The 72,089-nt window shown below is 41.5% G+C and overlaps 1 protein-coding gene across 1 annotated transcript; it reads left to right on the top strand.

Annotated features, from left to right (window-relative positions):
• Window positions 1-12,642: 12,642 nt before the first annotated feature.
• Window positions 12,643-36,813, top strand: LOC134286100 (uncharacterized). The gene is made up of 3 exons (XM_062847669.1): window positions 12,643-19,194; window positions 36,453-36,738; window positions 36,803-36,813. The coding sequence occupies exons 1-3, from the start codon at window positions 12,643-12,645 to the stop codon at window positions 36,811-36,813; spliced, it is 6,849 nt and encodes a 2,282-aa protein (XP_062703653.1).
• The last annotated feature ends 35,276 nt before the right edge of the window (window positions 36,814-72,089 follow it).

Genomic DNA, 72,089 nt, shown 5'->3' on the forward strand with positions numbered 1-72,089 from the left:
CTTCACATACCTTGACAACATTGTCATCGTTACAGAGCCGTTCGAGGACCACGCCAGATTATTACGGAAGAATGTTCGACGTCTTCCGGAAACCAATCGCTTAAAAAACCTAGAAAAATCGAAATTCGGCGTTAATAAGTTGTCATTCTTAGGATACCTAATTTCCACCAATGGCCTTTGTCCCAACCACTTCGTTATCGAAGGTCCTTGGGTGGAACGAGGCTGTGGAAGAGGCCTACGAGGCAATTAAAATAAAAAAAAAATATTATTATTATTACACCGTCTTCAGCCAGAGGCCGCACAGACTGGACATTACTAGCATTAGACAACGGACAACACATATAACACACGCAGCGGGAATCGAGCCCACACTCCAAGGCTAACGAGACACCTAAACGACTGACGCCGCTAACCGCTCGGCTACGAAGCCCACGGAAAAAATGTTTTCCGTACATATACTGGCTCCACCAGATTGCAATCTGGAAATTACAGTTCTAGCGGATGCTAGTGACGTGGCTTGTGACAAGTACCTAAGCTAGAACTTCACTGTTGTCGATCGAGGCTTTTCAGAAGTATATAGAAGGGACCCACATAATAATGCAAAGTGGAAGACGGCCTCTCGATGCAGTAGATGGTGCCTGGAATTGCAACATCTCAACATGACAATTATGCACCGAGAGAGGATGGAGGACACGGCGCTAGACGCACTTTCACGAAACGTTAAGGTATTCTCCCAAATTTATTCGCAAGATGCTGCCTCTCAGTCTTCGAAACCAGATGACTCTATAAAAGCTGATCTGGCCACGAATACCCCTAAGATATTGTCATATTGGAGAAGCCCACGGAGTATGTGGCCCAAGGTGTTAGCGTATAAGCAGTAAGTGGATGTGGGGAGTGCGGTACTCTGCGGGGGAATGGAGATGACAGCCGGCCAGTTTGTGTATGCTGCAGAACGCTACAGAAGCGTAACTGCGCCGCATCGGCTACAACCAATGAAAGTATATTACAGGTGAGGAAGAAGAAGAGATGGCTGTGTATTAGTAAGCAAAGAAAAATGTAAACACAAATAGTGACGTCACTATTTGACACGCGTTCTTATGGGAGCTCGCTTTGCTTGTAGTGGTGACATGTTTTGCACCAGACACGGATCTCACGCACACGAAGTATCTTCTTCCCCACCTTTAATAGACTCTCATTGGGCTACAACATTCTCAACATGGATAACTAAGGGGCTGTCCATAAACCACGTGGTCATTTTTTTGGGATTTTTCAAACCCACCCCCCCCCCCCCACTCCCGTGGTCATTAGTCCATACAATAATTTTTATTTGTCCATACAAAATGGTCATTGGCCGAACCCCCCCAATGACCACGTGGTTTATGGACAGCCCCCAATGTTGACATATTCCCATGGCACTCATAAAATGAGTAATAGGTATTTCCCCAGGTTTAAAGTTTGCTCGTGTCCCGCATTTTTGTGAATTTCTTAACCAAAAGAGATTGCTATGCCGAAAATATTGCAAAATATTTACTTAAGTGGGTGTACGAGCTAATTTGCTATCTGTGTATGGCGGATTTTAAGAAAAAATTCCACTCTGCGGTAGCCGCCGAGTTCTACCGCAGCTGTCAAAGTCCTACCGCAGCCATGAAAATCATCATTAAAACATAAGGCCAAATCAAAGTATGCTTGCAAGGTGAATTGAACTGAAACCAACATCAAACATTGATCATCGACGTCGTATCCAAGGCATCGCTAGGGTAGATTGTTGATACCTCAGTGAAAATCAGTAGTCTGACAGCTGCGGTAGCTTTTGGATGTACAGTAGACGTTCGATAACTGCAACATGTTTACGTTTCACTTACCGAATGAAATTCGATAACTGCAACAACTGACAGGCGTCAAGAACTGTCAGTTGCTGCAGAATGCAACCAATGTGCATACGAAAAACATCGCATTGCAACAAAAGTGCATGCGAAAAACATCGCATCGCTGTTGACATTTCCTTTTGACGGATAGCGGTGCGATAACTGCAAATTTGTTGCACTTAGCGGACTTGCACTTAAAAAGCATTGCAGTTAAAGCGTTTGCACCGAGCGAACGTCTACTGTACCGTAAAAAGGAAAATTTTCTCTTAATAATCAATAAATAGGAAACACTCTATGAGTGTCATGGAGTTTGTCCGATTTTAGTGCTGAGAAAGTTAAGCGTGAATGGTTTCTGTGGGGTTGCTATGTTGTTATGGCTGAAAGTTTTTGTTATGTCGAATTCGTTTTTGATTCAGTTCCAACCTGGGTTGGAACTGGATGAGATCACAGTTTCAACCCCAACCCGACTTCGGTTTCGCTTGTACTAAAGTTTGTTTGAGTTTGTTTGTTTACACATTTTCCGCCAATCCAGTTCCAACCCAGGTTCAAAAACGAATTCGACATTAGTCATCTCACTAGTGAAAAAAAAATTAAACACAAACTTGCCAGCTGTCGTTAGGTTTTCCAATATGGTGCAATCTGACATATTGGATTACCTTCCTTTTACTCACTTTAATGTGGACTTTCAATTACGCGAGAGAAAACTTCATGAAATCTTCTTCACGCCGGGTTCAGTCCGTTTCGAGTGAAAGGAAATTCCCGCACCCCACAAAAGAGCGAATATTATCACATTGAACCATTGATGGGTCTACACATCCCAAGAAGCACACATAGTTACAAAACTGTGAGGGCAGCGTATGTAAGGGTTGCACAGAAGTCACTGTGACTTACTGCGCAACCCTTACATACGCTGCCGTCACTGTTTTGTAACCATGTGTGTTACATGGGATTCGGGTGTCGATAAAATCTTGTCACGTATACGACAACCAATGTTCGCACATACCGCAGTTCGAATATTTTATTTTTTATCTGTATTAACGAGATTTTTAGCCCTAGGCATTTTGTGAGTTTGCCGGGAGTGGGATTCGATCCCAGGTACTCGGCATAATAGTCAAGTGTTCTAACCATCACACCAGGTCCGCTCCCAGGGCGAATATAGATTCGGATCACTACCTAGTCGCGGTATGCATGCGCTCAAGACAGTTATTACCACGCGTCGAAGACGAACGCCGCGACTCAACATCGAGCAGCTGCGTTACGTAGAAGTGGTTCAAGACTACGCGCAGCAGTTAGCAGTGGCCCTACCAACGGAAGAGCAGCTTGGCGCAGCTACACTTGCAGATGGCTGGAATGACATCCAATCCGCCATAGGTAGTACCTCGACTGTAGCACTAGGCTTCACGACTCCGAATCGGAAAAACGACTGGTACGACGGCAAATATGAACAGTTGAAAAACGAGAAGAATGCAGCATGGGCGAGATTGTTGCAACACCGTACGATGGCGAATGAACCCCTTGCGCAGAGGCTTTGTGCCACAAGCCGACATGTGCCGAGACAACCACGGGAATCTTCTCATGAGCGAGCGTGAGGTGTTCGAGAGATGGCGACAGCTCTATGATGAGCACCTCAATGGCGTGCCTCTGGAGCCGACCTACTGATACCTGACCCCAATGGCGTGGTAACATATCTAGGAGTACGTGTGCAGCTTCCCCATCCATCCGGCCCGTAACCTCTGCAAGAGTTCGTGGTTCAATATCAGGCTAGATTCATGGGTGAACGCGCTACAACGGATCAGATGTTCGCCATCTGCCAGATGTTGCAGAAATGCCACGAATACAACGTGCCCACACATCACTTGTTCATAGATTTCAAATCGGCGTACGATACAATCGATCGAGAACAGCTATGGCAGATTATGCACGAATACGGATTCCTGGAAAGACTGATACTATTGATCAAGGCGATGATGGGTCGACACCCTCGAGTCCCTTCGAATCTCGCAGAGGGTTACGGCAAGGTGATGCTCTTTCGTGCTTGCTGTTCAACATTGCTTTAGAGGGTGTAATAAGGAGAGCGAAGATAAACACGAGTGGAACGATTTTCACGAAGTCCGTTCAACTGCTTGGTTTCGCTAATGATATTGATGTACCGTCAAACGGGGTTACTTGCAACAGCGGTGTAACTTGCAACACGATGGTATACACTAAATGTGAAGTATTTTCTAGTAATAATGAAAACTAGTATGCCCTTTTATTTCGGTTATAGAGATTATGTATACCAAGGATCGATTTAGTGGAAAAAATAGTTTTGTTTCTTTGTTTATTGTTTAGCTACACAGTTAAAACGGTTTGCTCATTTTATGCCATAAAAACAAGTATGAAAATCGTGTTTCACCTCACCCCTATGGTAAGTGCGATAAGTCTGATGACCTTGGTTGCAGTTAGGGTAACTAATAGTAAGCTTAGCTAAACGATAAAAGTTTAATAAACTTATCGACTAAGTAATGTAAAAAATCATTATTATATTCGTCATCCACTATGGGGTAACTTGCAACAGTTAAATATGACAAAATCTTCTATTATTTATCTTCATTTCACGATATTTTTGACAGAAATAACCGAAACGGATCATTTCTTGATTACGTAACGAGTTCATTTTCAAATGACAACTCATTTTTAACATTTTTTTGAACGTGATTTTTAAACATTGTTAGGAAATACCATATTATGGAGTTTTATTAATGTTACATCTTGTTAAAAGTTTAATTTAATTTATGGGCGCTTCAAAACAATCACAAACATCAATTCTGAACCTAGATGGACTAAATTATTTCAGCTGAGCATCAAATTACCGATTTCGATATTTACAAAGTTAAATAGATGTGTTTCAATCTAGGTTATTTTAGCTGAAATTGTCAAACACCACTTCAAACTGAAAACTACTTAAAGATGACTCACTCTACCTTTTCAAGAAATGACAATTATCATTGCTGACATTTTGTTACGAGTACTATGTCACGAAATCCATATATATTTTATATTTGAGGGACGTGAGACCTGTTGTTAAACGATATACTCTCACTTGCAATAACTATCAACCATGATCAACCATGAAAAAATATATGTCAATTGGTTAGTGTACATCTTAACAATGCATTTTTCATGCATTTCATCAAAAATTTACAATACGACTAAGCACTAGAATGTTCGTGCTGTTTAATGATAGCTAACTTAACTTCATGTCCTGTGTTGCAAGTTACCCCACAGATGGGGAAACTTGCAACAAGCATGTATTTCGCACCTCCTGATTAGGTGACAATATATTTTGATAAATCAATTGCTGCATAGTATTCTGCTCTGGGTAATTAGCGTACACGATGCTTTACAGGATGGTTCAAATGTTTAGATTTTCAAAGATATTGCTTCAAAGTCGAAAAGTGTTGCAAGTTACCCCATTTGACGGTAGCTCGCAAATTTGATGGCGTGATGGCGGAAACGTACATCCGACTAAAGAATGAAGCCAGGCGAATCGGATTAGTCATTAATGTGTCGAAGACAAAGTTTATGATGGCAAAGGGCTCCAGGGAGGAATTACCGCGTCCGCCACCCCAAATTTCTATCGACGGTGAAAAAATCTAGGCTGTTGAAGAATGCGTGTATTTGGGCTCACTGGTGATCGCCGACAACGACACCAGCAGAGACTTATTGTGGCAGTAAATCGAGCTTACTTTGGACTCCACGGAACTCTACGATTGAACAAAGTTCACTGTCACACGAAGTTAACTATTTAAAAAACGTTGATTAGATCGTTAGTCCTCCATGGACACAAAACGTGGACTCTATGTGCAATGTATCAGACGGCAGGTGTTGCGTATCATCTACGGTGGAGTGCAGATGGAATACAGGACTTGGAGAACGCGAATGAACGACGAACTGCATCAGCTGCTGAGAGAACCAATCACCGTCCACACCACGAAAATCGGGATACTACTGTGAACAGATCACGTCATCAGGATATCGGGTATGGACCGAGTAGAATGGAGACGTCTCCTACGTACACCAGAAGACACTCAGGTGTCAGTCTGACCGGTAAGGTAAGTAAGTAATTGTGCAACTGTCGTTGGTTCGAGTCAATCACGGAGTAGCAACAGCCTTGGTGAGCAGAGGCTCAAGATGCATCTTCTCAGTCTAGCTAATTTAACATGATTTCTATATCTACACGGAAAAAAAATCCGCTGCTTGGAACTTGCTAAATGAGTCATGATTTCGCGTAAAATGTGTGTTTTCATGTTATAAATATACACCACAAAAAAAGGTCATAATTTCATGACTCATGTTGCCGTAACGTCACCTTGGCGTTACGTTTTTAATATTTATTGACAAAAAATTGTAAGTTAAGTCATGATATCATGCCCATGAATACCAGAACTATTAACTAGATTCAAAAAACCAGAAGCGGTATTCATAGAACTAGTAGTTGTCATTTATGGTTCCAGTTTTATTAGCGAAATTTGGTAAGTCGGTTCATATTATCATGAAGTACGTACTCAAACTATGAACTAAATTTATGAAAGCTTGAGCATTACTCATGGTGCAAGTATTTGTCATTTATGGTACTGGATCGATTTGCGAAAAATGGTAGTACTGGTCATGTTATCATAAAGCATGTTCTAAATTTATTACCTAATGTTATAAAAACATAAGCAGTATGCATGATTCTAGTATTTGTAATTTATACTATCGGATTAATTGGTGCAAAGTGGCATTTAAGGTCATGTTATCGTGAAGCACGCACTCTGAAATCATGAACAAGGTTCCTGAATATTGAAGTAATTTTTATGATTCTGGTATTTGTCAATATTTATTCATCATTGTGCCTTCAACCTACTCAATAGTCCGCAGTAAATCGCGGGTGCTTTTGGGTAGATCTACCGCTGGGATTTTGAACAGATGAGCCTGCAAGAACATCCAGGGTGACTTGCAGTCTGGTGCATACTGGAGATTCAAAACATGTATCACTTGCATGCAAATGCAAATGGCATGGAGGATGTGGTCTGCCTTGTACTCCGCTCCCCCGAAAATAACGAGCACCACTCCTTCTACCCGCAATGCCCCAACCGAAACAATTTGCGGCTGCAAATTAAGGTTCTCGAATTTATCCTTAAGGAAATCCAAGCGCATGCTGATTTTATGTTCCATGTCGCCCGCCGTCTGCATAGAAAAGAAAAGATTTCTATTTTAAAAAAAATATATAATAAAATAAAGCAAGGCTTAATTGTATAAATTGTTAGTAGTAATAAAATCATTACGTGAGCTTGATTGTTCTGCTGCTGATGAAGCTGGCCGGAGTTTTGTGCCGGAATATAGAGTTTTTTCACTTTCAACTTCTGAAATGTAGTTCAATAATTATATAGTTTACTACTATTTAAGTAAGAACAATTCACTACACTTTTTCGAAAACCAAAAAAGAATCTCACCGGAAAACACTGCCGCTCACAAAAGGCGCCTTGACAGAAGTGACAAAAATGGCGTAGGTGATTCTGCGCGAGGGTTTGCGTAACGCTTACAGTGCCCAAATTCGTTTGTTGTGATTCATGATTTTATGACTCTGTGTTATGTTTATACGACTCAGCGTCTGGTTGAGATGACTCAGCGTCATAGTTTTATGACTCAGAGCCATGCTACCATGACTATGCTTTATGGTATTCAATTTATGAAAACGAGCTTAATTTTTTCATAACGCTTTTGACGGCCATGGCTTTTGTTGATGGAATCAGTTATTATTATTCATGATAATCGTTGTTAACGTCACGATATCATGACTTGTAGTTACAATATCATGAAGTGACAAGTTTTATGATTTCATAACATTATAGTCATGGATCCGGCAACGATTTTTTTCCCGTGTAGCGAATTTAACAGGAAAGCAACAAGTAATCACCATATTGACTGCCTTATGACATGCATGCGTACCAATTCCAGCAGTCCATTGCTCCAAATTAGCGTTTTGCAATGTTCAATAAAAGATTTCCAGTAAGTGGCATTTCTTCCGCCCATTCTCCACCATGTGACGGAAAAAGGCTTCTGGTGCTAAACTAAATTATGCAATTCAAAATTAATTTTCGCTCCTAACGACGATAGTCCGGTACCACTCAGAAAACCAGGAACAACCAACCTTCCACAACCAACAGACCGCCGTGGAAACTGATGTTCTCCTTTTTATTTCAGTATAATTGAATCAATGTAGCAGAAAAATGGCACTTAAACTAAAGTGATGTGGTGCTGCTACCACCGCCCGATCCTAGGTTGAATTGAATAGAACCTTCCTGTCCCCACTTCTTCAAACTCAGACACATATGCGGCACTCGGCACTGCTACCTACTACTGTGTGTGTGGCTCCATTGTAAGTGAAAGCGTAATTTTCTATTTTCTGCATAATAATGCAGTTAGTTCTACGAATAAATGACTGACTATGTGTGGCAAACGGACGAATGCGAACATATGGAACAGCATTCACAGCATCCAACCGAACGACCAACCAACCAACCAACGGCATCAGCTGGCACCCGATTTTGGTTCCACACATTGGTCGTTCTTTCCACTACTAGGCACACGCTATTTCCCGGCAGCACCAGCAGCATCCTAGTTAGAAGGATGACGATGGCGACCAACACGCAGAGTCCATAAAGGCCAGTGATGATTTTGTTCTGTTGAATGCACACATCATACTACGGCGGAACGAACCGACTGCAGTAGTCTGGAAAATGGGAAAAGAATGCTACCTACTACGGCCCGATGGACACACACACGATGGGGACCAGGGATCAAGTTGGAAAGAAAGCATTGGCACTGGAAAAATACATACGGTGCTCTTATGGTGATTTCTTCAAAAGTTTTTACAGACAATACTCGGAAAATTCTTTGAAGACTTCCCCCAGGAAAGTCCTCCAAGAACTTTTATATTGAGAATTTTTCCATGAATATCTTCACGAATTTCTCTAAGATTTTTTCAAGAAGTTTTAAGAGTTTCTTTTATCGAGAGTTGTTCTAGCTGAAGCTCCTGTTATTTATATCTAAGAATCCCTTACAAAACATATCCAGCAAATCTTTCAAGAATTCCTCCAGGACAATTTTTGGAGGAATTCGTGGAGAATTTCTGGAGCAATTCGTGAAGAATTTCTGGAGGAAATCATGAAGAATTTCTGAAGGATTTCGTGAAGAATTCCTGGAAAAAATCGTAGAAAAATCCTGGTAGAGTTCTAGAGGAATTCCTAGAGGAATTCGTGAAGCCCTAATAAATCTCTTTTAATTCTTCCCGAAAGTCTCCATGAATTCTTCTAGTTATCCTCTACGAATCCTTCTCCTGGGAATCTGCATAAATTTTTCTATAAATTTCCAGGAGTTTAACACCAATTCATCCAGGAACTCTTTACGAATTGCTCCAGGAATTCTCCACGAATTCCTCCAGGAATTCTCCACGAATTCCTCCAGGAATTCTCCACGAATTCCTCCAGGAATTCTCCACGAATTCCTCCAGGAATTCTCCACGAATTCCTCCAGGAATTCTCCACGAATTCCTCCAGGAATTCTCCACGAATTCCTCCAGGAATTCTCCACGAATTCCTCCAGGAATTCTCCACGAATTCCTCCAGGAATTCTCCACGAATTCCTCCAGGAATTCTCCACGAATTCCTCCAGGAATTCTCCACGAATTCCTCCAGGAATTCTCCACGAATTCCTCCAGGAATTCTCCACGAATTCCTCCAGGAATTCTCCACGAATTCCTCCAGGAATTCTCCACCAATTCCTCCAGGAATTCTCCACCAATTCCTCCAGGAATTCTCCACCAATTCCTCCAGGAATTCTCCACCAATTCCTCCAGGAATTCTCCACCAATTCCTCCAGGAATTCTCCACCAATTCCTCCAGGAATTCTCCACGAATTCCTCCAGGAATTCTCCACGAATTCCTCCAGGAATTCTCCACGAATTCCACCAGGAATTCTCCACGAATTCCTCCAGGAATTCTCCACGAATTCCTCCAGGAATTCTCCACGAATTCCTCCAGGAATTCTCCACGAATTCCTCCAAGAATTCTCCACGAATTCCTTCAGGAATTCTCCACGAATTCCTTCAGGAATTCTTTACGAATTCCTCCAGGAATTCTCCACGAATTCTTCCAGGAATTCTCCACGAATTCCTCCAGGAATTCTCCACGAATTCCTCCAGGAATTCTCCACGAATTCCTCCAGGAATTCTCCACGAATTCCTCCAGGAATTCTCCACGAATTCCTCCAGGAATTCTCCACGAATTCCTCCAGGAATTCTCCACGAATTCTTCCAGGAATTCTCCACGAATTCCTCCAGGAATTCTCCACGAATTCCTCCAGGAATTCTCCACGAATTCCTCCAGGAATTCTCCACGAATTCCTCCAGGAATTCTCCACGAATTCCTCCAGGAATTCTCCACGAATTCCTCCAGGAATTCTCCACGAATTCCTCCAGGAATTCTCCACCAATTCCTCCAGGAATCCTCCACGAATTCCTCCAGGAATTCTCCACCAATTCCTCCAGGAATTCTCCACGAATTCCTCCAGGAATTCTCCACGAATTCCTCCAGGAATTCTCCACGAATTCCTCCAGGAATTCTCCACGAATTCCTCCAGGAATTCTCCACGAATTCCTCCAGGAATTCTCCACGAATTCCTCCAGGAATTCTCCACGAATTCCTCCAGGAATTCTCCACCAATTCCTCCAGGAATTCTCCACGAATTCCTCCAGGAATTCTCCACGAATTCCTCCAGGAATTCTCCACGAATTCCTCCAGGAATTCTCCACGAATTCCTCCAGGAATTCTCCACGAATTCCTCCAGGAATTCTCCACGAATTCCTCCAGGAATTCTCCACGAATTCCTCCAGGAATTCTCCACGAATTCCTCCAGGAATTCTCCACGAATTCCTCCAGGAATTCTCCACGAATTCCTCCAGGAATTCTCCATGAATTCCTCCAGGAATTCTCCACGAATTCCTCCAGGAATTCTCCACGAATTCCTCCAGGAATTCTCCACGAATTCCTCCAGGAATTCTCCACGAATTCCTCCAGGAATTCTCCACGAATTCCTCCAGGAATTCTCCACGAATTCCTCCAGGAATTCTCCACGAATTCCTCCAGGAATTCTCCACGAATTCCTCCAGGAATTCTCCACGAATTCCTCCAGGAATTCTCCACGAATTCCTCCAGGAATTCTCCACGAATTCCTCCAGGAATTCTCCACGAATTCCTCCAGGAATTCTCCACGAATTCCTCCAGGAATTCTCCACGAATTCCTCCAGGAATTCTCCACGAATTCCTCCAGGAATTCTCCACGAATTCCTCCAGGAATTCTCCACGAATTCCTCCAGGAATTCTCCACGAATTCCTCCAGGAATTCTCCACGAATTCCTCCAGGAATTCTCCACGAATTCCTCCAGGAATTCTCCACGAATTCCTCCAGGAATTCTCCACGAATTCCTCCAGGAATTCTCCACGAATTTCTCCAGGAATTCTCCACGAATTCCTCCAGGAATTCCTCCAGGAAGTTCATAGAAAATTTAAGGAAGAATTCACGCCGAATTCCAGGAGGAGATACCCTGAAGGAATTTGTAAAGGAAAACTAAAAGAACTCGTGGAGGCTTTCCGGAAGAATTAAAAGAGAATTCCTGGAGGCGAAAACGTGGATAATTTCTGGTGGAATACTTAGAAAATCCGCATAAGAATACGTGCAGAATTCTTGGAAAATAACGTGGAAAAATCGTGGAGGAATTCGCAGAAAATTTCTGAGGGTATTCGGTGGCAATCCATGGAGGAATTTGTGGAAAACTCTATGACTTTATTGTTGAGAATTTAAAGTTTGTTTATATTTATGAACCCTTCCATTTTTTTAATTGATGCAGACAATTCAAATTGATTTTCTCCAAGAACTTTTTTGGAGCTGCAGGAAGTGTAGCAGGAGGCGTTACACCCGTTGGAGTCGCTGCGAAAAAGCTCAATAGGGATGTTACAGAACTGACAGATGTCCCGTCAACTAATAGCTGTGCTAGTGTAGGTAGCGAATATATGAAATGTCATGACGAAAATTAATATCGAAAAAAGTGGAATGTGGTCCGTGCAGTTAGGCATGAATATGAAATTTGATCGTAATATTGGTATAGTTTGGAATTCAATCAAATAATGTCCGTAGAATGAGTTGCCACAAGCATACGATTGAATTAGTGCGTAATTATACAAAAACCATTGAAATTCCTATAAATTAGTTTGCTATATAGTTTTTGATACACTTTTAGGTTAGTTTCTTGCTCTAATAATCACTACTATCGCGGGATCAAACATATTTCTCTAAAATATTTCCATCAATACACTACCGTGAGTAAAACCTTTGTGAAATAATAGCTTATATTTATGACTAAGACACAAACTATGTTTAAACTAGGTATACAGACGAAAAAACACTCTACACGACGGCTACCAGAACATACAGGACGAAAAGCGTATACTAGAGTCACAGAGTTGTAAGTTGTTATTGAATATGTGTGGAAGATTTGCAATTATGGGTAAATTTATCTTTTAGCTTTAAAGCTGTTTCCTCAACGATGAAATACATGAGAATTGCTACAAGAACTGTGTCTTACGTTTCTGTGTTCTGTGCCGTGCCAACACTTTAAAGAACTCTACTCGTTGGAGTTGTGTTGCTCTGTACAGAGAGATCGTTTCATAGAGGTCACATAGAGGACGAATCGATGATGCCCACCACTACGCGAGCTGCCGCGAAGGCCACTGCTGGGGGATCCCAGGACATTTGCGAGAGATGCAAAACTCCTCATCACGTAGCAGAAATGGTAGCCTGTGACCAATGTCGACGTTGGTACCATCGTGCGTGTGCGGAGGTGGCGGAGAGCTTCAACGGTAAGTGGACATGCAAGGATTGTACTTCCATAGTGACCATCAGTGGAGCCTCGATTTCGGGAAGAACCAGTAGCACATCTCGGTCAACAAGGGTTCAGCTACAACTCATGCGACTGGAGGAGGAGAAAAGGGCCCAGGAGAAGCTGATCCAAGAACAGCAGGAGCAGGATCGTATCCTGCAGGAGAAGGCTCGGGCCGCGAAAGCTGCATTAGACAAAAGGTATCTCGATGAGAAGTATGCCCTGCTTCTAGCTGATGCCGAAGATGACGATGCTGGAAGCCACAGGAGTCGTCGAAGCCGTTCGAGTAGGAACAGTCAGGTGAGAGAGTGGGTCCAAGGACTGGATGAAGCTGCCGGAGGTAATCCAGTTCCACAACACGTAGAAGACATCTTCCCGCCGTTTACGATTGGCAGTGAGGTCAACGTACCCGTCGGTGGAATGCTCGCAAAATATACAGGAGCAGTTCGCAAACTTACACCAAATCCATCGGTAGTTGGGACAAGCGGGGGAAATCAGCAGCACTCGTCCAGACCTGCAAGCGACTGGCTTGCCGACAACGTTGGTACTGAGGGCATGAGTACCACAGCCGGTATGAAGAACCCGATTACAGCGTCCACTCCTATTCGAATGGAGTGTGTAGGTAGGCAACCGACGGCACGAAGCATGGTACAAACGCAATCATCGTTGTATGTGCAGCCAGTGGTAACACAACCAGTGTATACACAATCGGTGTTTGCCCAACCAATGCAACCTCCACCCATTCGGCCGAAGCTCGTCCCACGACCACCATTACCAACGTTCTTGTTCCAAGAACCGATTTCAAGGCCATCAGCTGATAACGTACGTTCGTCGCTCCCGCCGATAAGTGAGTCACCGCTGCTACAGTCTAGGGTCGGACAATGTACACAGTTGCCTTCATCGAACTCTGTCCCACAACAGCTACATGCTTCTCGAACTTTGGTACCGCCACCGTCACAGCCTTCGCAGGTAGTGCAGTCGTCGATTGATGCTTCCATCCAGTTAGCAGAGCAGATATCGAGCATGCAACTACCACCAACGACACGGGCGTCGTTCTCTCAGCTGTCGTCTCGGCAGCCACACACACTTGCGTCGGCGATGTGTGATGAGCTAGTGGAACAATCGCAGCCCCCATCTGTGTTACGAGAATCAATTTCGTACACCCCGCAACCACAGTATCCATCCGCTCCGGAGAGATTGGCATCACAATCACCGGAGCATCAGACGTCGTCGCCAGTACCGCTACAACAACAGAGCGAGCCATACGCTGCACAGCTGCGGCAGATGCAGGTTCAACAATCGATGTGGGGACAATTCCAGCAGCAGTTGTCGGCTAGGCAAGTGGTGCCGAAGGATCTTCCGATGTTTACTGGCTGCCCCGAAGAATGGCCACTTTTTATTAGCAGCTTCTGTAATTCCACAACGATGTGTGGATATTCTCAAGCCGAGAATTTAATGAGACTGCAGAAATGCCTTAAGGGCAGAGCATTGGAGGCCGTTCGGAGTAACCTGTTGCTGCCATCTTCGGTCCCGAAAGTGATGGAAACTCTTGAGACTTTGTTCGGGAGCCCAGAGCGACTAGTCCAGTCGCTGCTCAACAAAGTGCGCAGCGTTCCTACTCCAAAGGCTGAAAGGCTCGAGAGCCTGGTAAATTTCGGCTTGGTCGTGCAAAACCTTGTCGGGCACTTAAAGGCTGCCAACCAGCAAGCCCATCTGTCCAATCCAACTCTACTACAGGAGCTGGTGGATAAGTTGCCACCACACCTTCGACTGGACTGGGCATTATACAAAAGAAGCACTGGTGTCGTCGACTTAGGAACGTTCTGCGACTACATGAGTGCCATCACGTCAGCAGCGAGTGATGTGGCCCACTTCACCGATTTTGACGGATCTCGCGGTGTTGGAAACGAGAAACCGAGGAAGGAAAAGGCCTACATCAACGCTCATGTTTCTGCCGAACCAAGGAGAATAGAGCAGCATGGAAAGAAGGTGGATACCCAAGAGAGGCCGTGCTATGTCTGCCAGAGCGTGAAACATCGAATAAGGGATTGCAACAAGTTTAAGTCCATGTCGTTCGGGGATCGCATGAAGGCGGTGGAAACTCATCAACTTTGCTTGGTTTGCCTGGTGCCGCATGGAAAATGGTCTTGCAAATCAACACGTACCTGTGGCATAGGAGACTGCGCCAAAAAACATCATCCAGCATTACACCCAAGCCAACAATCGGCGGCCAAACCAACGACTTCCGACTGTTCTGGAGCACGGTCGAAATCCGATGCCATCGTGAATGTCCATCGTTGGAACCACCACACTACGATATTCCGTGTAGTACCGGTGGTATTGCACGGAAAAGAAGTCAAAATATCCACCTTTGCCTTCCTCGACGAAGGTTCATCGTCTACATTGATTGACCAGGAGTTAGCCGATATGTTGAACCTTGAAGGTAAACGGCAACCGCTGTGTTTGACATGGACTTCGAAGGTTTCACGTCATGAAGCAGATTCCCGAATGGTTTCACTGAGGATTTCAGGGAATGAAGACAGCGAAAGCTTCCCTCTGGTGGATGTCAGCACTGTGAGACAGCTGGATCTTCCGGTGCAGACATTACAGTACGATAAATTGTCACGTCGGTACAAGTATTTGGCCGGACTTCCGGTTAAAAGTTACGAGGCCGCTATTCCGAGAATCCTGATAGGGTTGGACAACACAAAGCTGTCGTTGCCCATCAAGATACGAGAAGGGCAGCACGGCGGACCAGTGGCAGCGAAAACTAGGTTGGGATGGACTGTCTTCGGAAGCACTGACGGCACTAAGGTGGACTTTCGGTCCCCAGTATTGCACATCTGCAAAAGCACGGAGGAAACCGACCTACACGACCTGGTGAAAGGCTACTTCGCAATGGAGAATCTTGGCGTTTCCATAGCCGAAGGACCAGAAGCAGCAGCAGATCGACGAGCGAAGGACATTCTACGGCGAACAACGATCAAGCGTGCCGACGGGCACTATGAAACCGGATTACTGTGGCGGTACGATTTAGTGGAATTACCATCGAGCTACGGTATGGCCGAACGTCGTTTGCTTTGCCTGGAGCGGAAGCTGAGATCTAATCCAGAACTGAAAGAGAGCTTGGAAAGGCAAATTTCCGAGTACCAGGTTAAAGGCTATGCTCACAAAGCAACACCCCAGGAGTTGGCAAATAGTGATCCGCACCGTACATGGTATCTTCCACTAGGAGTGGTAACGAACCCACGCAAGCCAGGGAAAGTGCGTATTATCTGGGACGCGGCCGCCAAGGCGAATGGTGTGTCTCTTAATGATGTTCTGCTGAAGGGCCCAGACCTTCTTACGTCGTTGCCAGGGGTATTGTGCCGTTTTCGTCAGCGAGAGGTGGCGATTGCAGGTGACATTCGCGAAATGTATCACCAGTTGAAGATACGAAAGGAGGACTGCCAGGCACAGCGCTTTCTCTACCGGAGCGACCCGTCTCAGAAACCAGACGTTTTTGTGATGGATGTGGCGACCTTCGGTTCGACTTGTTCGCCCTGCTCGGCGAACTTCGTAAAAAACAAAAACGCACTAGAGTGGAAGACAGAACATCCAGAAGCGTCAGCGGCGGTGATAGAGAACCACTATGTAGACGATTACCTGGACAGCCGCGATACGGAGCAGGACATGGCAAACTTGGCGTCAGACGTACGGAAGATTCAGGCAGAGGCTGGGTTCGAGCTACGAAACTGGCGGTCGAATTCCAAAAAAGTGTTGCAGTCTCTTGGAGAAGATGCAGCGATCCAAATGAAGGAATTTAGAGTCGACAAGGAAAGTCAGGTGGAACGCGTTCTTGGAATGGCGTGGTTACCAGATGTAGATATGTTTGTGTACTTCGTCAAGATGCCGGACGACATTGAGCGCTCGGATTCTACAAAGGTCGCTACGAAGCGTAGTATTCTAAGGTTCGTCATGAGCGTGTTCGACCCGCTTGGGTTGATTTCGAACCTGCTCGTCCACGGTAAGGTGATCATTCAAGATTTGTGGAGAGCTAAAGTGGGATGGGACGACACTATCCCAGCGGAAATACAGCACAACTGGTTGCGGTGGATCGAACATCTATCCAAATTGGAGAAACTTCAGATTCCACGATGCTACTTTTCCGGCTACGATCCGGATAGTCTTCATTCATTGCAGCTCCATATTTTTGTAGATGCAAGTGAGAGTGCCTTCGCTTGCGCTGCTTATTTTCGTATCGTCGATCGTGATCTGCCGAGATGCGCTTTGGTAGCATCAAAGACCAAGGTGGCTCCGCTGAAGCCGCTGTCAATCCCACGATTGGAGTTGCAGGCAGCAGTTATTGGAAGCCGAATAGCAAAGTCCGTCGCAGAGTATCACACGCTGTCTGTAAGTCGCAGATTTTTCTGGAGCGACTCCAAAACAGTTCTTTCCTGGATCGGATCAGACGCTCGGAAGTATCGCCAGTACGTAGCAGTACGTATTGGTGAAATCCTGGAAGAAACTCAGCCTGATGAGTGGCACTGGGTGCCCACAAAACACAACGTTGCGGATGAAGCCACCAAATGGGGGAAAGGTCCAACGTTTCATCCGGACAGTCGATGGTTCACGGGACCGGACTTTCTCTTCCAGCCGGAGGATAAGTGGCCACAGCAACAGATACCAGTAGCCGATACGGAAGAAGAACTACGAGTTGTACATGTGCATCGTGCAAAGATAATCGAGCCGTTCATCGATTGCGACCGGTTCTCCAAATGGGAACGAATCCTCCGTGCCACAGCGTATGTGTATTCGTTCATTGGTCGATACCGAGATTTCGGTAAGCAAGGGGTTTCGCGAGCCAAACGTGAGTTGACGCAGGAAGATATGCAGCGAGCAGAGAAAGCTTTGTGGCGGCTTGCTCAAGCCGACGCCTACGCCGAAGAAATAACCATCTTGCAGAAAGAATCAGACGGACACCGTCCGTTAAAACTCGACAGAAGCAGCTCAATTCGTCAACTGTCTCCGTTTTTGGATGAGTTCGGGGTGATTCGTATGGCAGGTCGAACTGAAGCTTCACCGCTGGCAAGTTACGATGCAAAGTTCCCAGTAATCTTGCCGAAACAACATCGTGTGACTGAACTTCTGATCGACTGGTACCACAGACGATTCGGCCACCACAGCAACGAAACTGTAGTCAACGAAATTCGTCAGCGTTATCACATTTCCACTCTACGGATAGTGGTACGCAAAGTTACAAAGAAGTGTCAGTGGTGCACAGTGAACAAGGCGCTTCCTGTAGTCCCCAGGATGGCTCCTCTACCAGAAGCACGTGTTACTCCGTTCGTGCGTCCATTTTCAATGGTCGGCATCGATTATTTTGGACCATATATTATTAAAATTGGCCGAAGTCACGTGAAGCGTTGGGTGGCACTCTTCACTTGCTTAGTTGTTAGAGCAGTACATCTAGAAGTAGCGGCGTCACTCTCCACCGAATCTTGCAAGTTAGCTCTTCGTCGCTTCATCGCTCGTCGCGGGGCACCATTGCAAATCTACTCCGACCACGGAACAAATTTTGTCGGTGCCAGTCGCGAATTGGCTAATCAAGTGGCATCTTTGAACCGAGAGTTAGCGGAAACCTTCACGGATATCAACACTCGTTGGCTGTTCATTCCACCATCTTCCCCGCACATGGGCGGTGCGTGGGAAAGAATGGTCAGAGCAGTTAAGACAGCAATGGAATCCATCAACCACTCTCGCGCGCCGTCCGAAGAAGTGTTCCAGACAATACTTTGTGAAGCAGAGTCAATGGTCAACTCAAGACCCTTGATGTACATTCCGCTGGAGACTTCGGACAAGGAGGCATTGACTCCGAATCATTTTATTCTTCTCAGCTCTAACGGAGTCAAGCAGCCGGAGAAAATTTCGACTACAGAAGGTGAATCACTTCGCACCGGTTGGAACTTGTGTCGATACGTCCTGGACCAGTTCTGGGTAAGGTGGATCCGGGAATATCTACCGGTCTTAACACGGCGCACCAAATGGCACGATGAAGCCAAGCCTATTCGAGAAGGAGATCTAGTATTCGTAGTCGGAGAGCCGACTCGGAACCGATGGCCTCGTGGTAAGGTCGTTAAAGTTATACCGGGTAAGGATGGCCGCATCAGGCAAGCAGACGTTCAGACGAGTTCAGGAATTCTACGCCGTCCAGTGGTTAAACTAGCGGTGCTCAACATACTACCAGAAGGTAATTCTGCTGCACCGGAGCAGCATTACGGGGAGGAGGATGTAGCAGGAGGCGTTACACCCGTTGGAGTCGCTGCGAAAAAGCTCAATAGGGATGTTACAGAACTGACAGATGTCCCGTCAACTAATAGCTGTGCTAGTGTAGGTAGCGAATATATGAAATGTCATGACGAAAATTAATATCGAAAAAAGTGGAATGTGGTCCGTGCAGTTAGGCATGAATATGAAATTTGATCGTAATATTGGTATAGTTTGGAATTCAATCAAATAATGTCCGTAGAATGAGTTGCCACAAGCATACGATTGAATTAGTGCGTAATTATACAAAAACCATTGAAATTCCTATAAATTAGTTTGCTATATAGTTTTTGATACACTTTTAGGTTAGTTTCTTGCTCTAATAATCACTACTATCGCGGGATCAAACATATTTCTCTAAAATATTTCCATCAATACACTACCGTGAGTAAAACCTTTGTGAAATAATAGCTTATATTTATGACTAAGACACAAACTATGTTTAAACTAGGTATACAGACGAAAAAACACTCTACACGACGGCTACCAGAACATACAGGACGAAAAGCGTATACTAGAGTCACAGAGTTGTAAGTTGTTATTGAATATGTGTGGAAGATTTGCAATTATGGGTAAATTTATCTTTTAGCTTTAAAGCTGTTTCCTCAACGATGAAATACATGAGAATTGCTACAAGAACTGTGTCTTACGTTTCTGTGTTCTGTGCCGTGCCAACAGGAAGTTTACATAGTGTTTTTTAAGTTTTTTATAATTTCCTCATGAAATCCTCTCAAAAGAAAAGTCTTCCAAAATATTTGAATGTTTTTTTCCAGGATCTTTTTTAGATAATTTCCTCAGCTAATTAGTACTAAAGAACTAGAGTACTGAACTTTTTTTTTGCAAATTTTATGTTAAAGTTTATCAATGAATGTTTCCAAACATTCCTCCGTGAGATTCTTAAAACAATTCTTAGGGAACTCAAAAATCCTTGAGAAGTCTACAATGCGTAACGGTGTTTCACGATTTCTATTGAGATTTTTAAATAAATTTCACCAGAACTTTTAAGCAGAAATTCCTAAAAAAATATTCAGAATCATTGAGAATTTGCATTTTTTTTCTAGTATTTTTTTCCAGGAAGTTCTCCAGGTTTTCCAGTAGGGAATACTTGAGGTAATCCGCCAAGCCCTTTTTCTCCATGAACACCTCCACAAATTTTTCAGAAATTAACGGCAGTGTGACCTCATTCTTTTCAGAAATTTTCCTAGAGTAGAGTAGAGTAGAGTAGAGTAGAGTAGAGTAGAGTAGAGTAGAGTAGAGTAGAGTAGAGTAGAGTAGAGTAGAGTAGAGTAGAGTAGAGTAGAGTAGAGTAGAGTAGAGTAGAGTAGAGTAGAGTAGAGTAGAGTAGAGTAGAGTAGAGTAGAGTAGAGTAGAGTAGAGTAGAGTAGAGTAGAGTAGAGTAGAGTAGAGTAGAGTAGAGTAGAGTAGAGTAGAGTAGAGTAGAGTAGAGTAGAGTAGAGTAGAGTAGAGTAGAGTAGAGTAGAGTAGAGTAGAGTAGAGTAGAGTAGAGTAGAGTAGAGTAGAGTAGAGTAGAGTAGAGTAGAGTAGAGTAGAGTAGAGTAGAGTAGAGTAGAGTAGAGTAGAGTAGAGTAGAGTAGAGTAGAGTAGAGTAGAGTAGAGTAGAGTAGAGTAGAGTAGAGTAGAGTAGAGTAGAGTAGAGTAGAGTAGAGTAGAGTAGAGTAGAGTAGAGTAGAGTAGAGTAGAGTAGAGTAGAGTAGAGTAGAGTAGAGTAGAGTAGAGTAGAGTAGAGTAGAGTAGAGTAGAGTAGAGTAGAGTAGAGTAGAGTAGAGTAGAGTAGAGTAGAGTAGAGTAGAGTAGAGTAGAGTAGAGTAGAGTAGAGTAGAGTAGAGTAGAGTAGAGTAGAGTAGAGTAGAGTAGAGTAGAGTAGAGTAGAGTAGAGTAGAGTAGAGTAGAGTAGAGTAGAGTAGAGTAGAGTAGAGTAGAGTAGAGTAGAGTAGAGTAGAGTAGAGTAGAGTAGAGTAGAGTAGAGTAGAGTAGAGTAGAGTAGAGTAGAGTAGAGTAGAGTAGAGTAGAGTAGAGTAGAGTAGAGTAGAGTAGAGTAGAGTAGAGTAGAGTAGAGTAGAGTAGAGTAGAGTAGAGTAGAGTAGAGTAGAGTAGAGTAGAGTAGAGTAGAGTAGAGTAGAGTAGAGTAGAGTAGAGTAGAGTAGAGTAGAGTAGAGTAGAGTAGAGTAGAGTAGAGTAGAGTAGAGTAGAGTAGAGTAGAGTAGAGTAGAGTAGAGTAGAGTAGAGTAGAGTAGAGTAGAGTAGAGTAGAGTAGAGTAGAGTAGAGTAGAGTAGAGTAGAGTAGAGTAGAGTAGAGTAGAGTAGAGTAGAGTAGAGTAGAGTAGAGTAGAGTAGAGTAGAGTAGAGTAGAGTAGAGTAGAGTAGAGTAGAGTAGAGTAGAGTAGAGTAGAGTAGAGTAGAGTAGAGTAGAGTAGAGTAGAGTAGAGTAGAGTAGAGTAGAGTAGAGTAGAGTATAGTAGAGTAGAGTAGAGTAGAGTAGAGTAGAGTAGAGTAGAGTAGAGTACACAAAGACACGCACACACATACATACACACAGACATCAGCTCAATTCGTCGAACTTCGTTGATTGATATATGTGACTTGATTTTCCGCGCCTTCTTTCAAAAATTCGTTTTTGAGTGAATATATAGCCTTTCAGTACACTTCAGGAAACTAGCTTCAATCCAGAAACAGACAACTGGAATTTTGACAGACTTTTCACTAGGACCCTGATTCCGGACTCTGTCAGAATGATTCCATCCACCAAAAGAAAGAAACCTTCTTCGCCCAAAGTGGACAACCAGCTTCCGCACGCTTGAGGTCGGAATATGACGAGCTCCCATCCTCTACCTTTCAAAAAATTACGCCTCTCACTCGGAAAAAAGTATCAACCGAGCTGTAAAAAGCTTCCGAATGGTCTTCTCCCTTCATTGGGCCATCTGAAGTGTCCATCAGTTTGGACAGTCCTCGGTCGGAAGCAACTAGCACTTCCACGACAAGCCGAACCTGCAGTGTGCGACGGATGGTGCTTTTTGCCGCCTCATTCAACGAGTTGCAACAGCAAGGAAAAGAACCAACGACGACACAATGAAGTGGCAGCCCCATTTGGCGAATAATAATAACCGAGTTTACTGAGCTGTAAGATTTAAATTTGAAGCCATAAGAAAATGATTGCCCCCATCAACTGGCGCGCGTGCTTTAATGATGTCACCGTCGTCGTCCATCCAGTGAGCCATTTACACCGTTTGACAGCAGTGTTATACTCTGACTGTCTCTGAATACGGATGACCTTCTTGGTGATGACTTCGTTGGCGAAGGATGGCCGACCGTTAGCCTAGATGACCCGAGTTGACATCATGATGTATGGATGAGTTGAGGGATGGTCATTGACGTCGCGGCTGAAAGTCAGAGAGAAATATTTTATTCTTTATAATTCAATTAAATTTTATTACTGCACAGGCCATTTGGATAAAATTTTGTTTGCTTCGACATTCTTATCAGAGAATTGAGGATTTGATCAACGATTTTATCTGAGATTTTTTTTTATTGATAATACTTTCATTTGAAACGTATAGTTTCACAATTGTTAATGACAAGGGTAATAAAGTATGCGGTGACTACTTGGCATCACACATTCTCTACACAGAATCAATTATCCACAAGAATTTTTCAGGGCAATTTTCAAGGTGCACATGTAACAGATAATTTGTTCTACGAGCCTTACAGCTTGATGCACGCATTCACTGGTGTCGCCTCAGCAAGGCTAGCTAATAAACACAGAAAATTCTTTTATAAAGCGAAGATAAAAATAAACATTTAAAAAATACTCCTTTTGTAAACCTGCGTCTTTAGACGTGTAGAAGTAGATGCATGATGCATAGTCAGCCCCATCTGTCGATAGACAGTGAACCACTTCGCGACTAAGAAAACGTCCCAAGCCACAGCCCTGCGTGCGTTCTTAGAAAGCATTCACCTTGTGTCCTCCGAGAACGAGCGAGCATCCTTTATTCTTACGCCAGCCTTTGGGCGCCATGATGCGAAAACATGGCGGAGAAAGCCAGAAGATAGCATCCAGGTTGATAAAAATCTTAATAATTTAAGCATTTTAATTTTCAAAAAGAGGAAAACAAAAAACGACGCGAAGAAAAGGCGATTTAAAGGGATGCAAGCTGGGGCTTTCACGGTGGTGTGTTTCCTTTCATCTTTTCATTTTTATGAACTAGGCCATGAGCAACCTTCATCCACCCGTCATCGCTCGTCGTCCTGTTTGGAGGGACGCTTTTGAAAAAGTAAACAAAATGATATATAGAAGCAGATGTGTATCAGCTGTGGGCATTTCTGGATGTTCTAAGGAAGGATGATGCTTTCAGGTGCAGTCGACGGTATTTGTTCGTTTTTTCGGGTTTACCTAGTAGTCGACAGGAAAAACAGTCCACGAATGGTTGGTGCACCGTGGAACTAGTTACGAAATTTTATTTAAAAATTGTAACTGAGGTACATGCAATGTGAGCATGAAGTGAACTTTTGTTTCCAAGGTTCGCCAGTTTGCCAGAGATTCTTGGAAATAATTTCTCTAGGGATTTCATTAGTAATATCCCAAGATATTTCCTTAGGTATCCTCTAAGAATTTCTCGACGGATTCGTCTAGGCATTCCTAGAATTCCTCAAAGTGTTTTGCGGGGAAGAATTTCATCAAAGATGATTCTTCCATAGATTTCTATGGATATTTCACCAAGGATTTATCCTGGAATTCATTTAGGGTTTATTCGAAGGTTTTTTTCGAAAAATCCTTCCAAAATTTATCCCAAAATTTTCCTAGGTGCCTCTCAAGCAGGAATGCCATCTATACAGATGTGTCTGTATTATACAGATTTTAGAGCATCCGTACTGATTTTGTTCTATATGAAATACATATGTTTGAGCTAGATGAGCAATTTCTTTTTTGATTGGGATACAGATTTTTCACCCATATTTTGTATGAGATATATCTGTATACAGATTTGTGTGATACAGATTTTCCTAAAAAAATAATCTGTCATCCCTGCTCTCAAGGAAACCTCCAGTAATACTCCAGTAGAGTCTAGAGATTACGCCAAGAATTTCTGTAGTTATTTCTTTGCAGGAAATAATTGATTCCGTATTTCACACATTTCCTCCTACGCAACGTTTATTCGTATGCATGTAATGTACGTTCGAATCAATCTTTTTTCGAATCGAGCCCAGCATATCTAAGGTAATAGGGTTAGCATGTGTTTCAGCCAGTCTTCGGTTTATTTTTTGGAAGTTTTTTTTTTCAGCCATTCCTTAGACAATTCCGAAATACAAAATTAGGCTTACTCAAAGAATTTACAAAGGAACTGCAATTTCCAAAAGTATAGCCCAGGAAATTGAAAAATGGAATTACCGAATCAACCAAATCAACTTGGTATCCTCGAAGCGATTCTCAAGAGAAAACCAGAAGAGATTCCCGAAAACTTCCTGGGACACGGTTTAAAATGACCATTTTAGCGAAATTCTTAATGGAATTCTTGGAGAAATCGTCAAAGGAGTTCCAAGCAAATCTAGATGGAATGTCCGAAAAAAAATGAAAGTATGTATTTATTTTCGAAATAGATTTTTTTCAAAAGAAATTCCCAAAAGAAATCATTAAGAATTTTGACGAAGAAATGTCCAAAGCAATTACCGAAGAAGTTCTCAAAGTAATAATCGAAAAGGTTTTTAAAAAAATCAGAAGAATTGAAATTTTCAAAAGAATAGCTTTACCAAAGAAATTTTCGTACCAAGTTACATCGGATTTGCTGAAGATATTTCGTAAGAAGCTGTTGTAGGAATTTCATAAACAATTACTGAAGAAATCTCGTAGAAATGGTGTATAGAATTCTCATAGTCTATAGACGTTGTCAAAGGAATTACCAAAAGAAATTGGTCAACGTGGATTTCATGCCCCGTGAAATGTTCGATATATATACAATTTTGGTTTTTTTGGCGTCACCAGGGGATAAATCATGAACCAAGGACTCAGACCCATGCACAGTAAAGGCGTCAAGGGAGGGGTTTATTTCTCAATGTTTACAAAAGACGGAGGGGCGCCTAGTGTATGGAACTTCGGCGATGGGAGGGGTTTAACCCCCAAAAACCCCTCCTCTGTGCACGGGCTTGCAAGGACTCATTTGTCAGATGGTTTTTAGCTTGTTGAATAACTTTGCCGACGACGACATCATTTGGGATGCGGAAGGAAAAGTGTTGGAGTATTTACGACACTGGCGTTGCCCAGCGGAGGAATCTCGAACCAAAGTTGTTGTTTCCAGCTATTTCTTTATCTGATGAACAACTTTGCTGAAATCGACATACTTCTAGCTCATAAATGTGTTTGACATGTGTTAACACTCGACGCCACCTAGCGTATAAGTCTCTAACCTTGGATTCAGTTGTCTGTAAGCTTTGAATGGCACAAAATTTCCAAATGGAGAAGAACGTGCCTCTGGAGCCGACCAACTGATGATCGATGGGAAGAGTTACACTTCATGTAAGGGTAGTTGTCAATCTGGAACGTTTAAACCTATTTTGAAAATACTCCCGAGGAACTTTTGGAAGAATCCTTGAAGGAGTTCCTGGAGGAATCTTTGGAGAGACTGTCGGAGCAATCACTAGATGATCTTCAAGAGAAACCACAACAGTATCTCCTGCAAAAAAATCAAAGAAGAAATCTCTTAGAGGAATCCCTGATGAAACTTTTGGACATATTACAACATAAATTTAAGGTGGAGAACCTGGATAAACTCCATGAGAAACCCTGAAACATATCGGTCAATACTACAGTACCAGGCCAACTCAAGATGCAAGATCTCTCCGGCAATCCCAGGGTCGGCTAGCTACTGGTTAATCAAGTGAACTTTCTCGATTCAAAATAACGAACTCACGGAACCTTTCACTTTTCTTTGTATAATTTTATTAAAAATCCTATTTGTGTCATGTGCGTGTTGTTCTGTATATAAACTCTGTGTTAACTTGTTATGTGTGTCTTATGCTATTCGATGGTAGGGTAATTGTTCCCATCGTAGTCGTAGTACCTAATGTTGCGGTAATGGCAATTGAGCACTTTTTCGACTGAAATGTTACCCAAAGGTATTTTTAATAGATGTATGGTGCTTAAATTATGAGATTGCACCATTTGTTTACTTGAGATTTTTCCAAAAACCTATTTAAAAAAAAATCCTTAATGTGTTTGCGGCTGTGTTCCTATTGTTGCGGTAGTGTTCCTAATGTTGCGGTATCCCATATGATTTCAATGGGATACCGCAACAATAGGAACAAATACCGCAACATTAGGAACACAATGTTCATTCAGATGAAAACGAATAAAATGCTCATAACAACATCAAAGTGGCAATATTTCGTTATTTTCCCGTAGATTAAGGATGGATTTTATTATTTTAAATTCAATCCATATAAAAAGTTTGCTTGGGGCGATATAACTGTGGTTTAAACATGAACCCAGTGCTTAACTCCTCCATGATCGGATCAATTACATTGCCGCCACATACCGCTGCTGTTTGATGACGGTGAGTTCGTTGGCCGACACAGCGACGCCTGTCCAGCTCTGTGGCCGGAAATCTCGCTGGATGGCAAGGCGAGCGGTATCTAAGGCCGATAGAGTAAGGTGGGGCAAAAGTTCGACCTTAGTTGAAAATTCAACTTTTTTCAAGAAATCGTAGCAGATAAAAATAAATGAATACCGTGTGGTGATTCTACCATCCATGAGCTAAAAATTTGCTGAACAAAGTTACGCCAAATGTCTTTTCAATTTTGAGCTACAACACTTTTTGTATGTGTATCTAATTCGAACTCTTGCCCCACCACTGGGGCAAAAGTTCGAATGTAGTGTTTGTGGAATTTCACTAACCGTAGCACACTATTTCGACACTTTGGTAATCTGAATACCTAAAACCAATTCATATTTTATGTTGGAACTGAAATAGACTTTAAAGTTTGATCTGGATTTTACCCAAATCAGGGTTAAATTTCCTACACCAAAAATTAGTAGTTCTCCGTCAAATTCAGATGAAACAAAATTTTTTTCAACTTAGATCGAATTTTCTGATTAATTTTATCATTTTTAGTGATAATATGTACATTTTGCAGAATTTTAGGTTTTTACCTTAAGTTGCTACATGACTCGAACTCATGCCCCACAATTCGAACTTTTGCCCCACTATGTGTAAAATACGACTTCCAAATCTTTTTTGCAAAAAGTTATACATGCTAAAGCATCTTCAAAATATACCTAGTTACGCCCCAAAATAAAATATCGAATTCGATTTCATTACAATTCCATTCAATGCATTGGAAGGACCATCACATATTACAATTTTTTGATCAAAAACCAACATTTTGTCATAACTTTTCAAAATATTGATCAATTTTCATAATTTTTGGAGTGAAAGACTCTTTTTCGAAAAGGCTTCGAACAACCTTGACACCCGAACTTGCCCCACTCGAACTTTTGCCCCACTTTACTCTACTCGGCCGACGGATCAGCGGACGTTGCCTTGGGGGGAGGCTAAGTGCAGGCGTGTTCCCTCTTAGGCGCAATCGACCGGCTGTGGCATGGGAATAGCAAATACAGGAGAAATTCTTCAGAAATTCAAGAAAAATTTCTCAAAGAATACCAGCAAAACACCCTGAAGGTATTTTCATACAAATCTCTGAGGAAACATATTATGAAATCCTTGAATGAATTCCAGAAGAAACCTTTGACGAACTACAAGAGAAAATTCCTGGATGAGCTGCTGAAGGAGTACTTGTAAGAGGTCCTGGTAAAACCTCTCATGCCATTCCAGGCGAAATTCTACTGGGATAAATCCTTTAAGGTTTTCATGGAAGAATCCCTGAAGAAACATACAGATGGATCCTTGAATGAACAGAAGGATTTTCTAGCAGTCTTGTGGATGCTATCGACTGGTAATTTTGTACTTGTGGGTTTTCGGCCTTGCAGTCTCCGGTGCAGTCAAAACGACATATATTTTCGATGCCTGACGTTTCGATAGACTATGCCATCTTGCTCAAGGGTTCTATTTAAACAAAATGGACATAGTACATATTAAAGACAAACATAAAAACTATAAAGGTGAACACAACTTACAGAAATATCGTTCTTCGTCTGGTGGTATGAATTGCACATGAATTATAGTCAAATTTTGGACGGATTTCATCAATGTCATACAATTTTACAAACAATGATAAAAATAAACAATTTTACATAACATTTAAGACATTACTAACTATTTTTGTCAGGAAAAACTGGGAAGTTTTGCATGGTGGATCACTATTCTGATCGTCACTATGCTATTCTAATTTTAAACCGTCAATTTGATTCCAGTCAGAAATTTGATTGAATATTGCGTACAAGCTCTGTGGACTTTAGTTTCCTATTGGGTGTCATTGTCGTTAGTGTAAGTGATGTCAGTTATTTGCCTATCTATTTACGTGGTTTGTTTTGGTTCTTGTATTTAGTGTGTGTAATATTCCTGCATACATCATACTTAAGGTGAAACTGGAAGCAATTTCTCATTTTTTCAGTTTTTAATTTTTTGTTAAACAACGAAGCAATATTTTTAAAATCGGTTTTCGTACACATGTAGAGAATGGTTCAAGGTATCTTCTGAAATTTTTTGAGGTGGAAAATGTTTTCCATTTTTGCAGAAACCATTTTTTTTTGTGAAATTTTGTTCAAAAATGGTTTTTGCAAAAACGAAAAACATTTTCCACTACAAAAAAAATCAGAAGATACCTTGATCCATACTCTACATGTGCACGAAAACCGATTTTGAAAATATTGCTTCGTTATTTTATAAAAATCAAAAACCAAAAAGTGAGAAATGTATCCAGTTTCGCCTCAAGCTGTCGCAATCACTTCGTTTGTTTACCGTCCTGTCTGTGTTAATAATGTGGCACACTTCCAGAACGGGGAGAGCGGAGAAACGTCGATGGTGGTCGAGTATCTCCGTTCTGTCCAAATCGAAACGATGTTTCCTAGCGGGATTACAGAAGACGTTCCTGGAAGATTCCAACATCAATTTTCTGAAATACCCCATGAAAAATTCCTTGAGAAACCCTAGGAAAACTTGCAGGATGACCCTTGAAAAACTCCCGGAAGAAAGAATTTCTGAAGGAATTCTTCAAGAAATCGCAGAAGAAATCCCTCAACGAACTTCAGGCGTAGAATTTCAGTGGGAATCCCTAAAGTACTCAGGGAGGAATTCATCAACGAATTTCTGAAGGCATCCCAGAAGGATTTCCTGGGGGAATCCCTGAAGAGTTCCTGAAAGAGTCCCTGAACAAATTCCTGGAGAAGCCCCTGAAGAGGATCCTAGAGGAATCCCTCAAGAAATAAAAAAAAAATACTCTAGAAGCTTCAGGTGAAAAAAGCAGGAAATTCTGAAAGAAGTCCTTGAAAATTTTCCAAAAGAATTCCTAGGGGAATCCTAGAGGAAGTTCCTGAAGGAGTATCTGCAGAATTCCACGAACGAGTTCCTGGAAAAATACCTGAGGGAGTTTCTGGAGAAGTTCTTGAAAGAATTTAAGAAAAGATTCCTGAAAAAGTTTCTGGATAAATCTCTCCAGCAGTTCCAGGTTCCCTTAACCCTTTGGAGCCGGACTGTTTCGCCACTGCTGCCGCAACCTCGCTGGTCTCGAACACGTTTGTTAGGGTCGGTTTCATCACCGGGGTCATATATGACCCCTCCGGCTCCAAAGGGTTAAAGAATTCCTGAAAAATCGCAAAAATCCTGAAAGTGATTCCTGTAGAAATTATTGAAGAAGTTCAACACCCAAACACTCCATGACCCCCCCTCCCCCCCCCCCCTTGTGCACGAGCTTGGTCTGAGACCAATTGATCAGGATAGTCTATTTTGGGCACTTACTGCTATATCTCAATCAATTTTAAACCGATTGAGCTGAATTTTTGAACACAACTATATACTGCACGAATATTATCGTGTTCCAAAAAACAAGTCAATCGCTTCAAAAATTACTGAGTTATTGCAGCAAGTGCCCAAAATAGGACCCCTGCCCAAATGGTCCTAGACCCTACCTGATGATATAATAACATTGTGATATTCCTGCTATAATAGGATGCAAGATCTAGACGTAATCTAGCATATATGGAATAAAAGTTAGAGAATGACGCAGAGTTTATTGCATAATAACCAAAAATATGCCAACTTTCGTCACATTGCAGAATAACGACAGTGAAGAAATCTCTTGAGGAATATTTAATGAATTCTAGGCAAGCGTTCGGAATGGTTACTCATTCTCACAAAAATCGAATTCTCCTTCATGCCAGTTTTCAGCGAAAATCTGGCTTGCGGAAACTCACTTACACATTTTTACTTGTTCCCAGAGCAGCAAGAACATCGATTGCTCGATCATTGTGTCTTTACTTGACTGATGCTAACGATAATAGCTTTTATGAAGCAAATTTACTACCGCTTCTGTATAGATGGCGTGGTAGTGTGGTTAGAGTGCGTGTCTAGCGTTTGATTTCAGTAATGTTCCAGATTCGAATCCCTTGGCGGCCCATTAATTGTTAATTTGCTTCGAAGATCTTTTCGAGCGAATTTGGTGGGCAAAAATTTTGCTGAACTTTAAAGAATTATCTGTTGGTTGAAGTGATTTTCAGTGATCATTTGCCATTACTCTCCCCAAAGTTGTAAGAGTAAAAGTGTTCTTCATGCAAAAAACATTAAATAAACTCTACCACTGACGTGAGATCGTCATTCGTATAACTTAAACGAAAATTACAAACCCTGGTTCCAGGAGAAACGTCTGACGGATTTCTAGATGTATTACTTAAGGAACTCCTGAAAAAATCCCTGAAGGAGTTCCTGTGGAATCCTAGAAGGCGTTTCTAGAGGATCCTAAAGGGGCTGCTGAAAGAGTCCTTGAAGGAGTTACTGGTAAGAGCTTTCCAGCAATTCCAAGCGAAGTTTCTTTACGACTACCAGGAAAAATCTCTGAAGGTATTCATGAAGCAATCCTGGAAGAATCATTTTTTTTCCTCCCCTGTTGGGGAAATTAAGCCAATGCGTCAAAAAGGCTGAACTTTTGTGACATGTCTCGTTTTGATATTCGCATCTAGCCAGCTAATTACCATGTGTCAAGTAATCAGCTACTGCCACGAAGCATCGTTTCCCAGTCAGGTGCAATGGAATTGATAAACTCCAAGACCTTCCCAGGCTCTGCAGACCAGATCTCACAGGGTTGCAAGCAACCACTATTTAGAAATCTTTTCCTGTGCGTGCATAAAGCACCACAGCTGCAAAGCAGATGTTTCGAAGTTTCACGTTCCGTATTACAGAAACGACAGATATTACTCTGAATCTGGCCAATATTTTTAAAGTGATACCTGCTCGGGCAGTGTCCAGCTACTAGGCCAGTGTATGTTCATAGAGCTCTCATGTTGAGCTCCAAGAGCTTTTTGGTTTTATAGGCATTTGGTGTTATAAATCGTTTTGACTGATTGCAATTTTTGACATCCATCCAATTGGATATCACCCTCTGCTCAGCCCAGCATTTCAGGTCTATTTCTATTGTACAGTTTGATATACCGCAGAATGGTTCTGGGCCAGCAAACTGTAAATAGAACAATCATAAGAAGAATGTTTGAATCCATTAAGGATTTCTAGTGCGATTCCAGAAGAAATTTCTAAAAGATGCCAACACCAATTTCCAGGAGAACCCACTGAAGAAACTTCTCGATAAATCCCTGAAGAAGATCCTGGGGAAATTCAGAAGGGGATATCATGACCAAAATGATGTAGATAGCGTTAACTAAAAGCTACACATACACTCCTGATCAAAAGTTTGGGGTCACCCCCTCAAAAACATGTCATTTTTTTAGGCCTATATCTTCGCCAATTTACGTCCGATTTCAAAACCCTAGGTCTCATTCAAAAGACAATAAGTCAAAGAAACTTTGAACATGATGTAAAAGAAACTTTTTCAAAAAATTGTTGTATGTAAACTTAGCCCAAAGTTGCCAAATTTTCTAAAAAATGAATATAAACTTACGGCAGTGTCGCTGGAAATTGGGTCGACCAAATTTTAAGATGAGAGCGGTAATATAACCCATTTTCTATTAGCTTTCAACTGCTTTTTACAGAACTTAGCCAAAAAATCGAGAAAAAAAAGTTATTAGGTAAATTAACTCTTCATGTCATCGACCAAAAGTTTGGGGTCACCCCTCAACATGATGTATCAGCCAAAAGTTTGGGGTCACTATCGTAAAACATGGAATAGTGATTTGTTGATATCTTTGTCATCTTTCATACAATTTTAATTCTTCTTGGCTTATTTGAAACAAAATGAATGATACTTACTGCATAGACATTGAACCACACATATTTGTTGAAATTTACATACTAAAACTTAACGTAGAGTTGCTCATTTTTTGAAGTGTGGTAAAATGTGTTCACTTAACATAACATTTTTATATACAAAAATCGTTAAATACGTTAAGTTAAAGACATCAAACGTAAAGTTAGTTAATTCTCTTTTAAATGAGCCAAAAAGAATTAAAATTGAACTATAGATGACGAAGGTATCAACAAATCACTTTCCCATGTTCTACGAAAGTGACCCCAAACTTTTGGCTGATATATCATATTGAGGGGTGACCCCAAACTTTTGGTAGCTAAGTAAAAAGCAGTTGAAAGCTAATAGAAAATGGGTCATATTACCGCTCTCATCTTAAAATTTGGTCGACCCAATTTCCAGCGACACTGCCGTAAGTTTATATTCATTTTTTAGAAAATTTGGCAACTTTGGGTTAAGTTTACATACAATTTTTTTTTTAAAAGTTTCTTTTACATCATGTTCAAAGTTTCTTTGACTTATTATCTTTTGAATGAAACCTAGGGTTTTAAAATCGGACGCAAATTGGCGGAGATATGGGCCTAAAAAAATGACATGTTTTTGAGGGGGTGATCCCAAACTTTTGATCGGGAGTGTACATATCTTTCGGCTTTCCTGGGAAGCTGACTAGACCAATTAAGGACAGACTTGTTAGTATCCCAAAATGGTCGCCACAATGGCCGACTTTGACACCTACTCACGATTTCGAGGGCACAAATCTCTTTGTAAACAAAACCAGTGCACCTGAGCTTCTTATTTCAAGCTTATTACAAGTGAACAAGAACAGAATAATAAAATGCACTGTTGTTTGAAAATTGCTTCGTGAGATTTGTGCGTTTGAAGTTCTGATGCACTGTTGAAGCGGGATTTCATGACGTTTGTCCTTGAAGCAACGATGGACGGTGTGCAAAACTGCGTAAGGGTTTCGGGTGAACTACCCAGTTCATTCGAATCTCGCCGGGGACTGCAACAAGGTGATGGACACTCATGCCTACTATTCAACATCGCTCTGGAAGGTGTGATGCGACGAGCCGGGCTCAACAGCCGGGGAACTATTTTCACAAAATCCGGTATTGTATTTTGCTCTTGTCCCGAATTGCCAAGCATTCAATAAGACTCGGCTCTTTGCTCGTCTATTGGAGGCGTTTTTCCGTTCATCTGAGCAATCAATTCGAGCCACTTCAAATTATTGAAGAAAGCATGGTCACAAAAACGCGGATATTCCCGCGATGACCCCACCGTGCAACACCGCGTTGGGCACGTTGAATTTCATTCCCATTGCTGGAAGTCTTTTATTTTTGTTTTTTTTTTCTCCGTAGTTTGCCACTGAGCCCCGAGTTGTCTGCACGGCAAGGTAAACAAGATGCTTCAGCATATCTTGATTCGGGATAACTTTTGGGGAGATCCGTTCATCGTCGTCGTCGTCGTCGTCCTCATCGTCGTCAATCCAGTTCCTGGTATTAACGTGTGGTGAGGACTTACAAAACAAGGTACATCGCGAGCGATGGCAACGACGACGGCGGTTTTATCTATGAGGAAAATTGTGGCTAACGGAATGAATAAATTAAGAGGTACAGGTGCTGGCAGTACGGGCTGGAATGTCGTGTGAGTGGAAAAAAAGATGCTTGTTTGTTTACTCACCAAAAGCGAGCGTGCAGTTCGCGATGTTTCAAAAACAGTTTGAATAGGCCAAATGAAATGAATTCGTGGAAAAGGTTCGTACGAGTGGGATTTTTTGATCATAGATTTGCTGAGGGTGACGGGTTCGATTCCCGGTCGGTCCAGGATCTTTTCGTAAAGGAAATTTCCTTGACTTCCTTGGGCATAGAGTATCTTCGTGCCTGCCACACGATATACACATGCAAAATGGTCATTGGCAGAGGAAGCTCTCAGTTAATAACTGTGGAAGTGCTAATAGAACACTAAGCTGAGAAGCAGGCTTTGTCCCAGTGAGGACGTTACGCCAAGAAGAGGAGGAGAGGAGATTTGGTGAAATGGACATGTCGCAGAAATATGAACTGCTGCTACCAGTATTCAACTAAGTCTATAGTAGGAGTTTTCAGCCGTTTTCATTTCGGAAAAACTCGTTAAGCCTCGAGAATCCGAACTTTTTTTTTTAACTCAAGCTAAATTATTAGTTTATATGATATAATAATACTGAAGGATACTACCTCTACTGTAGTTTTTAACCAAAATTGCTTCTGAAGGCCATGGTATGACCGTCTTGTCACTCGCAAAACACGCAAATTGACCAGATCTTGAGCAAGTTTGATGTATATAGATCCATCGTGCTTTCTTGGAAAAGTCGTTAATGAGTTTTCATTGTCCGTTTGGCATCGATGATTTAATGTCAGTATTGTTTGAAGAAACGTAGTTTGACACTGCGCCTAGCATATCGTATAGCACCACAAAGAAGAACCTTCCCATTTTCAATTTTCAATTATTTTTTTTTCTATCTGAAACTTTTTCACAATTTATCACTGTTGAATTCCTGATTTACAATCAAGAAACCGTCAATGACAACCAAATGCAAAATTGTTGACATTCATTTTAGAACCAATGCAATGTAGAACAGTCAGTCCCATCTCGGGATCCGCACCGGAACCACCCGGGAAAAAACGGGACGTTGGGATTTATTTTGTTCAAAGCCACACACCCCATCGCACCCGGCTACTCCGTTGTTATATGGAAAGCACACCCGAGGGACGCAGATGGTATCTATTTGGGTGGTTCGCCTAGCTGCCCTGGGTAACGACCAAGAGTGCACGAGCCCGGAGTGAATATATTCTCTACCATCAATTACTGATTTGAATCTTTGCGCTGCTGCTTGACTCTTCCAGCCAGTAGCCTGGCGAGAGTTTTAGGTAGCTTGACGTCAGTTGTCAGCTTCATTGCAGTCGTAGGTACCTACCACACCGTGAGGCTGTTGCAAATGAGAAAGTGCAATAACGATTCGCTAGAATTGCCTCGGCTGCTAGAAGTAACATCCGAAATTGAAGTCGTTCACTCGGATCCGGTGTGATGGTGCAGAAGAGAATGGTGGGAGTTGAATTTATTTCGTAGTAAATAAGTTCAATCGATCTCTCTCTCTGGCAACGCAGAAATATGCAGATTCACAGAACTTGGTGTGAGCTACAGGAAGCGGCGAAGAACGGATTCTAATTAAGCATTTGCCATTGCTGTGATTGTTGAATCAATTGCACAGCCAAGGTTCTTTTAAATAAGATAACAGATTTATAACCATTTATTTATTTCATAGATGTCAACAACTCACAAGGCTTTCAAAGGAATTATTTGCATGTATGAACTAAGTAGAGATAACACGTAGTTGGTAGAGCAAAATACCACATGATTCCTAGAGTCAGAACAATTAAATTGAAGGTTTTTGGACCGCCGCATGATTTTCTAAATTAAAATGCTTTAAATAATTCAATAACAAGTCTTAAAAAAGGTCGCTCCGATATTGTCATAAATAATTCTACAAAGTATCGTAAGCGCCATTCCAATTTTTGTTGTCTTCGGGTGACAGAAAATTTCGAAAATGATCAAGAGTTTGATGCACAATGAAAAAAAAATATATATGCAAAAAATGTCTGTGTCGTTTACATCACTTTGCGTGGTTACGGCAGCCTAGACAATAATGCTGCAAAATAAACCGCTCAAACAGCTTGGGGCTAAACCGACTATTAAATCTTTATCGGTTGAATAACCATCAAACCACACTTCCCCCGCAGCATCCCCGAAGAATATTACATGCAAACGAAAAAAAAACACTTCTCAGCCACTGCTATCGGATGCCAGAAAACAAATTAACGCCAAAATTAACACATAATTTATGCTGAATTTACCACACACTCCACCGCACGACTCATGACCGCTCATCCACGTATATCCGTCCCCATTTGCAGCTTCCCATCGACCCAAGTGTATTTGTAGCACAGGCCACCCTTTCCAACTGGAAGGCTGCATCATTCCAATCCAACAACCGCAACCCATCACCCACCACCATGGTCGATCCCGGCAAGGACAACCAAAGCCATCCAAAACCGGACAACCAAAGCAAGGACAACCAGATCGCCATAAAAACTAACAGAGAAAGACAATTTCGAATCAATTCCGTCTCTAAAGAAGACTCATTCCATCCGAGGCGACCGAGAAGGATGCACTGGCAATCATCGTGTCCCGACTGGAGAGGTAGAATGAAATGTGTTAGGGTAGAAATCTACTTCATCACATGCGTTAATTCCCGTTACATCAGACGAAAAATAGCCGATAATTATAGAAGTAAAAAGATGTTAACTATTACATAATAACCACCTATAGCACTGAAAATCGAATAATTACGCAAAATTTCACTCCACATATGTACGACCTTACATTTTTTCTCGCTCTGCATTTGCCGCACCAAAACGCCAACTAGAGGCATTGTACTTCATCACTGTTCAATTTCCACTTCGCAATTTCTCAGGTACATTCTACTGTACATGTACTTCTTTAGAGTTGTCTCCACGGTCCAAAAAAAAAATCACCACCAGAAATTCCTATAAAAATTCATTCAGGATTTGTAATTTTTTTTTCTAAATTTTGTAGAAAGACATTTTTTACTAGATTTTGTTGAATGATTGCAGCAAGAATTTCTCCAAAAACATCTCCCAAGTATCCCTTTAGAATGCATTACTGTCTATGTCTATGTCCTTTGGAAATTTCTCCAGGGATTCCAAAAGTTCATGCAGGAATTTCTCCAGGAATTGATCTTAGGTCATCCTCAAGAATATTTCTTTTTCAAAAAATTCTCCAGAGATTCCTCTTGAAACCTTCAACGAATAGTTTCTCCAAAAATTCATTTTGGAGTTTCATTCAACTCTTAAGGAAATTCTTATAAGGTTTGCTCTAAAAGTTCGTATATTTCTTCAAATATTTCTGACGGACTTGCTCCAGAATTGCTTTTCTTTGGAAATTCTCAAAGAACTTTCCTGGAAATTTCTCAACAAATTCTTCAATGGGTTATTTCAGAAATTCCTCTATGGGTTTCCTTTGAAAAACCTAACATTTTCTCGGCAGCTCTTTCAGAAATTATTGGTGGTATGTTCTGCAGGTATTACTCCATATAATCAGGGATTATCTTTTTTTTTTCCTTGTTGGGTATCTAAGTCACTACGACCGGTTATTAGATCTATTGTGATTATCTTAAACATTTATTAAGAAACGCTTCTAGAAAGTTTTTAAGAGATTCTTCTAAATATTTCTCTAGAAGTTCCTCCAGGAACCAAGAAGGTTCATTAAGGACAAGGTATTTTGAGTACATTGCTCAAAATTTCTAGAGCACCGTTTTTTAGAACCGTTGAACGGATTTGGATTAAAATGTATCATGACAACCACTGAACAATTGGCGTGATGCATTTTTATCCAAATCTGTTCAACGGTTTTAAAAAACGGTGCTCTAGAAATTTTGAGCTATGTACTCCAAATACCTTGTCCTTAAAACCTCTCTTCAGGTTTTTTTTTCAGATTTTTTTTTCCAGTGATGCTTCAGGAACTTCTACAAAGATTCTCTCGTAATTCCTGCAAAAGATAATGTACAGGGGATACTCAAAAAAAAACTGGGACAGGTAAAATTTTCACTTTTCAAAAAATATTCAACAAGCTGTAGCTTTTCGAAAAGTACAATAAATTTTCTCAAACTTTTAGTGTAAGGTCATCAATTAGGTGTGTATCAGTGGTCAAAATTTGGAAAAGATCGGGCTATTCTTCACGAAGTTGGGAAGATTCTAGAAAAAGGTATAATTATCCGATAGCCATTTTTGAGCTGTTATATCTCCGGATTCAATGAACCGAAAGCAATGAAATTTTGATCATTTATGACTCATATAATGAGCTATTAAAAACTTTTGACTAAACTAAAAATTCTTTACTCGAAAGAAAATTAGAACGATTAGATTATTTATCTAATATAACAAACATTTATTCAAAACTTCATCATCGTTTCAAAATGGCCAAATGGCCGGCATCAAATTGAAAAAGTAATGGGATGCATATGAAAAATAGATAAATTTACTAAAAAAACATAGAATAAATTAAATCGCTATAACTTTTTTTCTTATTAATAATTTCAAATTAAGTCGAATGTTTTACAAAGTTCATTATATGAGTAATAAATGATCAAAATTCCATTGCATTCGGTTCATTGAATCCGGAGATATAACAGCTCAAAGTTGGCTATAGGATAATTATACCTTTTTCTAGAATCTTCCTAACTTCGTGAAAAATAGCCCAAATTTTTCCAAAATTGGACCACTGATACACACCTAACTAATGAACTTACAGTAAAAATTTGAGAAAATTTTATGCCCTTTCAAAAAGTTACAGCTAGTTGAACATTTTTTGAAAAGTGAAAATTTTACTTGTCCCAGTTATTTTGAGTATCCCCTATATTCTTCCATAAATACCTGCATAGGGCTCTACAGTTTTTCCAACAATTCTTTCAGGGCTTTCTTCAAAAATTTTATTTCGTGGTGGTTATCCAAAACATTCCTCCAGTTTTTTTTTGTTTCTGAAGCTTTTCCTTCAGGAATTATGGTTTCTAATCCCTTTAGTAATTCTATAAGAAATTCGTTTTTGGATTGCTCTAGACCATGGTTTCCCAAACTGTGGGTCGCGACCCCCCAGGGGGGTCGCCGGCCTTCATTCAGGGGGTCGCGAGGGACAGTAAAATATTTTACTGTAACAGACAATATATGAGGGAATTTCTATGGGGGGTCGCGAGAACTACGTCTGCTGGCAAAAGGGGGTCGCGCGACCTGAAAGTTTGGGAACCTATGCTCTAGACATATCCCTATTAGTTCTTTCAGGGATCCCTCCGAACTCCATCAGTATCTTTGTCTGCAATATTTGCAGAGATTTTTGCAAACATTTTTCAGAGTTTGCTTCAGAACACAATCCAGAAGTCTCTCCCGAAATATCTCTTGCGTCTTTGGCCGGGGTTCTGCTAAACCGAACTAAGCGCCAAAAAGTTTATTCCGAGATAATTAAGCTCAAAGTTCAAACACTCAGAAATAAACAACAGATAAGATTATTTTAAGCTTTTTCGTACACATGTTACTTACAAGCCTTTATTAACCATCAGAAATGAATAATACATGTAAATTATTTGAAATCATTGATATAATAACTTTTAATTTCTCAGTACTTTTCACTCAGTTCACTCTGGCTGAACAAAAACATTGGAATATGGTTTATAGTTCAGTGTGGCTGACTGTGTTTCTTTGTTTCAGAGAAAACCAGTCGGATTGTGATAAAAAATTTCGATTTTTCAGTGTCCATGAAGTTGAAATCGACATCACTCACAATCCTTTACATGAATCAGAGAGGACGCGTAGTATGGTACCACAGAGGACACAAAATAGTTTGAAATGTGAAAGTCGGAAGCCCTCCCAGCTCGACCCTACCCACTCATGTTTTTATTTTATAGGCGGTGCCTGCGTATTGTGCAGGCACTAAGCAAGAGTGATTATGTCAAATGATGTCCGTGCATGCCCTGAGGTCTTGAGATGTGAATGTGGAGCAATTTGTGTAATTCAAATTTATGCTGGTCGAAGAAAACCATGAAAATGTTCTGCCAAAGTGAACTAAGTACAAAAAAAGTTTTCTAAAATATGAAAGAGATTCGAACATGGATCATTTGAGTGATAACCAAGCGCGTTACCTCTAGGTCATTTTACCTAGCTGAAGGTCAGTCGTTAAGTCTGCATCAAGTTTCAAACATTCTTCTCGAGGATGGTTTTCGTGTAAACGCCGTTTTTCGATCTGCCAAAGTGAACCAACTGTTTGATTTTTTTTCAAGCTTTATTATCCTAATTAGCCTTGTAGTTCAATGACGGCTCCTGGGTTAAATTATCAGTATGAGGTGTATCGACATAACGCATGTATTCAAAGCCAGTTGGTTTTTGTATTGTGAAGAATAAATTGATTTTTTAATGCAGTGGATTTGGTTCGGTCTGGCTGAATGTGATTTGGAAAAATGGCGATCAACGCCATCGAAACATAATTGGATCCTCTAACACCCGTATTTTTAATCAATTAATAAAATTCTCTTACAGATTGTTACTATGAGTAGGTTAGAAGTTAGAAATCTGACGGCGATGAAGAGAACTTGAAATGTTCATCATCTCGACCAAAACTAAAATATTTCGCTGATTCTATGGAATGGTTTACAGTTCACTCTAGTTGGATGCAGTTTTATTTTTTTTATGTTCTGCCAAACAGAAATTTTGAATTTACTCTACGAAGAACTGTCACAATTACTGGATTTTTACACGGAAGGAAGATCATCATATTCTTCATCTAATGGTTAAGAAAACTCAATTAAAAAAAATGGTCTTTGGTTCGGTTTAGCAGAACCCCGACCATGTGTTCTCCCGGGCAGGAATTCTCCGGAGATAACTTCAGAATTGACTCGGAAATTTTGTCCATGAATCCCCCATGAAAATGTTAAAGAATTTCTTTTGGGAATCTCCAAAGGTATCCTAGAAGCTTTGCTTACAAAGATATTTCACCAGATGATCCTTCAGAGATTTCTGTAGAAATTCCTTCAGAGTCTCTCTCAAGGATAAGTTCATTTTTTTTTCAATTTCTGGAACAACTTCTGAGAAAAATCCTGTAAGAATATCTTTTACAATTCCAGCAGAAGTCTCTGAAGGAATCCCAATATATATTTCTGATGGAACTACAAAATCCAGGAAGCAGTTTCTCAAAGAATGTTCGGAAATATCACTCGAAAAAAAATCCGAAAGAAGCTCTTATCGAATTTAAAAGAAATCTTTATATGAAAGAATCCCTGAAGGAGTTTCTGGAGAAACTTCGGTAGAATCCTTGCAGGAGTACTCTTGCAGGAATCTCTACAGGATGATCTGAAGGAATTGAGCATGAGCATAGATGACCGCACAATTCGTAGTTGCTATTCCGTGTTTGACCAGAGCAATCGAAATTGCACAAGGAACTAATGAATAGGGCTTGGGATTAGCTTACTATTCTCACTGTACACAGTTCAAGAGCTCTAAACTTTAGTAAGGTCAATAACGGCGCCGGCCACGTCCTTAAGGTCATCGAGGATGGGAGGGAATGTTAGTGAGACAAACGTTGTTATAAAGACCGCGAATCGCTGCATCCCCACGTTTGTCTCAGGCAGGAATTTTTGTTAGTAGGGTAGGGTACATTGTCAGTCTGGGAGTGGTTGGTGATATGATTTGACAATGGATCAATATACACAAACCGCCATTAACAACCGACCACTTCTCGATGCAAAAACAAGCCAAAAAGAAAATTCTATGGCGTGTCTCCACTCCACTGTGGAGCAGAAGCCTTTCAGTCTATTCCACACAGAAATACACTGAACGCGACACTTAACTTAGACTTACTCAGAATTTGCTTGAATCGAGTGTAGATAGAAATGCTTGTTAGTAGGGATGATATCGTTGGGCCAAGATTTACCCCGGCAAGTGGTACAAATTTCCGATTTAGGAAAATGCCATACACACCGCCGCGCCATTTTTCACTTAACGTGGAAAGTAAACAATCATCAAGTAAGGGCCTAATATAAACTACAACCTACGCTACAGGCTATTCAAACTGATTCGTCACTATTCGCTTCACGCATGAAGCAATCAATCCACCACTCGCGTCAAGTGGTCGCTCAATGTTCACTGTCAGAACTTAATCTACTTTACATAAAATCTTGAGGAATGAATTCCGTTAGTTGAAGTGACGGGCTAATCAGAGTGTGCATCAAATATAAAAATAAAATTAAACAGATAAAAACTAATCTCCACAGTAAACTACAGCATGAAACGAGCTCACCAGTTCATGTGCCTCCATCGCTGGTTGTCTGGGTTTCTCTCCGTCGAACGAAGCACAAATCGCGTCACCCGGATTTCTTTCTCTGACAGATTTTGCGCCGCTGAATCCGAATCCGGGCTCAGATTTGCTCCAGCACGTCACAGTTTTGAGCTATACCTAAATATTCCGGCCCAAGTAACACACATGTTATATACAAGTTACGACAGCGCAAGTTTTGGTTGTATAAAAGTTTATTTTACGTTATTTCAACACAATGTTAGAATTACGTAAAATAAACTTCTATACAACCAAAACTTGCGCTGTCGTAACTCTATTATAACATGTGTGTTGCTTGGGGGGCAGAATATGCTATTTTGAGCTTTTTTGCTTGTAAACTATTAGGCATGGAAATATTGTTTTATGCATTCAAAGGGTAAGTTGGCCAATCAACATCTAAATTAACGACTCATGCAAACTATTTAGTTTTACCATTTCAAATTTAATAGTTTTAAGCATTTTATGGTAGCAAGTAAACTTGCATATAAATTTTGGAGGGTGACTTGTATGAGGAATATCGTACCTAACATAAATCGCTTAAAACTGTCAAATTCGGTTTTGTAAAACGAAATAATTTGCGTGAGTCATTAATGTGCATGTTACTTGACCAATTTACCTACATATGTACATACATACATTTATGTGTTCAACATCACATTTAAGACAAGACATAACCAACAATAGTACGCCACAATACTCGGTTTGTGGCTGCCGCTCTCCATCCTCGGCAGCACCAAATGCTCGCCAGGTCACGCTCCACCTGGTCCGCCCATTGTGCTCTCTGCGCTCCACGTCTTCTTGTGCCAACCGGATCAGTTGCAAACGCCAGCTTTGCAGGGTTGTTGTCCGGCATTCTTGCAACATGCCCTGCCCACCGTATCCTTCCGGCTTTGGCCACCTTCTGGATGTTGGGTTCGCCGTCAAGTGCAGCGAGCTCGTGGTTCATCCTTCTCCGCCACACACCGTTCTCCTGCACACCGTCGAAGATCGTCCTTAGCACATGTCGCTTGAAAATTCCGAGTGCTTGCAGGTCCTCCTCGAGCATGGTCCATGTCTCGTAACCGTAGAGAACCACCGGTCTTATTAGCGTTTTGTACATGGTACATGTGCGTGGGTGAATCTTTTCCGACCACAGTTTCTTCTGGAGCCCGAAGTAGGCCCGACTTCCGCCGATAAAGCGCCTCCGAATTTCACGGCTCACGTTGTTGTCAGCGGTCAGTAAGGATCCGAGGTAGACGAATTCCTCCACCACCTCGAAAGTATCCCCGTATATCGTAACACTACTACCCAGACGGATCCGGTCGTGTTCGGTTCCGCCGACGAGCATGTACTTTGTTTTTGAGGCATTCACCACCAGTCCGACCTTTGCTGCTGGGCGCTTCAGGCGGGTGTACAGCTCTATCACCGTTCCAAATGCTCTGGCAATAAAGTCCATGTCGTCCGCAAAGCACACAAATTGACCGGATTTTGTGAAAATCGTTCCCCGGCTGTTGAGCCCGGCTCGTCGCATCACACCTTCCAGAGCGATGTTGAAGAGTAGACATGAGAGTTCATCACCTTGTCGCAGTCCCCGGCGAGATTCGAATGAACTGGATAGTTCACCCGAAACCCTTACGCAGTTTTGCACACCGTCCATCATTGCTTTAATCAGTCTAGTCAGCTTCCCAGGAAAGCCGTTTTCGTCCATGATTCTCCATAGCTCTGCGCGGTCGATACTGTCGTATGCCGCTTTGAAGTCGATGAACAGGTGATGCGTTTGGACCTGGTATTCACGGCATTTCTGGAGGATTTGCCGTACGGTGAAGATCTGGTCCATTGTTGACCGGCCGACGATAAAGCCGGCTTGATGACTTCCCACGAACTCATTCGTTTTAGGTGACAGACGACGGAAGATGATCTGGGATAGCACTTTGTAGGCAGCATTCAAAATAGTGATCGCCCTGAAGTTCTGACATTCCAAATGGTCGCCTTTCTTGTGAATGGGGCAGATTACCCCTTCCTTCCACTCCTCCGGTAGCTGTTCGGTTTCCCAGATCCTGACTATCAGCCGATGCAGACAGGTGGCCAACTTTTCTGGGCCCATCTTGATGAGTTCAGCTGCGATACCATCCTTACCAGCTGCTTTGTTGGTTTTGAGCTGGCGAATGACATCCTTAACTTCCCTCGAGTTGGTTCATTTCCGTCCTCCGCTGCACTGGCGTCGTCGTTTCCTCCGTTGCCGTGGGCTCCCGTGCCTACGTTCTCCACGTCGTTCAGGTGCTGATCGAAGTGCTGCTTCCACCTTTCGATCACCTCACGTCCGTCCGTCAAGAGACCTCCGTCTTTATCCCTGCATATTTCGGCTCGCGGCACGAAGCCGTTGCGGGATGCGTTGAGCTTCTGGTAGAACTTCCGTGTTTCTTGGAAACGGCACAGCCGTTCCATTTCTTCACACTCCGCTTCTTCCAGGCAGCGCTTTTTCTTCCGAAAGAGGCGGGTCTGCTGTTTCCGCTTCTCTTTGTAACGTTCCACGTTCTGTCGAGTCCCTTGCTGCAGCATTACCGCCCTCGCTGCGTTCTTCTCCTCCAAAACCGTTCTGCACTCTTCGTCGAACCATTCGTTCCGTCGATTCCGTTCCACGCACCCGATGGTGCTCTCGGCTGCGTCGTTGATGGCTGCTTTCACTAAACTCCAGCATTCCTCTGGAGGGGCCTCTTCGAGCTCGCCCTCGTCTGGCAACGCGGCCTCGAGATTCTGCGCGTATGCTGTGGCGACATCCGGTGGTTTCAGTCGCTCTAGATTGTACCGTGGCGGTCGCCGGTACCGTACATTGTTGATGACGGAGAGTTTTGGGCGCAATTTGATCAATTTTCCTATTGATTGCTTTAAAAAAAAATCCATGCTTAAATGCTTGCAGTCGGAAAAGCCCAAAATCGTATATTTTATCCTATAAATAATGGTATAGCCAAGGGTATAGCTCAAATGTGTGACGTGCTGGAGCAAATCTGTGCCCGGACTCGGATTCAGCGACCCAAAATACGTCAGAGACACATTAGTTTGTTCTTGAGACAGACCAGTAGTTAATTTTTGTTACGCTGTGTAATAGATAGGCTTCTGTGAAGGTTTATCGAAAAAAAGAAATTCCTGAAGAAATTCCTAGGAAATATTGACAAATAATTTTCTTAAAGTATCCTTGGATAAATTCTGGAAGTTATTCCTAGTGGAAATGCCAGATAAATTCCAAGCGAAATACATAGAGCAATATATAGAGAAAATCATGAAGGGAACGCTATATGAACTCATGTAGATATATCTGGAGGAGTTCTTTCCCGAATTACTGAAAGCAATTAACATACCTGTGGGAATTTTCAGCCATTCCTGACGAAATTCTTGGAGAAATGCGTGCAAAAGTTCCAGAATAGATCTCTCGAAGATTTCCTGACGATACCACAGGAAAAAATTATGGAACAATCTCTGAAGGAATCTCTGTAGAGTTTCCGAAGAATTTTCTAAACGAATCTCTAGAAGAATTTCTAGAGTAATCTCTGGCGGAGTTTCACAAATAAAAACCACTGGAGGGGTTTCTGAAAATGATCTTCGTAAATTTTCAGACTGACTTCCTAGAGGAAGTTCTAAGGTACACATGGCATGGAGCAATTTTGGAAGAAATGCATTGAAAATTTCTTAAAGGAATCCTTGGACAAATTTATGAAGGATTTTTTTCGAAGGAATCTCCAGAGAAATCTTTAAAAAATCTCTGGAAGATTTTGTGGGGCAAAACTTTCTTTTTTTGCCTTTCTCGTACACCAAGGTGTACCGAAAGGCTATATGTTCACTCCAAAAATGAAGTCTTGATAGAACCCCCGGAGGGCCAAGTCTTATATACTATTCGACTCAGCTCGATGAGTTGAGATGATGTCTGTGTGTGTGTATGTGTGTGTGTGTATGTATGTATGTGTGTGTGTGTGTGTGTGTGTGTGTGTGTGCGTGTGTATGTGTGTATGTGTACAAAAATGTCACCTCACTTTTGGATAGTAAATATCATCCGATTTCAACACTTTTGGTTTCAATCGACGCGGAATATTTTTTTTTTTTTTTTATCTAGTTCATTTATTTGAGGCTCAATCGCGTATAACGCTTTACGGAGCCGAAGATCTCTTTTTGCACTTAATAATATACTATGTACAAGATAATAACTTTTCAATCATGTTTGTTAGTGATGGGTGGAGGCCAGGGTACTCGTGGCAGCTCGAGGTTAGAAGGTCACATTTTGAAGGATGGACAGGGTGAGGACTGGACCAAAGGTTTCACTGCAGCTCATCCGGGTGCTAATCGCATTGTTCTAACGTGTTCGGTGTCTTGTGGTGATGGTACCAGCTTGTTGAAAGGCTTGGTCTTCCGGATGGCCAGGAGCAGCTCGGTAACACGAGGAGGACAAAACAGAGAAAAAAATAACTGGAGAAGAAAACACAAGCGAATTAAACTTTTATATCAGATGAGCGGAGGACAACACGAGGAGGACAAAACAGAGAAAAAAAAATGGAGAAGCAAACACAAGCGAATTAAACTCTTATACCAGATGAGCGGAGAAATTCATAAATGGATTGCATATAGGGGAGATCGCGGGTTCCCAACACATCCCTTACTGGAACGAAGGGTTGTCTACCTCGGGCCTCAAGGGTATCCAATAGTAGTGCTCTGGAGGCGTCATTATCCGGGCATTGCCAAACTACGTGGTCGATGTCATCATAACCGGAACCGCACTTAGTGCAAACATTGTTGAGCGCGAGGTTTATTCTATGCAAATGTGCGCCTAGCGAGTAGTGGTTTGACATAAGTCTTGACATTACGCGAATAAAGTCTCGACCTACGTTCAAACCGTAATGCCACGCTCGCAAAGATACTTTAGGAATAATCGAATGTAACCACCGTCCCAGTTGGTTATCTCGCCAATCATGTTGCCAACTTTGAAGAGAACTCTGGCGAACTAAATGGAAAAATTCATCATGTGAAATTCTTCTATCATAGATCTCGCCTTCCTGTGCGCCCACCTTTGCGAGAGAATCCGCCTTCTCATTGCCATAAATTGAGCAATGAGAGGGGACCCATACAAAGGTAATCTTGTATGATCTTTCGACCAGTACACACATCTGCTCTCTTATTTTTGTAAGAAAGTAAGATGCATGCCTTACAGGTTTCATCGACCGGAGTGCCTCAATAGAACTAAGACTATCCGAGAAGATGAAGAAATGGTCTACGGGCATGTTGGAAATCAACCCCAAAGCGAAGTCGATTGCTGCCAGTTCAGCAACATAAACAGAACAAGGTTCTTGAAGTTTTCGGAAGGCGGTGGAATTTTCATTGAAAACACCGAAGCCAGTAGACCCATTGATGCGGGACCCATCAGTGAAGAATCTCTTACAGGAATTGACATTTTGGTACTTTTCGTTAAAAATGCGAGGAATAGATATACACCGAAGTTGATCTGGTATTCCCTGAACAGCTTGTTTCATGGACAGATCGTATTTAACAGAGGAACTGTCATTGGTGAAGTGTACACGAGGAGGATTATAACCTGGGAGGCTTATATCAGATGACATGTAGAAAAGATAGATTCTCATGAATTTTGACTGAGTGTTCAGACTGAGCATTTCTTCCAAGTTTTCAATAACAAGTGTGTTGCTCACTCCACACTTGATAAGTAACCTTAGCGAGAGCTCCCAGAAGCGGTTCTGGAGAGGTTTCACCCCTGCCAGGACCTCCAGGCTCGCATTATGCGTTGAGTGCATACAGCCGAGGGCAATACGCAAACAACGGTATTGAATTCGTTCCAGCTTTATTAGGTGACAGTTTGCTGCTGAGTGGAAGCAGAAAGAGCCATACTCAATAACAGAGAGAATAGTCGTTTTGTAAAGTTTTATGAGGTCTTCCGGGTGAGCACCCCACCATGTTCCGGTAATTGTGCGTAGAAAATTGATCCTTTGTTGACATTTTTGCACCAAATACTTGATTTGGGTACCCCAAGTGCCTTTTGAATCAAACCAGACCCCAAGGTATTTCGAAGTCAAAGATTGGTCGATTTCTATTCCCAAAAGATTGAGTTTCAGTTGGGCTGGGTTCCGCTTTTTAGAAAACACAACCAATTGAGTTTTTTGCGGAGCAAACTCGATCCCCAAATCTCTTGCCCAGGTTGACAGATTATTTAGAGAATTTTGCAATGGTCTTTGCAATATTTCTGCATGTGGGCCTTTTAGAGAAACCACAGCATCATCTGCAAGTTGTCGTAGCGTGCATTGTCCTTCCAAGCAACTATCAATGTCTTTCACGTAAAAATTATAAAGCAAGGGACTTAAACATGAGCCTTGGGGTAGGCCCATGTAGCTAATTCTGGAAGTTGCCAGTTGTCCGAGATTGAAGCTCATATGTTTTTCTGACAACAAATTATACAAGAAATTATTTAAAATTCCTGGAAGTCCACTATTGTGCAGTTTTTCTGACAATATTCCTATGGAAACTGAATCAAAGGCGCCCTTAATATCCAAGAAAACTGAAGCCAGTTGCTCCTTTTCCGCATAGGCCAGTTGAATATCTGTTGAATGCAACGCTAGACAATCGTTTGTTCCTTTGCCCTTGCGAAACCCGAACTGTGTATTTGAAAGCAAATTATTCGATTCAACCCAATGGTCGAGTCGCGATAGGATCATTTTTTCTAACAATTTCCTTAAACATGATAACATAGCAATTGGGCGGTATGAATTAGGATCAGACGCTGGTTTACCAGGCTTTTGAATAGCTATTACTTTGACCTGTCTCCATTCTGGCGGAACAATGTTATTCTCCATAAATGAGTTGAACAGGTCCAGTAATCGTCTTTTCGCGATATCTGGGAGATTTTTAAGAAGACTGAACTTGATCATATCGCATCCCGGAGCGGAATTGTTGGATGAAAGAAGAGCCATAGAAAATTCCAGCATAGTGAAGGGTCTGTCCAGAGAACCATCTCTTGAGGATGTTTCCCAATAAATCGGTTGTGCTGGGACTGAGTCTGGACAGACCTTTTTCGCGAAGCTAAATATCCAACGGTTGGAGTATTCGTCACTCTCATTAGAAGAAGAGTGGTTTCGCATGTTGCGAGCCACTCTCCAAAGCGTTGTCATTGAAGTTTCTCTAGAGAGGCCCTCAATGAAGTGACGCCAATAACTACGCTTTTTCGCTTTCAGCAGGTTCTTCAGCTGTCTTTCGAGCTTTGCATACTCTTGATAAAGATCTGAGGTACCGTGCCTACGAAAAGTTTTGAAAGCATCAGATTTTTTAAGATACAACTGGGTGCAATCATCATCCCAGCCTAGTGTGGCTGGTCTTCTTTTGAAGGTTGCACTTGGAACACGTCGTTTTTGTGATTCTAATGCACTCTTGTATATCAGTTCAGACAGGAATCGATACACATCCAAAGGTGGGAGGGGATTGAATGATTCGATGCCAAAAGATACCGCTTCTGCATATTTTTGCCAATCGATATTCCTTGTGAGGTCGAAAGGAACCTGAATTGGTTGGTCCGACCTTTCACTATTATGCTTTATGGTGGTTATAATGGGCAAGTGATCACTACCATGAGGATCTTCGATCACCTTCCACGAGCAATCGAATGATAGTGAACTTGATCCCAGTGATAGGTCAAGACGACTTTCTTTGCCGTCAGATGCAATACGTGTCACTTCACCTGTATTCAAAACGTTCAAGTTGAAATCGTCGCATAAATCATAGAAAATGGCCGCCCTGTGATCGTCATATGGTTCGCCCCACCCAGTACCATGTGCGTTCATATCACCCAGAATTAAAACTGGATGTGATAGTGCAGAAACCGCATTCCAAAGATGACGGCGGTTGATTGAAATTCTTGGAGGAATGTAAACGGAAGCTACGCAAAGATCTTTACCCTTTACGTTTATTTGGCAAGCGACGATTTCCACGCCAGGATGAGTTGGGATTGGAATTTTATAAAATGAGTAACTTTTTTTGATCCCCAAAAGTACCCCGCCATAATGATCATCTCGGTCCTGGCGAATAATGTTAAAATCGTGGAAGTTGAGTTCGTCTTCAGAAGAAAGCCATGTTTCACAAAGTGCAAATATATCACAATCAGAGTTGTGTACCAAAAATTTAAACAGGTCTAATTTAGGTTTTAAACTATGACAGTTCCACTGTAGCACAGTGATCATATCTTGAACCTCGGTTGATGAATTATCCATCAAAAGATATGATCGAAGCAAGGAGGGGCCATGATTGTGTCAAATTCCGAAGATACTCTTCTACTGCTTGGAGAAAAATGTCTAGTATGCCTCTGAAGGAGTCTGAAAGTCCGAGGGCATCATATAAGCGATCTACAAGGGCCCTAAAAGTGAATAGTCCTCGTTTGGGCTTGATAGGTTTTGCTGGAATTCGAGGAGCTTTTGTGGCTTTTTTCTTGCCACCTTGCCGAGTATTTCTTTTTGAAGTATACTTAACAGTTGGAGGCGGAGGTTCTAGGTCCTTGCTGCAGCAAGGAACTGCACCATCAGAGACCTGCTTCTTCGGAGTTTTTAAATTCCCTCCGCCTCCTTTGGTAGTTGTCAAACTTTTGAGGGAAGACTTTAAGAACACCTTTCGGCGCAATCCCGGGGAAGATGGTGACTTCCTTTTTCCGGATGCGAGTACCTCCGAAAGAGATCCACCCTCATCAGTTTCGCCGTCGTCCTGATCATCGGAAGACAACTCCTGATAGGGATTTTCAACTGGGACAGCTGACTCAGACATATTAGCGGGCGTATTAAATGATTTCACCATTTCCGCATAAGTCTTCTTGGAGCGCTTAATAATTGAGCGACTCTCATTTTGAATACGCTTTTTGTATGCCGGGCATTTTTGCAATTCGTGTAGTTCTTGACCACAGTAGCTACATTTTTCAGCTTCCTGTGTGCAAGACTCTTCGAGATGAGCTTGGTTGCATTTGCCACAACGGGGCTTGTTGTCGCAAAAGCTAGCACTGTGACCAAACTGCTTGCAATTGGTACAGTTAAAAACCTTCGGCCTAAAAAGACGTACTGTGTAAAAAGCATTATCAATTACAACAAATTCCGGGAGGACGGAGCCTGGGAAAGTCACTCGAAAAGACCCTGACGGTGAGTAAACTTTCTTGTCCCCTTCCATGGTTACCTTTTGGAGAGGTTTACAATCAAGAATACTCACATCAGCGATCGACCTGTTGTTGAAGCGTCCTACGCCGGTCTTAATATCATCGCAGGTCAGCGTTTCGTCGAGGATCTTCCCCTCCACCTCCACTTCTCGTGACAATATGTATAGCGAATATTCAGCATTGAAGCACTCGTGCTGAACAATTTCATTTGCTGCTTTGTAACTAGGTGCGGTTACACGCAGCTTGGACTGTTTCACTTGATGAATAACAGTCCCAGGATACTTACGCGTCAGCTCTCGAGAAATCGAGAGCATATTCAAAGGTTTGCTTTTGCGCCGGAAATAGACAACCCAAGGCCCAGGCGAAGATGGCTGGTAAAACCGCGTTCGCGCAATGATATCTTTGGGAGGCATTCCGCCTCCTCCATTCGATCCATCCATACGGGAACGAACACTCAACCGCCAAAGTTTATTCCAAAAAGTGACCAAAAGAGAAAAGTAAAAACCCTAGTGCAATTCTCTTTGAAGTTTGGCTATAATTTTTAGCCACACTGTATGGTCTGCAGCCAAAAAAAACAAAAAAAAAAACTCCCAAAGTGAGGAGAAAAAAAATATAAGATTTAATTTCTTTGGCGCGTCTCACCCTAATGCCCCACGAGAAAAAAAAAAACGAAGCGAAAAAAATGACCTTCAAACCTAAACACACTGTTGTGGAGAAGCGATACAATTCAAAGTGAAAAAAAAGTGAAAAGAATTATACTCAGCCGTTCCCGTTTGTTGACTGCAGCAGCCGACCGTCCGTCCACAGCGTCGTCGGTAGCAACGGAGCCGCCTTTTGTCTGTTTGCTGCTACAAACCGGGATGGAATCACACACCTTCGTTCGATGATGATGATGATGGTGATTTTGTTAATGTGGCACGATATCGGGTGGATCTTTGTCCACCTGATTCGCTCCCTTCGCAAAGCGCGATCACCTGTGGCACTAATGTTTGCACTAACAAACTACTAATAAACTAATTAGTGGTAAAAAAAGTCCACACGGGCGGTGGAAAAGACACCAAAAAACGTCTTCAAAAAGTGCCTTGTGATGGAGATAGGGATCCTGTCAACCTACTCGTACAAGCGCTCAGCAAGGAATGACGCGGAATATTGTCCCATTGTTTCCTATTGAAAATGGTTTGAATCGGTCCAGCCGTTCCGGAGTTATGGCCATTTAGGTGTTCCGGACCCGTACCCCAGGAAGGGGCCAGATATGAAATTGCAACAAACCCATGCATGCGACCCATCAAACCATGGCATTTTCGATTATCTGATGAATAGTAAGCAGGAAAATAGTCGCAGACTATACCTGAACCGGTAGTGTTCCAGAACCGGTTCCGGGTTTCCCGCCGGATGTGGCCAAATATAAAAGTGAACCAAACCCATGCATGCGACACATCAAATCACCGCTTTTTCTGTAACCTGATGAATGGTAAACAGGAAAATAGTCTCAGACCATATCTGATCCGGTAGTGTTCCGGAACTGGTTCCGGGTAAAAAAAAAATAATGAATCTACTTTATAAACAAGTTCTACAAATCTTTGGGCAACGTAAACGTTAAAACATTAAAACATCAAGTCCTTTTTATCATGCACCAATGTATGCGGGTCAATACACGATATTAGGACCAATGCTATATTAAATCATTTTGTTAAGCATGATTTAAATATTTTGAATTCCACTGATGATATTTCGTAACGAAAAAAAAAAACATTTAATTGCGAACATTAACCGATTGAAAAATTAAGAAACATTGCCAATTTATTTGACAGAGCTGTTTTGAGTGAAAAAACATCCTTAAGGTCACGATGTTAGGGCATTCCAAGATACTACAATTAATGACAAGACGACATACACTTTCCAGAATCCTAAGATGACCGAAACTCGATATTTTCTGGAATCAAATCTTTAAAACGCGTGTATTTCTTATGGGGCAGGTGGGTCACGACCCATTATTTGAGAAAGGTGAGCCTACAATAATGAAGCAAAACTAAAATAAAAATTGTGTTGTGTTATTTAGTTTATTGGTGAAATAGATACTTTTTCATAATATTCTAATTGTAATCCGAGATTTATTGTTCTCAAGGCCGCCATTAACATAATCGTCATCATTGAAAAATCTAAAGCGGTTTTCTCGTCCAAAACTGATATTTTCATATTACGAATGTATTCACTGTATTGCTGCAGGAGAATGGAGTACAGTGATTGCATTTTCAATGCAAATATTAAATCTCCTTTCAGCATCTTTATCAGAATTGCAACGAGCACTATCTTTTTGCATCATCGATAGTAGTGCTAAGTCTGCCGCGTTTGCTCGCTAATTAAGGAGAAACTGTAGTTCTTGCAGTACTACATGTTTCACAATTACAGCAAATATAGATGCTCCGCGTAGAAGATTTAAATTATATTTATACTTAAAGAGAGTAATTCTAAAGGGTATGATGTCATCATTGAACAAATAAACTCTAAATGAATAATTGCGATATATTATCGAGGGATAATACCAACTTCTACATCTGGTATATTTCAGAAAATGTTGTTCAATAATATCAATAACCTGCAAATACAAATAAAAACAAGTTGGGACTTGTAGTGTAGAATTAGCATTTAAGTTAAAATACACGTTAATACAAACAAAAAAAAAGTTGGGACTTTTCTAATTTATTCTGTCTATTATTTGTATGCTCAACCATATAAAACAAAAATCTAAATCAGTGAACATCAATAACCTTCAATGATATTAATGATTACAGAAAAAGCTTCTTCGACCACAGCACGCACACCTTCGTACGGTTTTCATCGTAAATTTATGATTTCATGTCGTAGTTGTTTCTCTAAAAGTTTGGAGCAAAGCTATGTTGAAATTTAATTTCTTTTATTTTTTTATGACTCAATACCTAATTATATACCACACAGCAATCCTTCTAATTAGAGAAAAATGTTAAATGCTTCTACAAGTACCAGAAAGGAACACAACATGAAAGAATACCGGACTCGGCACGTGGTTATTTTATCCGAGCTACTTTGTTGATCGTTCTATTTTTATTGACATCCAAGTCATGGCCTACTACGACTATACAATTTTTCGAACCTGTGGTACTGTCGATAAAAACGAGGAGAATGGCAGAAGAAATAACTTCTTCTACATGTCAATAAGAAGAAGATGGTTAACACACATACCTAAATATTGGCAAAGTTCTATTACAACTCTCTTAAATATTTGTTTACACTTGTCTGGGCAACATTTTGTATAAAAAATTATGAATATGTTTTTACCCGTTTACTCTATTAGTATGATACGTTGAGGAGAACGTGCCTCTAGAGCCGACCTACTGATACCTGATGATACGTTCCTAATGAGCGACCTAATACGAGCCCATAAGGTTACACTCAAGGTGGAAAGGAAGAAAATGCAAGTCTCATAGTAATAAATTTTTGAAAAAAAAAAATGTTATAGGACCGCCGATAGAACTTTCTTGTTTTAGCCTCAAATGAAAGGGGGGACCTTCAGCTTTCATTTGGTGGGTGTCTTAGCGATACCGATTTTTTTTAAATAATTTTGTTCTACCAGACACACCGTGAAAATATCTCAGTTCATTCTTGGGAAAACTAGTAGAGTCCCGGAATCGGTTCCCGGTGTCCCTCCGGATGTGGTCAAATGTAGAAGGGAACCGAACTTCATGCATGCGCTTGATCAAATCGCGGTTTTTTCGATAAGCTGATGAACGGTTTTCAAGAAAATCAGCTCAGATTACGTTAGAGACCACCGGTAGTGTTCCACAACCGGTTCAGGTGTCCTGCCGGAATTGGTCAAATGTAAAAATGAACCATGTAAATTTTCCGGATCCGGTTAAGGGTGTCCCACTGGAAGTGGACATGTATAAAATTGCATCAAACCCATGCTTGCGTACATCAAATCGCTTTTTTGTCAGTAACCTGATGCATGGATAATAAGAAAATAGCCACAGTCCACCGAAGTTACTACCGGTAGATTTTTTAGTTGCGGGGGTCTCGTAAGCAATACATAATAGACTCAGACTACATAAGAGGTCACAGGTGGTGTTGCAGAAGCAGGCAGCGTTGGGTTCTTCAGCGGAATTACGAAAATGAACTAAATCAATGCAAGCGATGGATATGTGTAAGAGATGCAAAAACCTATTAAAAAAAACTAAAGTGATCTCATCAAATCACACCATTTTGGATTCCTGAGACGTAACTTTACAGTAGGACGGGTCAACGTTGTTTGGAAAAATTAAAATTCAAGCGCATCAGCCCCGAACATTATTTTAAATCTTTATTTGCGTCTAAAATTACTGCACAAAATTTTGATGTGACTGGAGGGCGAGATCTTTAATGTGGTTGATATTTGAATGTGATATAGCATTGGCAATTCAAATTAATTACTTCATAAAAAAATTACATGAATCTCGTAACCAATGATAATAAAATATAGCATAAAGTGTGCAGATAAAACTTTGTCAAAGTGGTTTCTGTGAAAAAAGTTTAACCCTGGCTAGTAATTGTCATCTTGGTATGAAACAGTCTCCAGTGATGGTGGTCAAGCAGTCAACTGAAAGGACTGATACTTTCTGCTCTGCCCGTACGTTGAACATAACGTCGGAAAAGGTGCCCTAATTCGATGATGGCTTTGATAAAATTCTGGATTTTCTAAATACAGTATTCTCATGATTCAGAAACTCGTAAGTGGTACAGTCTCAGATCGCTGTTATGAGCATTTCCTCCTTCTCTTTCGTTACCAAAGCACAGAGATTTGGGGCTGATCACTGACTCTAAGGCAAGATTGATTGCATCGACGGAAAGATCATGAGTACATGTTCGACGAGAAAGGCACTATCACCACTAGGTGGATTAATCTGGGTTTTTATCTTTACTATCGAGACTTTCAGCCCGAGGCTGGTTCGTCTCCGAACTTTCTTTTGAGGAATTGCTTAAAGCATTTCTGAACCAATCAAGATGGTTTAGAAGAACTTTCAAAAAGAATTCGGGTAAACCTTTCTGAAAGGAATTTCTTGGGAATAATCTGAAGGAGTACATGGCACAATTTCAGAAGGAATCCCCCGGACCGCAATTTCAGAAGGACCGCCGGAGAAATTTGTACTAACGAACTTCACCTCGCACCATTTTGCTACCTCGAATGGCGGGCTTTTGGGGATTACCGAGATCAAGATGACCGCGCCGAGTACCTCGGGTGATAATGGTGCCCGGAACGCCTTGGGTAACTCCTAATAGGTTAAAAGCTGTTTACTTTTCCATTGAATGCTTCCAGTTGACGCCAGGAGTGAAAATTTCATACAAGAACTTTTATAGCATCTAGTTTCCAGCGCTGACAGCCCGGCGGCGACATCTTCCCTTGTATTCAATGCATCGTCTGTGCTACTCTCGGTTGTCAACTTTCTCAAATTCTCACCTCAAGCTCACGGAAGCATGGTAGTCAAGAACTGTCTAATCGTATGAAAAATCACGAAAAAAATTGTTTGAAAACGGGATAGTTTTGTGAAAAGAAATCAATAATGGTTTGAAAAGGCAACTGTTTGTGTTTACTTAATGTTCCGGAACAGTTTCTTACCGAGAAAATTTGATTTTACTTCCACACAAAAAAGAGCCATCAATTATATTTTTAGTTTGGAATGTCGATCTATTGACTTCGCTTGTCACACAAAATTCGCTAATTCTCCCTGTAAGGGCCTTCTTTGTCTATTAATCATTTCGCATTTGCGCACCGTTTGGCAAGCATCCAAGGATTTAAAAAATATTTTCATTGCGAAAATATCCTGGACCGAGCAGGAATTGAACCCGTCATCATTACGCACTGAGAACAATAAAAAAAAACCCTAATTAATCCACCTAGCGGTGATGGTGCCTTTCTCGTGCTTTAAAATATCCTTTCAACAAAACTCGAGCGACATGTTGATGACATTGACATGAATACAAAATGAAAACTACTTGCTAGATCTACTCAATATGGATACATTTTAGATTAGCATAACATCCAATATTCAGAAAATATAAGACAACGATCCAAAACTCAAACCAAAAAAGTGTCATGAAGCCGCAAAATTTTGAAACGTCATTTTAGATTTTGCGGTCATCATTTTATGACTCCGGATATCTACCCCAACTAAACTAACCGCCATCTTGAACATTGAGACACCATCTTGGATGTTCTGGTATTCATTTTAGGACTCTGCACCTACAATTACATAAAATAGTCGCCGTATTGAATTTTGGCATGTCGTTTATGATTTTCTGGTTACCAGTTTTGGACGAAGACCGGCATTCTTCCCCATTCAAACTATAGTCATATTGCAGACCTTGTAAAACAGCGCACAGCTTGGGTTTTCTGGTTACAAATTTTGAATTCTGGACATATTTTCATACAAAATATGCCCATAATGCAAGAATTAAAAATCCTATAAAATAAGCACTAACTTGAACACTGGGCCATTAGGCCGTGTCGATTTTTGCAAAATTGCGAATACACAATCCCGAATAGTCACAAATGGTTGCAAATGGACCCAAATGAAGCCCTGCAAAATTTAAAAATTCTAAAAAATCGGTAAGCTAGTCCGCAATCGACTTGAAGTTTTATATGGGAATTTTAATTTTTCAGTATGGGGAAATCCAACTTTTCAAACTTTTGAAGAAAAAGGCACATTGAAGCAACTCTAAAAATCCGCTCCCCCCCTGAAGATTTAGTGCATATATTAGGGAACATTTTGTTAGAAGACAACTTTTTAGTTGCACTAAAGATAAGGGCGTTATTAAATTTCGAAACAATGGACATTTTATTCGCATGATTTCTAACTTCTTTAATTGGCATCACTGCACGTTTTGCGTGTTGAAGAGGGTGGTAACAGCCATCTGCGGCGTCACCACCCGTCGCTGGATGGAGACGCAAGTACCTGATAAAAATGAGATAGTTAGGATTGTAAATATTCTTGCGATATTGCTTTATAAAAACTTGGTATCTTTGGCAAAGTTGTTGGCATGGTCAAGAGCTGTCCAGTGATGAACTAAATCATTGGCAAATCTATCGCTGGGCGGCGCTAGTGTGCATACAAACTGCATGCAAAAGTATTAACGTATATGCGTGTATCTCAATAACGTGATAATTTGACTGTGTGGTGTCTTCGACAAAGTTGTTGGCTGGGCCACGGGCTATCCAGTGACGAACCAAGTAAGTAGGAATTCAACCGATAGGCGGCGCTAGTGTGCATACAAACTGGATGCAAAAATACAAACTTATATGTGTGTATCTCAATAACGTGATAATTTAAGTAGGTGGTGTCTTCGACAAATTTGTTGGCTGGAGCACGGGCTATCCAGTGACGAACGCAATACAGTCTAGACTCCTATTACACGGTTAGTTCGGGGGTGTAGTAGGAATCCGTCTTGTAGGAATCCCAGAGCTTATGGGATTTCGCCTATATGGGGGTGTCAGCGAATATATCAGGAGTATTACAAGATAGCACCATACTTTCTTTGGCAAAGTTGTAGTACTAGAATAGATCTACCACACAATGCGAACTAACATCCAATTAGTTGGCAATTTGGCCGATAGAGGCGCTATGTAGAAGTGGTTGCTTATGTTCACTCGCCAGTATAAGCACTCATAAGTTGTCGCTTGCGATATCTCAAGATCTACTTGATTTGGAACAATGCTGTCTTCGGCAAAGTTGTTCAGTAGGTCAAGAACAATCTGGTGGTTAACCAATAAGTTTGTGATTTCGCCGCTAGGTGGTGCTAGTTGTCAAGTAAAGTTTCAAACTTCTCTAGCTCGCGATCCAGATTAGATAGAAAAGTGCCGTCTTCGTAAGAGTTTTTCAGGAAGTAAAAACCTATCTGGTGATTCAACATTTAGTTGGTGATTTCGCCGCTAGATGCCACTAGTTGTTAAGTAAAAATTCAAACTTCTTTAGCTCGCGATCCAGAGCAGATAGAAAAGTATCGTCTTCGGCTAAGTTCTTCAGGAAGTCACGAACAATCTTTTGATGTAACAATTAGTTGGTGATTTCACCGCTAGGTGGCACTAGTTGTCATGTAAAGTTTCAAACTCTGCTATCTCGGGATCCAAAGCAGATCGAAAAGTTTTATCTTCGGCAAATTGCTTTTGGAAGTCAAGAGCTATCTGGTGATTCAACAGTTAGTTGGTGATTTCGTCGCTAGGTGGCGCTCTTTGTCAAGTAAAATTTCAAACTTCTCTAGCTCGTGATCCAGAGCAGATAGAAGAGGGTCGTTTACGGCAAAGTTCTTCAGGAAGTCAAGAACAATCATGTGATTCAACAATTAGTTGGTGATTTCGCCACTAGGTGGCACTAGTTGTCAAGTAAAGTTTCAAACTCCGCTATCTCGGGATCCAAAGCAGATCGAAAAGTATCGTCTTCGGCAAAATTCTTCAGGAAGTCAAGAGCTATCTAATGACTTAACATTAAGTTTGTAATTTCGCCGCTAGGTGACGCTAGTTGTCAAGTAAAGTATTAATCTTCTATAGCTCGCGATCCAGATCAGATAGAAAAGTGCCGTCTTCGTAAGAGTTTTTCAGGAAGTAAAAACCTATCTGGTGATTCAACATTTGGTTGGTGATTTCGCCGCTAGGTGCCACTAGTTGTTAAGTAAAATTTCAAACTTCTTTAGCTCGCGATCCAGAGCAAATAGAAATGCATCGTCTTCGGCTAAGTTCTTCAGAAAGTCAAGAGTTATCTAATGACTTAACATTTAGTTTGTAATTTCGCCGCTAGTTGACGCTAGTTGTCAAGTAGAGTTTCAAACTTCTCTAGCTCTCGATCCAGATCAGATAGAAAAGTGCCGTCTTCGTCAGAGTTTTTCGGGAAGTAAAAACCTATCTGGTGATTCAATATTTAGTTGGTGATTTCGTTGCTAGGGTGCGCTAGTTGTTAAGTAAAATATTAAACTTCTTTAGCTCGCGGTATAGAGCAGATAGAAGAGAGTCGTCTTCGGCAAAGTTCTACAGGAAGTCATTTCGCCGCTAGGTGGTGCTAGTTGTCAAGTAGAGTTTCAAACTTCTTTATTTCGGGATCCATAGCAGATAGAAGAGGGTTGTCTTCGGCAAAGTTCTCCAGGAAGTCAAGAACAATTTTGTGATTCAACATTAAGTTGGTGATTTCGCCGCTAGGTGGCGCTCTTTGTCAAGTAAAATTTCAAACTTCTCTAGCTCGCTATCCAGAGCAGATAGAAGAGGGTCGTCTTCGACAAAGTTCTTCTAGAAGTCAAGGGCTATCTAGTGATTCAACTATAAGTTTGTGATTTCGCCGCTAGGTGGCTCTAGTTGTCAAGTAAAGTATCAAACTTCTCTAGCTCTCGATCCAGAGCAGATAGAAAAGTGTCGTCTTCGGCAAAGTTCTTCAGGAAGTCAAGAGTCATCTTCTGATTAAAAATATAGTTTGTGAATTTGCCGTTAGGTGGCGCTAATTGTCATGTAAAGTTTCAAAACACTATCTCAGGATCTATAGCAGATTGATAGAACAGTACTGTCTTCGGCAAAGTTCAACAGGAAGCCAAGAGCATTCTGGTGATAAAACAATAAATTGATGATTTAGCTGCTAGGTGATGCAAGGCTGCTCGGAATCCATAGCAGATAGAAAAGTGTTATCTTTGGCAATTTTCTTCAGAAAGTATAGACTGTCGTGAACTCGCGGGCTGCGGTTGGGCTCGTCGTCTTCGCTGCCGATGCGGGAGCCATCCAAGTGCTCCATCGTACTCCGTTGCTCCGATGGGGAGATCCTCAACCCTTGTGGAAACTGGTAGAAAATGTTTCTAATAACTCTTTTGAAAGTGCAAATAGCTTTCTTATGAAAGCTATAAGCAATTTTGATGTGGGAATTTCCCACATAACTTCGATCAACTCTTAGTGGGACAGTATCAAAACTCTTGTGTGGATTTCAATACCAACTCTTAGTGGAACGGTATCACAACTCTTGTGGATTTGGTATGCAAATACCGCTGGCATCACGCTTCAACAAGCGTGAATTGCGCGCCAAGTTTCACGTACCAGTTTGCGTGGCGCGATGGATTGATGCGCCCGGGCTACCCTGCCGATGGTTCGATCGAATGGTTGCTCCTATAGCAACCGTTGGTTCCGCGCTCTTTTCCACGCTTGGGTACGGCTGGCTCGATGGGTGCTCGAGGGTGATTATCGCTGGTGGGTTGCTTGAGAGGCGGTTGCCTTACTCAAGTGATGTATCCGTTTTGCCGTCCGATTGTTGAATGCCGCAGGAGGCCGCGCACCGCGACCTATATAGCAGCCGAGTCGCTTGCTGTGGTAGTTGCCCCTAGCAACCACGTGTCGCGCGCCGCGCCGCGTACTGCTGGCTGTCTGCTGGTTCGGGTGGTGGTTGCTTGTGGCAACCGCGGGTTTCGCGCCGCTTTCTTCGCTCGCTGGCTAGTAGCTGGATGTTTGCTAACTTGTAGGAGAAGTTGCAAACGTGTCGCCGTCCGAATGTTGAATGCTCTCAGTCCAGAATTGCCGGCGTATTTATAGCAGTCGCGTGGAGGGGAAATTCTTCTAGATTCCCCTCACGGCCTTGAAATTTGCGCTTTTTTTTTCTTTTTTTTTTTTTTCATTATGTCAATGCGCAAAACTTTCAGTTTCAGTTTCTTAGTTTACTAGAAATCATTGTAGAGGATTTTCTCGATAGATACTCAAAAGAAATGTTTTTTTTTTATACATTTATTTTTCTAAATTTACAACTATTCTAATGAATATTTATTGTACCTCTACATATCTCCACATAGACTATAGAACAACCTGGTGATTCAACAATTAGTAGGTAGTTCGCTGCTACGTGGCGGTAATTGGCAAATAGAATTTTGAACATCTCTATCTTGGATCCAGAAAAGGGTTGACAATCGTCGTTCTCTTCACCGCCACGTAAAGAAAAAAAAAATCACATTATCCCGATAGAACAACATTGGCGACTAGCTTTTTCATTGCCGGTAAAGGGTTCCACAATGAACCCGAGGATGAACCTCAATGATAAATAGTCGACCACCAACGTTTTTGTCATCCTTTCTGTTCCTTTGTAAACGATCGGCGACCGGCCAAGGAAACGCCACCAGGAAGTAGCATTTATTAGTGTTTCAGAGCGTATGCTATTGTTGCACCGCAATAGTTCTGCTGCTTAATAGTAATCCCAAGTAACACGCTTGTCACATTAGAGCGGAACAAAAACCTGCTGCTGTAACTTTTATGTGACAAGTGCGTTAGGGCCTGTCCATGAACTACGTAGACTCTAGGGGGGGAACGGGGGTTTCTGGCCAAAGTCTACGCTCCATACAAATTTTGAGAATTTTGTATGAACAAAAGTCTACGAGGGGGGGGGGGGTCTGAGATGGCCGAAAAAAAGTCAACGTAGTTTATGGACAGCGCCTTACTTGGAAAGGACTGATAATTCAGAGGTCCGATGTTTGATCCCAGATGCAAAATTTTTTGTACATACATTGAAATTCATATTTGTATGTTACTGTGCGACAACATAGACTCCGTTCACAGACAAACATACGTAACACTCTTAAACATGGCTTGGCACGTGAATTTGAGGATCAATTCAAATTTCATTTAATTTCCACTATCCTTCCACCAGAGGCGTTAGTGTTCGATCGTTTTGACGTTTGCCAGTGTACACGTTGCTGAGTCATGCAATCGACAGTATCTCGAGCGGTTCTTCGAACAGGTGGCTGTGTGCTCATGGAAAAGAACTTAGCCGAAGACGACACTTTTCTATTTGCTCTGGATCACGAGCTAGAGAAGTTTAAACTTTTACTTGAAAACTAGCGTCACCTAGTGGCGAAATCATCAACTGAATGTTGAATCACCAGATAGGTTTTTACTTCCCGAAAAACTCTGACGAAGACGGCACTTTTCTATCTGATCTGGATCGAGAGCTAGAGAAGTTTGAAACTCTACTTGACAACTAGCGTCAACTAGCGGCGAAATTACAAACTAAATGTTAAGTCATTAGATAACTCTTGACTTTCTGAAGAACTTAGCCGAAGACGATGCATTTCTATTTGCTCTGGATCGCGAGCTAAAGAAGTTTGAAATTTTACTTAACAACTAGTGGCACCTAGCGGCGAAATCACCAACCAAATGTTGAATCACCAGATAGGTTTTTACTTCCTGAAAAACTCTTACGAAGACGGCACTTTTCTATCTGATCTGGATCGCGAGCTATAGAAGATTAATACTTTACTTACAACTAGCACAACTTACAAGATTAATACTTTAATACAACTAGCGTCACCTAGCGGCGAAATTACAAACTTAATGTTAAGTCATTAGATAGCTCTTGACTTCCTGAAGAATTTTGCCGAAGACGATACTTTTCGATCTGCTTTGGATCCCGAGATAGCGGAGTTTGAAACTTTACTTGACAACTAGTGCCACCTAGTGGCGAAATCACCAACTAATTGTTGAATCACATGATTGTTCTTGACTTCCTGAAGAACTTTGCCGTAAACGACCCTCTTCTATCTGCTCTGGATCACGAGCTAGAGAAGTTTGAAATTTTACTTGACAAAGAGCGCCACCTAGCGACGAAATCACCAACTAACTGTTGAATCACCAGATAGCCAGTGGTGGAAATTGATCGCGAACCTGTGCTTACGCGCTACAAAAAAATGCCATCGCATCGCAAACCTTTGCTGTGCGATGGTGTTCGTACGTCTGTGGCACACGATCGTACGACACGAACGCCAACGAGTTCATCGCATCTTTTGCAAGCGCGATGCTTTTTTATTTTAGAGGTTCGCGGCCGATATTTCTGTAATGAAATCAAATTTTGGTAATATTTTTTGTCGATATCATTTATTGGAATGGTACCTGACCAGTATAATCAAAAAACACTTAACTAATGACCTTTAAGTGTACAAAAAATGGCAACAAACCAAGTGTTCTACATTGTGATCCTTCTGGCGAACTAACTGCGATTCTGCTCGTTCGACATTTGTTTTGTGTTGGTTCGTCGATCCGGGAAATCGTGAACCGTTCTCTCTTTTTGGGTTCGCGAGCGCGTGAGCAAAGATTGTGTTTGATGCGAACGAAAAAACACGTCAAGCGCATGATGCTTTCCACCACTGCAGATAGCTCTTGACTTCCAAAAGCAATTTGCCGAAGATAAATCTTTTCGATCTGCTTTGGATCCCGAGATAGCAGAGTTTGAAACTTTACATGACAACTAGTGCCACCTAGCGGTGAAATCACCAACTAATTGTTACATCAAAAGATTGTTCGTGACTTCCTGAAGAACTTAGCCGAAGACGATACTTTTCTATCTGCTCTGGATCGCGAGCTAAAGAAGTTTGAATTTTTACTTAACAACTAGTGGCATCTAGCGGCGAAATCACCAACTAAATGTTGAATCACCAGATAGGTTTTTACTTCCTGAAAAACTCTTACGAAGACGGCACTTTTCTATCTAATCTGGATCGCGAGCTAGAGAAGTTTGAAACTTTACTTGACAACTAGCACCACCTAGCGGCGAAATCACAAACTTATTGGTTAACCACCAGATTGTTCTTGACCTACTGAACAACTTTGCCGAAGACAGCATTGTTCCAAATCAAGTAGATCTTGAGATATCGCAAGCGACAACTTATGAGTGCTTATACTGGCGAGTGAACATAAGCAACCACTTCTACATAGCGCCTCTATCGGCCAAATTGCCAACTAATTGGATGTTAGTTCGCATTGTGTGGTAGATCTATTCTAGTACTACAACTTTGCCAAAGAAAGTATGGTGCTATCTTGTAATACTCCTGATATATTCGCTGACACCCCCATATAGGCGAAATCCCATAAGCTCTGGGATTCCTACAAGACGGATTCCTACTACACCCCCGAACTAACCGTGTAATAGGAGTCTAGACTGTATTGCGTTCGTCACTGGATAGCCCGTGCTCCAGCCAACAAATTTGTCGAAGACACCACCTACTTAAATTATCACGTTATTGAGATACACACATATAAGTTTGTATTTTTGCATCCAGTTTGTATGCACACTAGCGCCGCCTATCGGTTGAATTCCTACTTACTTGGTTCGTCACTGGATAGCCCGTGGCCCAGCCAACAACTTTGTCGAAGACACCACACAGTCAAATTATCACGTTATTGAGATACACGCATATACGTTAATACTTTTGCATGCAGTTTGTATGCACACTAGCGCCGCCCAGCGATAGATTTGCCAATGATTTAGTTCATCACTGGACAGCTCTTGACCATGCCAACAACTTTGCCAAAGATACCAAGTTTTTATAAAGCAATATCGCAAGAATATTTACAATCCTAACTATCTCATTTTTATCAGGTACTTGCGTCTCCATCCAGCGACGGGTGGTGACGCCGCAGATGGCTGTTACCACCCTCTTCAACACGCAAAACGTGCAGTGATGCCAATTAAAGAAGTTAGAAATCATGCGAATAAAATGTCCATTGTTTCGAAATTTAATAACGCCCTTATCTTTAGTGCAACTAAAAAGTTGTCTTCTAACAAAATGTTCCCTAATATATGCACTAAATCTTCAGGGGGGGAGCGGATTTTTAGAGTTGCTTCAATGTGCCTTTTTCTTCAAAAGTTTGAAAAGTTGGATTTCCCCATACTGAAAAATTAAAATTCCCATATAAAACTTCAAGTCGATTGCGGACTAGCTTACCGATTTTTTAGAATTTTTAAATTTTGCAGGGCTTCATTTGGGTCCATTTGCAACCATTTGTGACTATTCGGGATTGTGTATTCGCAATTTTGCAAAAATCGACACGGCCTACTGGGCCATTATCTTGGACTTTGGACCGTTATCTTGGATACTCTGGTGGACTCCAAACATATTTCCCATACCAAATACACTTATTTTACGTAGTTTTAGAGCTCAAAATTCCTTAAAACATCCACCATCTTCTGTTGACGCGATCAAATTTTTATTTTTCCATTCAACGTTGACCCATCCTGCTATAAATTTACACCTTAGGAATCTGAAATGGTACGATTTGATGAGATCGCTTTAGTTTTGTCTATATTTTGTTCTCATATATGAGAACTTAGACCTATTCGTCACTGTTGTTCATACCTAATATTTATCAGGCCATTAAACAAAGCCACGATTTAATTTTTCACATGAACGTTGGTTCTGCTACACAACAGCTAGTCCCTAATGTGATCTAAGGCTATTTTCTTGATAACCGTTCATTAGATTATCAAAAAATCTGCGATCTGATGTGTCGTATGTATGGGTTTGGTTCATTTTTATATTTGGTAATTTCCGGTGGGATAGCCGGATCTGATTCCATGAGTCATGGACCATGACACTACCGGTTGTCCCAATTATGGTCTGAGAATATTTTATTGCTATTTATTCACCTTAACCTAATCACCGCGATTTGATATATCGCATGAATGGGTTTGCTTCACATTTACTTCTAACCACTTTCGAAGCCACAGCTGAACCCGCAACACTACCGGGAATCTAATGTGGTCTGACCCTATTTTTCCATCAGGTTGTCGATAAGTCGTGATCAGTCTTGTTAGAGATCACAGTCATTTGAACCTTTTGGTTGATATTCGGCCTCCTTTGTCTCCGACATTCGCAACACAAGCAATCAAACTACTGTTCGAAACAAAAATGTCAAACGAATGCACTTCACCACGATGCTCGTGTTGTGTGTAGGTAAGAGGTAACGATAGCGCACGAATGTAACAAAGCCGACTGACACCCGACTGCGGCAACGAAATGAAGGTAGTGAAAAGTGTCGAATGTTTACAAGACTGGTCGGGATTTGATGTACCGCATCCATGGGTTTGGTTAAATTTTACATTTTACTACCCGGATCTGATTCCGGGTAACTACCGGCTGAACCAAATATGGCCTAACATTATTGTCTTGTCAACTGCTCATCGGTTAACCAAAAACGCTGCAAATTGAAGGTGTCACATGCAGGGTTTGACAATTTCGATGGGACTCTCAGAACTATTTCCGGAACACTACCAGTTGTCTTTAGTGTGACGTAAGGCTATTTTCTAGCTAGCTGTTCATCAGGTTATCGCAAAAGCCACGATTTGATGTGTCACATGCCTGGCTTTGGTTTACTTTTACATTTGGCCTCTTCCGGCCACTCAAAACCGATTCCGAAACACTTGCTGGCCGTTCATTAGGTAATCTAAAAAGCCGCTATTTGATGTGACGCATGTACGGGTTTGTTTCTCGTTCAGATTTAACCACTTCGGCGGGAACCCCGGAACGGGTTCTGGAACACTACTGGTTCAGATATGGTCTGAGATGGTTTTCCTGCTCATTGTCCATCAGGTCATCGAAAATGCCGTGGTTTGATGTGCCGCATGAATGGGTTTGGTTCAATTGTATATTTGGCCACTTCCAGCGGGACGCCTAGAACCGGTTCCGGAACACTACCGGTTCAGATATGGTCTGAGATTAGTTTTCCTGCTCATTGTCCATCAGGTCATCGAAAATGCCGTGGTTTGATGTGTCGCATGCATGGGTTTGGTTCATTTGTATTTTTGACCACTTCCAGTGGAACGCCTAGAACCGGTTCCGGAACACTACCGGTTCAGATATGGTCTGAGATGATTTTCCTGCTCATTATCCATCAGGTCATCTAAAATGCCGTGGTTTGATGTGTCGCTTGCATGGGTTTGGTACAATTGTATATTTGGCCACTTCCAGCGGGACGCCCAGAACCGGTTCGGGAACACTACCGGTTCAGATATGGTCTGAGACTATTTTCCCGCTTACCGCTCATCAGGTTATCGAAAATGCCGTGGTTTGATGTGTCTCATGCATGGGTTTGGTTCACTTTGATATTTGCCCCTTCCGGCGGGACACCCGGAACCGGTTCCGGAACACTACCGGTTCAGATATGGTCTTAGACTATTTTTCTGCTTACCGCTCATCAGGTTATCGAAAATGCCGTGGTTTGATGTGTCGCATGCATAGATTTGATGCATTTTCATATCTGGTCCCTTCATGGGGTACCGTTCCGGAACACCTAAATGGCCATAACTCCGGAACGGCTGGACCGATCCGAACCATTTTCAATAGGAAACAATGGGACCAGATTCCGCGTCGAATAAACCGTCGGTCAATTAAATCGGTTGGAGTTTACTGCCAAAAAGTGATGTGAATTTTTTTGTACACACACACACACATACACACACACATACATACACACATACATACACACATACAGACATCACCTCAATTCGTCGAGCTGAGTTGATTGGTATATGTGACTCGACCCTCCGAGCCGCCTATCAAAAAGTCATTTTTGGAGTGAACATATAGCCTTTCCAGTACACTTGGTGTACGAGAAAGGCAAAAATAGTATGATTTAATCCTGATACATCCACTTGGTCGGGTTCACCATGCTTTCCATTGCCATCGATGAAGCTCCTTCGGAATCTGATCCCAAAGTCTTAATGTTGTTCTCTCGTCGGTTCCGTCTTCGTGTTGCTCATCCCTCGGTGTACATCCCATCACACTTCCTCACGCTCCATTGAAAGCTAAAAGTGAAAAATAGATGCTGATGGAGCAATGTTTCCTACTAAACGGGAATGTGAGTTGGCATGGCTTGTCATCATAGTGGCAGCAACTAACAGAATGGTAGCAGCGGCAGTGTCGTCGGTGGCGTGGAACACCGTGCAGCACAGCAAGTAAACACTCATCTCCTTTGGCTTGAATTGAATCGATCTCCTTCTTATTGCCTCCTACTATTGCCGATGCTGGAGCTGGAGGAGGCTGATGCGTGGCGTGGATGCAGTCGTCGCGTGGCGCACCCGGGTCGAGGGAACTTCGCGGAAGGTAAAATAAATATCATCGTATTTGTTATTGGTGTGGAGTGTTTTTCTAGACGGCAACGAGCTGGCCGGAGTTTATTTCGATTGGAATCCAGACCGACCGGAGAACATCTCGGCAACTGACTCGGTACAATTTCATCCCAAAGAAAACAATCATGAGATTACATACAGTTGTTTTGGAGTAAGTACGCGAAATCAGCGGTGATTGGCGTGTACACGGTGTTCAATAAGTTCGGATACATAGTAAAATTCAATTTATTTCCCATCTGTAATTCAGATTTGCAAAGTGAATGTATTAATTGAAAGCTCACATAATACTGATCAAATACTGTATATGTTTTGAAATAAACTGTCCCTTATCCTTTTGTAATAACTGCAAATGTGTCTCAAGTTCCTTTCGGCCGGTATTTCATCTAGTTTTTATTGAGTAATAGTGTTAAGTATAATCAAATTAGGTTGTTGTCCTCAGCATTAGTGGTAGTAACTATGGCCATACGAAATAATCTATAAGATTCAGATTGGGTGAAGTACGGACTCATTTTATTTTGATCTTTAAAATTGCTAAAATTGCCGCTGTACCTGTTTTAATGATTTTTGTTTTGTCAAAAAGCAAGGCTGCGTTATATCTCAGTTTAATCCATGATTATCTTTTCCAAAACTTGATTATATCCCTAGTGTGGCAAATTTTAACCAAAATTGGCTTTATATAATGTACTTATGCCTTTTTCATAGATTTAAGCACATTTTGACTAAACTTGCAAATTTATCACAATATCATCACTGAAATAGCAGTGTAAAGGTTTTGTCTATTAATTTAGTTTTTTTTTATTTAGTTTTTTTTATTTTAAACTCAAAAGTCAACGTTTTAGACTTCTGTAGCTTGAGCAACTTATCAAAAATTATTCCTGCGTGCCGGAGCTAACAAACTTTAGATACATCTAAGGCTTATAAAAAAAAGTAGAAAAAGACTATTCAAAACCATATGCTATATTTGATCAGTGTTATATGACCTTTCAATAAATACATTTACTTTGAAAATCTGAATTACAGATGTGAAATTAGTTCAAGTTATATGGTGTATCCGAACTTATTGAACACCGTGTAGACAGTGGGGATACGGACTGTTTTGTGGTCGATGGGTGCAGATTGAAGTTTAGGGAAACATAATTGATGCCGGATTTTCTTTATAACTTACTAAAATGGCTTGTTAGGTAGTGCTAAACTTATGAAGAGTTCTGTTAAGGAACAAAAGATGCCTTAGAAATTACTAACGAATAGCAGAAACTTCTCAACTGTATGCATTCAAATAGCGATATGTACCAACGTATTTCCCGACTGCGCGCTCCAATAAAAGCAAACTTATGACCGAAACAAGTCGACAACTATACTAGTGCATCCGTTTTTCTCCGACGAGCCTTCATAACTGATGAAATAATAAGCAACGAATCAAATAAATTTTTAAAATTAATTCCACCTCCCGCCAATAAATAAATTTGCATCAAGAATAGAACCCCTGCGCTAGTTCCTGAAGCATCGCAATGAGAGTCACTCAGCTCGGTGTTTTTTCCTCCATTTCAAAAAGCTCGCTTCCACTCGATCGAACGGGCTGACCGGCGAGGGAGACAAAAACCGACCACGGAAACCCTTCTCCGGTTCGGTACGAGTTTCACTTAAACCGAAGAAACGGCGAAAAGCTTCCTGCCTGAGTCGGTCGCTTCTCCGTTCCTGCAATCAATGCAATGTATGATGTTGATTTTTTGTTGCCATTCGACGACCGGGGAGTTGATGTTCTAAAAAGCGATTCTTCGAGCGAAAAAAAAAACACCGTTCCCCGGCATCGAAACGAAATTGCTGCATAATATTTCCCCTGGCCGGATTCAGGGAGGAGTTTTCCGATGGCAACGGCGACGACGGTGGCCGATGCAAAACGGGGTTTCTGAGGGGAAGGAAAGTTGGCTTGGCACTGACTGGAAGCCCAGATTTGCATTCGACATGAAACGGAATATGAAATGTTGACCAGGGAGTTCATATGTTCTGCGGAATAAATATGATGGCTTCTTTGCTTACGGGGAATTTGTGCTTTTGTAGTCGGGTTTTTGTTGTGTCACCAGTATTATATTTATTTGAAGAGCTTTACAGGATCGTTACATAAATGGTTGTAGTCTGGGTAGCTGAAGTACACAATAATTTATTTGAATACAGGTATGTTCCGTTTTTGTCACTATCCGTTTTATCACTATCCGTTTTTGTCACTATTCGATTTCGTCAAAATTTCATTTCGTTTTGTCAACACTAAAGTTTTCATCAAATTTGTTCCCTCGAACAATCGTGTTATTTATAGTTTAACATTAATCTTGTGGCAATGCATCCATGAATGAATTTGAAGCAACCACCTTTCTTCTTTTTTTCTTCTTTACGGCTATACGTACCAACTGGAACTTGGCCTGCCTCTTTAACTGTTATTCGAAAAATTTAACAGTTTAAGGCAATGAAGAGAATTGTCAGACAAGAGAGGCACAAAACAAGCAACAAAGAAGGTGCGACGATTACTCTTTATCCCTACTGGTAACAGATAATGACATGATCTCGAAATTTCTTGTTGCAGACAAAACGGAAGCTGAATT

The sequence above is a fragment of the Aedes albopictus genome, chromosome 2 (genome assembly GCF_035046485.1).
Source record: "Aedes albopictus strain Foshan chromosome 2, AalbF5, whole genome shotgun sequence".
Taxonomy (NCBI): domain Eukaryota; kingdom Metazoa; phylum Arthropoda; class Insecta; order Diptera; family Culicidae; genus Aedes; species Aedes albopictus.

What these genes read in the sequence shown, in the direction of transcription:
- LOC134286100 (XM_062847669.1), top strand. Translation starts at nt 12,643, where the DNA reads ATGCCCACCACTACGCGAGCTGCCGCGAAGGCCACTGCTGGGGGATCC. An exon ending in CAACTAATAGCTGTGCTAGT is followed by an intron (nt 19,195 to 36,452) that starts GTAGGTAGCGAA and finishes CCCCATTTGCAG; the next exon opens with CTTCCCATCGACCCAAGTGT.